General features: G+C 38.8%; 3 protein-coding genes and 1 long non-coding RNA gene across 4 annotated transcripts; 2 read left to right on the top strand and 2 right to left on the bottom strand.

The window, feature by feature from the left end:
• Nucleotides 1-14,188: 14,188 nt before the first annotated feature.
• LOC147518615 (uncharacterized) lies at nt 14,189-25,022 on the bottom strand. Its single transcript, XR_015214090.1, has 2 exons — nt 24,936-25,022; nt 14,189-14,949 (listed from the first exon to the last, which is right to left on the bottom strand). It is a non-coding gene; the product is annotated as an uncharacterized LOC147518615 (long non-coding RNA).
• Nucleotides 25,023-40,290: 15,268 nt separating this feature from the next.
• On the top strand, nt 40,291-42,748 carry LOC147518614 (aspartyl protease family protein At5g10770-like). The gene is made up of 2 exons (XM_086590424.1): nt 40,291-40,781; nt 41,104-42,748. Exons 1-2 carry the CDS (start codon nt 40,673-40,675, stop codon nt 42,567-42,569), a joined length of 1,575 nt encoding a protein of 524 aa, XP_086446550.1. The 5' UTR covers nt 40,291-40,672; the 3' UTR covers nt 42,570-42,748.
• A 197-nt stretch (nt 42,749-42,945) lies between these two features.
• LOC147518613 (WPP domain-interacting protein 2-like) lies at nt 42,946-46,581 on the top strand. The gene is made up of 3 exons (XM_086590425.1): nt 42,946-43,143; nt 43,229-43,354; nt 45,784-46,581. Exons 2-3 carry the CDS (start codon nt 43,243-43,245, stop codon nt 46,512-46,514), a joined length of 843 nt encoding a protein of 280 aa, XP_086446551.1. The 5' UTR covers nt 42,946-43,143; nt 43,229-43,242; the 3' UTR covers nt 46,515-46,581.
• A 210-nt stretch (nt 46,582-46,791) lies between these two features.
• LOC147518612 (uncharacterized) lies at nt 46,792-51,814 on the bottom strand. The gene is made up of 2 exons (XM_086593964.1): nt 49,811-51,814; nt 46,792-48,543 (listed from the first exon to the last, which is right to left on the bottom strand). Exons 1-2 carry the CDS (start codon nt 51,431-51,433, stop codon nt 47,047-47,049), a joined length of 3,120 nt encoding a protein of 1,039 aa, XP_086450090.1. The 5' UTR covers nt 51,434-51,814; the 3' UTR covers nt 46,792-47,046.
• Nucleotides 51,815-72,089: the final 20,275 nt, after the last annotated feature.

Genomic DNA, 72,089 nt, shown 5'->3' with positions numbered 1-72,089 from the left:
CCATATGCAATAAGGCCTTAAACCACTAGGAATTTCCTAGTGGACGAGTTATAGCCTCGTGAGAGTTTTCCAGTGAAGGTACTCACAAACTTCATCTATATTACAACGACTAAGAAATAAAACTATTGTTTCCTTATTCATGCTCTAAATTAACTATATCTCTCACTAGCAATGCATATAGAGTAATCAAGTCGAAACCTAAGCTAATATATGCATAATAATCAATCATCTACAATAAACATATATACAATGAGTAATACTATGAAATGTCTAGCAGGTTCGTTTCTGAAATTCGAATAGCGTCCTTAAGTAGGTTCTCTCACAATAATAGTCAAGATACAACACTCGATTTTTTGCACTCAAGTTTATTTACTCCAAAATGTAGTGGGCACACTTTACCTTAAATCTCAATGACAACAAGGAAGCCGGAGTCGATCAAACACATCCGCCACTTACTATCACACTAACCTATTCCTAATTGAGCTAGAGGTCTTTATTAGGTGTTCATGGGATTAGGAGATGGTTTAAGAAGGAAGGAAATGGATATTCAAAAAGACAAGTCCGAGATAATAGAGTCTTCATATTATGTAACTAGAGAAAACCTTGTTATTTTACTTTTTTCTTCTACACTTTGTTTCCATCCTTAGCCATATATATATTTTTTTTTTTTTTTTTCTTTGGCTTTTGACTCCTTTTATTCTATTTTTTGGAGTTTTTATTTTATTTCTATTTTTATTTTTCTTTTCTTTGGATGAAAACTTCTTTTCTTTTTTTTCTGAAGCAATTAACTAACTTTTGTTTACACAAGTTTTCTCTTCTTCTTTCTTCCTCATTCTATTCTCGGACTTATTCTAGATTGGGTAGGTTGATTTTTTTAATTTTTAATTTTGTTTTGTTTTTTTTGTAACAGGGTAAATGATTTGTGGTTTATGAAAGGCTAAAGAAAGGCTCGTAGGGGGCTTACTAGCGGAAAATAATTCATAGGTTTGAATTTACGGCTATATCGATCCAAAGAGGGCCTAAATTCTCGCTTAGGATATGGTTTAGTGATCAAGCAAGTGGGCGTGTGATATCTCTATCCGGATTTTACTTCTCCCTTATGTCATTTCTCAAATGTTTCGCTCATATAAGGCTTTAGGCTATATTCTCACAGGATTTGTAGAATAAGTACTCTAGCCTAGAGTTCAGAAACTTGCTGTTAACAATCATAGATAGTCATGTAATATATTTATAGATAGATGCAAAGATTATTACCTACATCTTAACCTAAGTTTCTAACAATTATTCTAATGCAAAAGCTACGTGAGACTTCTAGATTATTAAGAGTATAGAGAAAGAAAACAATACAAATATTCCTAAGTGTATAGCATAACTTATTTATTTATATTTTTGAAATTTTGAAATTTTAACTAGAAAATAAGTGCACATTATACCTATCTATATCCTAACAGATGCCTTAATTACACGTGTTTCTATGCCCCCCCCCCCCAAACAAGAAGCATGCTTTGTCCTCAAAGCATTTAAATAAAGAGGGTAGAAAAATACCATGGAAACGCTGCGGAAAATTCGGAACATCTGCAAAATAAGGTTAAAATATACTAATATAAAACCGACGCGAACTCTATAAGAGTTCCACCCATTATGGGGTTAACAAGAATCAAATTGCTTGGGACATAAGCGCATTACTAACTAGAATTAAAACTTACCTTATCTCCCGCTTTATTCATCATCCTCCTCATCCTCTTCTTCTATAAAGAAGTGAGGTTCCTTCGATCTGCCATGCCATGATAATTTGCCGGGCTTCCCGCCATTTATCATCTATTATTGCTAACCTATTAAAGCCACTTGGTCTGGCCGGGGGGTGTAGGGTGCAACCTGATGAGGTTGTATCCTCCACCCTTGCCAAGTCATTACACGGAAAGATCGAATAATACTATTGGTAGGTCGCGATTAATCGGCCGTAATCCAATCCGCGGAAAGCGTGTACAAAAAATAGGAAAGAGACATAGCATAATACGGGAAATTAGAACAGGCATAAGAAGGTACTTATGCCTCATGCTATGGGCTCGAGCTAAACTAGACATCAAGGTTCTGGGAAGCTCATGGCACATACGTCCCGTGGCTAAAGCAAGGAAGACGCTGCAAGTGGCATCATTCACAGAAGAAAAACGTCATTCCCCTAAAATGTTTAGCATGATCCAAAACATAACAGTTCCTATGTTCATGGACAGGCTACCAAAAGCGACGTTATAGTCCCTTTGGTCCTCGTTACGGAAAATGCCTGCCCCATACGACTCATGCAAAAACTCATAAGTGTAGACATACATATTATCTACCCAATATCACCATGGGTCTTGTATTTCAGCGGGCATAGCAAGTCCAAGGACAAATGCTAGCAAAAACCTGGTAATTTCCATTGGTTCATCATCAATGTTGATGGAGAACACTTGTTCTCCATCAACATTTGTTCTCCATCTGGTCTCTCAAAGAAAATGCAGTTATCATAAAAATAAGATGCTAGTGTTGGAGAATAAAGTTCAGCAGGTCTTACCATAAGCGGTTCCCGGCCCTACGTATGTGATCGCCTCAAAACCAAGCACCATAAGTAGTGCTTTGGAACAAATCTTCAAAGACTGTCTCGGTATTATTGTAGGAGATGTCATCTCAAAACGATGCTCGAACAAATGCAAATGATCCGGAACAACCCGCGAAAACCGGAATTTTTGTTTTTACGGAGGTCATGCGTGCGCTCACTCCACTTGAGTGCGCTCTGATGATTTTCGAAGTTCTAGTGTTTGGGCACGAAGTCGTTTCACCTTGAAGCAGGTGCCAAGGTAAAATTTCGAGAGACTAGGGCGCAGGTGCTCTCCGAGGTGCTGATTTTTGAAAATGGTGAAGAACAACCGGAAACGTGGGAGTGAAAGGTGAGTGATGGAAGTTAGGTGTAGTGTGGGTTGTGAGTGTAGAATGAATGAAGTTTTTATAGGTTTTAAGTTGCTAAAACGGATCGGGAAGTTGCCAAAAAGTTTTTACGGCAATTTCAGAAAATACTAAAATTTTCAAACCCGAAACGGAAACAACTCATATTCTTGATTCTAAAACAACCCTAGTATCTTTTAGGTTGAATTTAGGATAAAACTACCTAACTTATCGAGATTTCATCCTACCATGATATTTATTCATAGATATACCTAATCGGCAATATTCTCACCCTGACTCCGAAATAACTTCTAAAAATGAGGGTCATATAAAAATCATGCTGGAATAGATAATACCACCCCCAAACAATTTGGGAAGGTGGGATCAATATTAAATAACCACGCATAATGAAAATAACCGCATTATATTAAAATTTTCATTCGAAGTACATTTCACTACAAAATTCAAATTACCGAAATAAAACTTACATTAAAATAACTAATAATAATAAAACTACAAATAAAAATCATCAAGATATACTATCCCTAAACACGTCGGTACTGGTAGCGGAGGGCACATGCTCAGGAGATGGCTCCTCAGCTCCCGATGGGCCAGCACCATTCGTCTTTCGGCGACGACGCTCGTGCCTCGATGATGTATCCTCGGAAGGAGAATCCCCGTGAGGTGGAAAGCGCAAGCATAAGCATATCGGCTGGAACTGGGCGAGATTCCATTTCGATAATCATCTGTTCCCACCGCCATCCTCTCGGGTACAAATCTCGGTTATGGTGGATAGTAGCCTGTCCGAAGTCCCGGAGGTCTTCGCAGATAGTATTGAGTGAACGCATGCCACGATGAATCACAGCCATGCGTTCTGCATCTGACCAACACCTCTCCAAGGCATTAGCATCAAAACAAGTCAAGTCCTCCTCATCCTCCGAGTCATTCTCATTTCCACCATCCTCCTCGTCCTCTACCCTATCCTCAGGCAACCTCCAAACTTGTTGGATACACTCCTTATAAATCCGAGGATTTCGGTGTAGGGTGAGGTAAATCCTATCAGACGTCGGAGTCGCTCTCAACTTCAGCATGATCTTGGTTATCAAAACAGGGAGAGGTGCAATAGACTTCCCTACTCCCCTAATCATGTTAAGCAAAAAATCCAAGATACAGAACTCATACTTCTGCTCCTAAAGTATCCATAGAATGTGGAGGCAGTTCAGACCGATGTCACTGACCTTCTCCTTCCCTATGACATTCCTACCAATCCATCGAAATGCTGCGGCCGGTTGGTTGGTTTCGGATGATGCCTGGCGAACACAATCTGAGCTCACATTGTAGTTCCTTCGTAATAGTCGTCGCTCATCAACGGCTCTACCCCATTATATTGGGAATCCTGTAACGTGGCATCCAGATGGATTCTAGGCGGAATGCCTAGAATCTCAGCCAACAACCCAGCAGTTACTTCCTTCCTCCTCTTTGCCACCGTAACAAAAATTCTACTCCCCTCCAACTCCCTCGTGTTGTAAAACCGTCGGACTAACTCTTCGTGGTAAAAGGCGTCGGTCGAGTACCACAAGCTATTCCAATCTCTACTAATCATTTCGTCACCGTAAAACGGCGCGAAGTGGTCGCCAGTAAATGCTTGCTCTGGCAAAATCCGGTGTCTTTGAGCCATTGGAAGTTTGAACTGATTTGGGGTTTGTAGAAGGTGTAGGAAGCAATGAGGAACAACCTCACTGGAACAACAATGGTGGTGGTGCGGTGGTGGCGCGGTGGTGAATCGGTAGTTCCAATCTTTGGATTTTTCGGTGGTTTTTGGTTTTGCAAAAGGATGGAGGTGGTGGTGGAAAGGTTTTTGAGAAGATTTGAAATTGATTTGGATGTGTGACGTGGTGTAGTTAGGTTTCTTTTTAATTTTATTTTTTAGTTAGGGTTTGAAGCTTTGTTGGTCATTAATGGCGGTTTGGAGAAGTGAAGAACGCGACTGTTGGTGTGAAGGTAAAGGGCTTGTCTTGAGTTTTAGGCCCAAGCCCAATTTGAATTTTTTGAATTTTGTCGATTTTTAGCGCGACTTCAAACTAATATTGCCGCTTCGTTACCAGTCTGATTTTTGCAAATAAGATATGGAAATGATCAGGAGAGAATTTCCAATCCAATAATCTATAAAACACTCTATTCCGACCGTGGATGACATATAAGATAGTAGAAAATGCCTCAAAATGCGTGCATGACGTACGTTATGAGAACGAATGAACTCTAAATTCATAGATTATGTCAACCCGAATCGAAATACAATTAAACGGCCTAAGCAACTCTAATGGGACATAAAAGATTCTAGGACGGAAACATGAACACCCCACCCCCAAACAAATTTCTTACAACAGAGTTTAGAAAATTTGTTTTTTTTTTGTTTTTTTTGTTTTTTTTTTAAAGTGGGTCTTTTAAAGTCAGATTCCCGAGACTTCCTAGATTACTATGTTTATTATTTAATATTTTTTTTTTATTTTTATAAGGAAAAACAATAAGCAATAAGGACATAATTCACCCCATAGAGAAACATGACTAAAAAATCCGAGAAAACATGCAAGAGTGGAAAACGTGAATTATGTTAAACGTGGACTTAGGATCCGGTACTTATAGCCACACACTCCATAGGGAGGGCCTGATTACCTTAATGCTGCACTCACCAATATCTGGAAATGAAAGGAATGCACCAAACACAAAAAATTGAGTCATTTATAGTCAGATACTCGAGATTTTATCTAAACATATGTATGAACATGCAGTTTATCATATATCAACAACCAAAATAGTTGTGGATCATTCCATAAATAAATATCACAAAAAACATACTCAAACACAATCAAGCACCAAGATTTCCTATGACGCAACCTAGTGAAAAGAAAGCGAAGTCGGATAAACCTATAACGTAACCTAGCATGCACCTTCTTTTTCATCTTTGAACGAGAGGGTGTCCTAGTGAATAAGTGTGGAAAAGTGAATAGTTGTGGAAGATATGGTAGATATGGATAAGTTGTAGAAGGAAAGCATGTAAACAATGAGGATGTGGGTTTAGCACAAAACTCATTCATGGTGTAGGTAGGGACTATCTCAAGTCTGAAAATGAAGGTGTCAAATGGTTTGTCCTTCTGAAGTATCTGTTTACTAGGTGGATTTAAAAAATTATGAAGCATAGGAGAAACAAAAGGATCGAGTGCAAACTCGAGATTCCTTTGAAAGGGTGGAAGGAGGGGAGTCGAGGTGGATGTTGTGCAAAGTAGTTCTTGATAGGGTGAATCATCACCTGCTCTAAGAAACTCACCGAATTCCTCATCTAGATTGGTCATATCCACATTACTATGGTAGTCCTCTATATCTTTGAGAAAGTCATATATCTCGTCCTCATCCATAATATGTGTATCGACTAGTGTAGGGATGAAAATGTTAGAGTTTGAACTTCCAAAGGAAAGAAATTTGGGCATATGATTATCAGGGAACGTGTTGTTGAAATAATCTCGAGCGAAGCTCTCGATCATGCTAACCTCTCTATCCATAGACGAATCGAGTAAATGTGTCTTTGTTTTAAAAATATTTACTTTAACAGTAAGATGGCCAAAAGACATGGACATCGAACCATCGCGGCAATTAATGAGCGCATTGGTAGTTGCCAGGAAAGGACGCCCTAAGATGATCGGGACAGAGTCGTTAGCAACTTCTGTATCGAGGATGACAAAATCAGCCGGATAGTAGAAATCCCGAACTTTTACCGCCACATTTTCGACCACACCCTTAGGATACTTAATAGACCGATCGACTAATTGCAACGCGTCATTTTAGTGGGTTGCATCTCGTCCTAGACCTATTTGTCTATACAAATAAAAAGCGGGAGTAAGTTAACACTAGCCCTAGGTCTAATAACGCGGTTGTCGTATAGGAATCTCCTAAGGTGCATTGTGCGATAGAGAACCCGAGTCCTTGTACTTAACAATTCCATTATGTTCATATAGAGTTGGGAATTGTTCTGTTAAAAAGGCATCTTTTGGTATATTGATCTTACGCCTAGTAGTACACAACTCCTTAAGAAACTTAGCATGGTGTGGTAGCTTTTAATAGCTTCGAGGAAGAGAAGGTTTATAGTTAGATTCTTGAAAACGCGTCCTAATCTCCTCATAATTTGTATCCCTAGTTAACATGGCTAATTTTTGTGGAAACGGTGGTTTCTCTCTATATTTAGCAATGGTATCACCCGGATGTTTAACCTTGGCTTCTCGTTTCTTAGGTTGTGTTGTAACTGGTATCTCTACAGTGGTAGGCTCTTCAGTTTCTATTTTGGTATCTAGTAAAATAGCAGGTGTAGGGGCTACTGGTGGGGTAACTATATGCATAGTTACTTTATTATCAACCACTCTGCCAGAATGGAGAGTGGTGATAGCATTTAGCTCACCTACATTTGCATATTCATTACTAGTATTATCAGTTACCTCAAAGGCTGTGTTTGTTATTTTGGGATTAGGTATTGCGTGACCTGGAAACACACCTTTGGGTTGGGCTTTATCTTGGGCCAACTGTTGGCTTAAATTATTAACAGATTGTAGAAGCTGTTGGTTAGATTGAGCCATGGTTTGGAAAAGTTTTTGGCTCACTTGTATGAAGGTGTCAAGACGATCCGGTTGTGTAGGTGTAGTAGTCACGGGTGGTGTGACTGGAACTATCTCGCGTGAATTATTTATGGGTGGATTTTGATAGTTATTATTTACCGGAATGATACCTCTATTAGCATTATAATTATTATAACTACCTTGACCTTGTGCTTGACCTTGTCGAGGTTGCACTTGGTTGTTATAATTATTATAATTACCCCGACTCTCGCCTTTTGTCGTGGTGGAGCTTGGATAAAACCGCGTGCGTTGGCTAACATATTGATTATTGTCACGGAGGTGTGGCGTGTTGGGTATTTTTCCAACCGAAGTTGGGATTTTGTCTCCAAGGGGCGTTAGGTTCACTATTAATGGAACAAGCCCGTTCATAGGCTATAGGGCGATGGAGTCGGGATGCTTTCGGGACTCAATGAATAAAACTACATGGATTTGAATTTATATTCATGACGGGGATAGGCTTTTGTTGAACGCGAAATGGCCTCTACCTTTTTAGTGAGTGATTCGATTAGAGTTTTAAGCTCGGGATCATGTTTAATTTCAAACATACCGCGGCCTTAATCGTATTAGAAGAACTAGCGGAGAGATGGATATCGTCACTACCCCCAACCTGTTATTTCGCTTTAGTTTCATCATCTAAAAATTTATAAGCCTCCGGGGCTCCTTTACTTAAGAAACTACCCCATTCATTATGTCAAGGACTTCTTTATGGTGGTGTAGAAGTCCTTTGAAAAGGCACGAACTAACGGTGTCTTTCGTTAGGTTATGATGTGGACACTCTATAAGGAGATCGGTGAAACGATTCCAAGCCTCTGAAAATGATTCATGAGGATTTTGTCGAAAAGAAATGAATCTTGGAAAGCATCTCATCCGTCTTTAGGGGTGGGTAAAATGTTCCATAAACAAACAGCTGAACAAGTTTAGCCCATGAGTCCACGTAATTAGGCTTTGGGGTTAACGAAGACCGCCTTTATCGGCTAAGGTGAAGGAAAATACCTTGAGTTTAATTTGTTCAAAGACTCACCATAGGATGGTGGAATGTTGTTATGACTTGTTCAATCTTACGCGTAATGATAAGGTTTTTCATGGTCTAAACCATGAAAAGCGGGTAACAAATTAAAATATTTGGGGATTCGAAATCCCCAATCGGTCTACTAGAACGATGCAAGATTTGGGGCTATCGCCGAGGCTTTGTAGAAGTCAGAGAGAGGAGTCTCTCTTTCTTCAGGCATTATATCAGGTGGTGTGTGTGAAATAGTAGCTAGAGGTGTAGTGGGTGGTATACTAGATAGATTTGTTTGTTGATGTTGTCGTGTAATTACGTTCGGTGTTTTTGTTCGACCAGACCTTAATCTCATACAAGGCTCAGACCAAACTTAGCTAAACATGTCAACACTCCAAACCATCCTGATATACTAGTATAAACCTCTAACAGGAGATGTGAGGTGTGGAAGAAAGGAATACCTGATTGCGTCCTTGCTTTGCTTATGAATAGCGTCTTGTTTACGCGTGTTCAGTGTATATAACAAGTTAGAACACTGAAAAACTTGAAAAATCGAAGTTCGAATCAAACCTGTGGAAATCCGGCAAAATTTCAGCTCGGTGCTGGTGCGCTCACTTTGAAGCGCAGGTGCTCGGTGTAAACTTCACGTTATTGTGTTTGGTAGCGGTCGCGCTTCGGTTTGAAGCTGGTCGCTTCAAGGTTCCAGCGTTTGAAGCCAGATGCGCTTCCGTTTGAAGCGCGAGCGCCGTGTAATTTTTTTCGAGGAACTTTTCAATGCTGAAATGGACAACCACAGTATGAATCAAACAAGGGTGGGTGGGTGAAATGGGACTTTAAGAAGAGTACTTATACTACGGAAACAATGCGAAAGTGAAACTAAGATGGCAGCGGCGCCATTTGATAAACATAAAAAGATAAAGTTTACCTACGAAATGAATGATAAAACTCAAAACGTAAGTAAACTAAAACTTAATTACGTGCCTAATTTATCAAAGATTTCTACTCTCAATCCTATTGAGATATAGTGGAGTAGATGATTCGTTCCACTCCTAGTTCTTTCACAAAGTAATGTTCTCTACGTATAAATAATCTTAACTAAAGTCTAATGAGAGATTTACGAAATGATAACTAGACTACGATGCAACTACCCACAAGATGCAACTAGTCGACTTTTTAAACAACTATAGGAATACTACGTCGATTCTATGATAAGGAGTTAGAGGGGGATTGATTCCACTTTATCTCAACTTAATCCACTAACGACGAATCGTCGTAATCCGAATTGAACTGCTTCGCAGAACAATCTGGTTATTCCTAATCCCTAATTACACATGATATTTCTACCAATTCATAACTAGCATGTGAACGATTACACCCATTCTCATGGTGAACTAATCATTTCTAGAGTGGAAAGAAAATTACTTACGGCGACTTCTACGATAATCGAATCAAGCTTTCATCAGGGCTTCTCAACCCCTCAATGGAGGTTTAGCCGAGAATCATCACGCTATCATTCCCAATCAAATTTGAACAAGACATGATATAAAGATTGAAACTTTGCTTATTTAAACTCAAATGGAAACTACTCATGCAAAAATATATTCAATCTAATAAAGACAAATAATTAATTACGTGTATTGAACTAAATAAGTAAATGGAAAATGAAACTAGATTACCAAGAACACTATTTTATTAATCTAATGAATAATAAAACAATGATTCAAATACTAAATTAATAATCTACTTTGTTCTAAAGTAATTAATTAAACATGAAACTAGATCTAAAACAAGATATGAAAAACTAATTAATTAACTAATTGAAATTCTAAAACTAAGTTCTAAAACTAATTAATGGAGGCTAACTAATCCAATTTTTAATCTAGGTCTAACTATCTACCATTAACAAAGAGCTAAAATTTTGTTTTTATATGTTTCAGATCCAAAAATCGTGCATGGGCTTGGAGCCATGTTTTGGGCCAGAGAATCAGGCCCAAAACCCAATTCTTGTAGTCCAAAAAGGTCTCTTCAGCTGCAGTTGGCTTCAACAGACTTTTCGTCCACTTCTGCTCCTCTGATTGGGTCAAGGCTTAGACCATTGGAAAGCTCTTTCCGAGCTAGTCGTTTTGACATAAGGTAGGCCCAATTCCGAGGTCTGAGTCCAAAGATACGGCCTTTGGAAGTTCTGCTGACTTTGTGTGCTGTTTCTGCCCGCGTCGACTTTTCAGCTTTTGAACGGGTTTTACAAAGGCTTTGTCTTCTTGAATCTTGGCCTTTAATCACGGAACTCCTTAGCAACCGACCTTTGCTCCTTTATCTCGCTAAAGTGGCACATTTTTGCACATCATGGACTTTGAAGCCTGAAATGCATAAAAAACACGTAATCAGTATTAACTCTTAATTATTACTTATATAATTGGTCTAAAAGTATGATGGTTAAGGGGTTAAAACTACAGTTTTGGGCTCTTATCACTTATACAGACCTTGATTGCCGCAAATCCAGTCTTATACGCCCTATAGATGAGTAATAGGGAGCACCCTGCTTTTCTTTGGTCGTCCATAGGAAGAGAGGGGTCAGCGAGCAGGTGTTCCCCATCTTTGCTATAGGCAAACAACCCCCATGTTATTCAGCGTGGGGAGCCCGCATGACAAGAGCAGGCAGCAGGTAGTAGGCATGGGACCTACCACTTCTTTTTCTCGCCACGCCAGCCACTTCATTCAATCATATGTTCTATTCCCGACAAGTCCGATTACTTGTTTTTCTTTCTAGTTCTATTGGGGACTTTCTTTCTTAAAAGGTCGGCTTATTACGCTTACTTACCTACCTAATGCGATATTTACAGCTTCGCTTACGCTTTTACTTACTTACTTTCTTTCAAGACAAAGAGGATTGTGCGCTTCTTTACACTACACTACCACTTCTAAGAGAGCACTCTTACACTTTGAAAGCGCTTGACTAACCGGTTGCTTGGTACCAAGTGGTTGGTTGGCTAAGAATCGAAGCAAAAAGCAACTAAGCTTTAGATTTGCTTTAGCTGCCACTTTCTTTCATAACAGGGAATAATGGTCGGCATAGAAGTAAGTCTCTCGCGACGCAAGGAGATCTTTGGATGTCACGGTTACGGGGCGCCATGATCCTTCTCTGGAACAATCGAGGGCATTGATTGCATCAATCATTGCTCGATGAGCTATTTCACCAATAAGCGCTTGCATGCAAAGGCGACACACGCTAGGTAAAGCTATCGCGTGCGGGCGAAGGAGATGAATTTCTGGTACTGGTGGTACTGGACAAGCTCTCAGGGAATAATCTCTTTCTTTATTTCTGCTTTTCTTTACCATGACAACTAGGAATAGGCAAATAAAAAATTTCACTTTGAATTTCGGACCTCAACATCCTGCTGCTCATGGTTGCAACTCTCAAATTTCACTTCGAATTTCGAAGAGACCCAGACGATGATTGCAACTCCCCAAATTGCTATGAAACCTTCTGACATTCCAAATGCACCAATAGAGAATATGGGACATAATGTGGTTGAGCAACGTGATGATTGGGTGTACATCTGGTATTTGATAGTTGTGTTTTTAGTTGTTTTAATTGCTGTTATGATTAAGTTACTTTTCGTGTTGTAGTCGAATGCGTTGTAATTTAAAGACTTTGAACCAAGTATTAAGTTATCTTTGTTCGTGTAAGGATGTACTTATATATTTCCATCTTTGTTGATGTAAGGATATTTGACTTCGTATTCGTCTTTGTCCTTGTGTTGTAATTTATTAATTAAAGCTACATTTGAACCAAGTCTTGTTATTTGCGTCGTATTTGAATGCTTTGCATCAGTTTTGCAGGTAAGGAAGGACATTGTGCTCTGTGTAGGTGAGTGCGGTGTGTTTTCAGTGTCCGTGGTCCGTGTGTGTGTGTCTTCTTGGTGTGTGTGTCGTTCGTGGTGGTGTGCGTGTGTCTTCAGGTTAGTGGTCTGTGTGTGAGTGCTCATGTAGGTGAGTCATTCTAATTTTTCATTTGGTGTTTTTTAGACAGGAAAGTCTAAACATTTTGGTTTCATCGAGTTTATGTCTCCTGAGGTTGTACTTGTACTTATTTGAATTATTGCTTTAAAATACTCAATCATATTTCCAGGCATTCTTTAGACTTCTCCAGTCAGGAGCTTGCCCGGGGATGGAATGACAACACGAGGAGCACTTGAAGATGCCCTCTGAATCAATACACTATCTACAGTTCATTAGGCTCCATTGCTACAAATTGATAGCTACGTTCAAACTCTAGCTACTGTTGTTGGAAGTGAAGAAGAAGCAGAGAGAAAAATCTACAGAATTGAATGTGGGGGGCGCTTATTTGGTTTTGGTGCTACCATTGAAGAGGAGACCGCAAATAAGCTTAACGGTTTGCCTGGTGTTCTTAATGTATTTCCAGAAAATAGGTCTCTAAAATTGGATTGGGAATGGTTTAAGCGTGAATTTGATGAGGAGTAACATTTTGCCGTGTTTATATAAGTCTGATTAGTTAGAAGTGCTAGTGTTCAACCACGTTAGGCATTTGAATTCAATTGACGCTCGTTTTAATACTGTTATATACCACTTATTATTATTTTGCATCGAAATGGGATTTGGATGAGTAAGATTTTGTCGTGTTCAAGTCTTAGTTGAAACTTGAAAGTGCTATTGTTCAATTTGTATAATTGATCCTCCTTTTAATACGGTTATCTATTGTTAGCATCTGCATCTTACAATGAGCATTGAGTAAATAAGACTAACGTACGTCCCATAGAAATTATCATTATTTTCTTAAGAAACACATGCAAGGAAGTCATCTCATTCTTAAAAGTGAGGTCCATTGTTTTAAGAAGTAGGAATCTCTTCCTAGTTCCTACTACATTGGATTATTGGAAATCAAGAGTGAAGAACAAAACACAACTAGAATCGGTTGAATTTGGAAGAGAATGTAACCAAACCGAAGATTGGTTTAATTCGAGGATTTTGATTAAAGACTTCGGTGACTCACTTTTTGGGAGTTCAAAGAGGATCAATGATCTTCTCGATCTAATAAGTTGTGGGACCGGTTATTGATTTCCCATTATTTGGTCCAAGAATTTGTGAAATCTTGAGCTTTGTAGTAGGTATCTTGCAAACTATACTTTCCACTTTGAGACATTTGTGTTTCATGTGGCACATTCTATGATGCACACATGAAATTTTTCTATTGTGCCCTCAAAGGAAACTTGACCGCCTGTGTTGTTAATAATATGGTTTGCTTAAAAAGAAAATTAATTTTTATCATTTTCAAACATGGTTCTTTAGAAGGAAATTCTTCCTTCTTCCTTTTTTCCCAATCGGTGCACTTTTTGGAAATTCTGAAAAGTACTTTGCAAAGCCCAAATGCAAAGACTCTCTCTTTTCATTCGGGTCGGAAATAGCATCATTACTTCCATACACCATTAGGTGATCTCTCGAACTAAAAAGAGTCAATTCTTCAATCGCCTTTTAGGCCATCTCGAACTAAACGAAGGTCAATATTACAATCGTATAGATATGATGAAATTAAGATACTTCAAAATAGAACGCTGCTTCAGAATTAAGATAGAACAGTTATGGGCTATAATGCATTCAAAAGAAATGTATACACATGAATGATGATCAAGATTTAGTTGACAGAGAGAAATAACAGTACATAAACAGCGGATTGTGTAATCTAGTTGACATACTCACATGAAAGAATAATAAGTGAGAGTTAAAAACTTGATTACATGTACTTGAATCCATACTCGACACACTAGCAGCAGTCCACACACTTCATTACATGTACTTCATGAACTTCATTACATGTGCTTCATTACACACTTCACACAGCAGCGGCACACACACTCACCTACACTTCACACAGCAACAACATATACTTCACACACCGCAGCACACACATAAGCACACGTCAATCCTCACAGTTACACAACAGCAGCCCACACACTAGTAGCACATACTTCACACACAATAGCACATTGCAGCACACACATAAACACACGTCAACCCTCACAGTTACTTCAACAACTACGAAGTCTACTGCCATGAATACTCCACTGAAGGGAATGAATACTACACTGAAGGGGGGGGAGGGGGTAGTATCAACCACACCAACAGGTTCACCAAGTCCACCAACCCTTTCAGCACTCTCAACTTGTGTATCACCAAAGCTTTCACCAAGTACACTTGCAGCTTGTGGAGTGTCACCAACAAATGGCCCAAAGCTTTCACAAACATTCAGAGTATGATATGACAAACTTTCACAAAGCTTTCACCAAAAATTACACAAGCTTCAGCAAAATAGGTAAACATCCTCCCTTTTAGGTGTCTTGCTTCGGGATGTGCCTATAACAATAAACAATTTCTAACAAGCACGCTATGGTTATAAACATAGTAATAATTTGTCAAAAGATAGTCAAGTAAATATCCCTGAAATACGCATCCCATGCTTGACGATCAGCGTCAATATACTTGGTTTGTTGGTTGTATGAAAAACCAAACTCAGTACTCTCGAGAAGTTCTTTGACAGCTACGTAATAATCTCTTTCACGCGTTTTCATCCTAGAACGTACATTGTCATCCCCAATTGACGAGTTCAATCGTTGATTCAACTCCCTAGCCATCATGGACAAGGTCTCACTCGCCCACCCATTATTTGACGTTCTGCCCGTACCATTTATAGTATGATCTAACAACAATTCAATTAGGATCTTATCCATCGTGGGAGACCAACGGGTATGCTGATGACTTGCCATAACTACGAGAAAAAAAGTTAAATGTGAACTAATTGAACAACGTATTTCACAAGTAATCAAACTAACACTTACAACTATTTTATATATACACTAAGCCCGTCCTGACTAGCCAATTTATTCTATTGAGAGATAGCCTTTACACTTTCTTTCTCCTGTAGCATATTGAAAATCGGGTTTTTGTTTTAAAGGATAGAACTAGGTCCCCCCTTCTTTGTACTAATAGGTGAGCAAAGGAGAACCCTTGGGTTGTAGGAGTCAAGTCTATATCAGGACCTCTTTCTAGGTATCCCCCTAAGTGAAGGATTAGCTTCTTGGGACTCCCTCCTACGTCGAACTTCTTCTTCATCTATTTTCCCAAGTTGGGTGTTAGGTTTAAAAGAATAGATCACCCTTCTTTTTACTGAAAGTTGAGATATGGGGCCGCTAGGTTGATCGATCTATTACGAAAAGAGCTCGGATAATAGTGTCTCACCCCCATACTACCTAATTTACTAACTAGAAGTAGAGTATATGTTAGGACAAGGCGAAGGGTAGTTCCCTACCTTCAGGATTACCTTCTATAGAATCTCTCCTGCGGCCTCGTTCTCGTGATCCCCCCTAATAGAGCTAAGTCAAGAATATGGAGACTCGGTTCTTTCTCGTGGATCCCAAAGTCGGTGTTAGGTTTTTTCGTATCGAAATAGGTCGCCCCGCTTCTTCGGACCGCGAAAGGGGCATCGCATCTAGGTCTAGAATAACAAAACAAAGACCGACTTCGCGCTTCGGGAAAGAGATGTAGAAGAAGTTCGACACCCCTTCTATTTCGGTCCTTGCAATCCCTCCGGGAAGAAAGTGCCTTCGCTTTCTTTGCGGCTTTAGATCGCTACCCGGACATGGGGTAGAGCTCACTACTGAAAAGCTCCTACCGATCACGCTTAGCTATCGATACACTCAGTATGTGACCATGTCACACCCCGAATTTCGACAGAATTCGGAAAAACATTATTTGTCCCCGACTCTTCGATCTCCGAGGTGTGACGCACTCTCCACTCCCAAAAGCCCATAACCAGTTTAAAATATGCGGATAATTAAAACCAATAAATTTTTTTCTTAAACAAAGTCCTCTTCATTATAAAACAATTTACAAATGGAAATGCAAATAATATTATCTCAACTGAAAATCTATATCACCTCGAGGAAAACAAAACCACAACAACCTCAGATGAATCTTGCTAACGCAAAACCACAAGCAACCACCAATCTTCTTCATCACTAAACCTCAAAAAACTTATCAACTATGTTCATTGAATGAACACACCCGATAAAAACAAACATGCAAATCGGTTGACATTATAAAATGCTGGTGTGAGTAGCCCTAAAATACAACATATAATTATACATATACATACACAATCCATACGGCAGTTAGTTCCTCCATCGAGGCGCCTTAACTTCACACTAACCACACAACAAACTATACTCATAATAAATAAGGCATGTAGTTCCTCCATCGAGGCGCCTTAGGTTCAACTAAACAAATAAACAACCAAACATATTATATACATTCATCTATTTAAAGATACATCATTAACCAAGATATTACCATAATTATATTAATTAAGGTTTTCTTTACGTGTCCCTAAAATCACGTCGTATCTATGTCTTACCTAGTTTCCCTGGCTACCACAATCGCAAACCCAACGCATAACATGTACATCCATGCCTCCCTTACATAATGAGCCACTCCGTGCGTAACCACCTGGAAATGGATGCCGCGACACACCGTAAATCCTCACACGGAAGCCAAATCTATGTAAGCACCGCCACTATTCGGCATAAAATATTGCGCGATCATCGTTCTATTTTGCGAACGGAATAATCAAGCCATTATTATTCGCCCGGGGTCACCGGCCATTCAAATTTTAACCGAACGCCGCCCGTGGTCAGCCCAAGGCCATTCAAATTAATAATCGAACGCCGAAGGGCCAATCACACGAGTTGTGGTAGTCGTTCTGTGATTTTCGATTCGTAATTTATTCGGTGTCATACATCTATGACTCATAAACATTTCTACTATATCACGTGCGGCAATCAATTACCTTATTGCGACTAAGCCACAATCTCTAGAAATATCTCAATATATCTCATAACCATATTTCATACTTTCACGTGTCAATATCTTATTGCACTACACCACACTCACGTGGGCAAATATTCACCAATGCTATATTAGCATCTCACATATAAAATAATGGAGTGTATATACATTTCTCCAAGATATTGCATTAATATAAATATCCCAACATATGATATCATGTCATAATGCTTCAACGTATCACATACATTTTTATTATAACGTATTAGGAATATAATGTCTCCTAATATCTCAATATCATCACGTGTCAAAAAAAATACACAACATCAGGTCAAATCTTTCTTAGATAATGACCACCAAATATATACTAGCTTCCACAAATTTTTTATTACTATATGTGTCCATATAATATACACATAAAACGTGAAGATTAAACAAATTCATTACCCACAATCAAAGCCCAATATGCTTTTACACACTACTTCACGCCAAATCTAAATTATATAATTTACCAAACCAAGTTATACAATATCCGACAAGATTTTATTACTATATATATCCATATAAACAAACATATGAAAAACCGGAAAAGTCAACATTCACAAATAAATCGGTCAAAGTCAACGGCCAATCCGGTCAAAATCAATCTACGATCATAAAGTCAATCGGCCAAAGGTCAACACCTCATTGTCAAGGTCAAACTCAACCGGTCATGGTCAAAGTCAAACCGCCCCCGGTCAAAGTCAAAGGTGAAAGTCAACCGGCCCATGGTCAAAGTCAAACCGCCATCGCCAAAGTCAAAGGTGAAAGTCAACCGTCCATGGTCAAAGGTCAAAGTCAACCGTCAAAGTCAACGGTCGATGGTCAAAGTCAAACTGTCCTAGTCAAAGTCAAACTATCCTGGTCAAAGTCAAACCGGTCCGGTCAAAGTCAAACCGTCTAAATCAAAGTCAAACCGGCGTTTTAGGTGTTCGACAGGTTCATGGTCATAGCCATGGTTCATGGCTAAGGTCAAAGGTGCATGGCTCATGGGCTCATGACCAAGGTAATGGTTCGGACCCAACTGGCCGAGCCCAAACCTTAGAACCCAAAAGTCTAAAACCAATTTATTAATTTTACCCGACCCAATTGGGATCAATGTTAAGTCCTATGGACTGGCCCCAACCAATACTAGAAACGGGCCCAAAAACAGTTAAGTTAAACTGGTCCACAAATACAAATGGGTTCGGCCTAAAAATTTAACTGAAACCTACCCGAAAAACAAAGGAAACGGGCCCCATAGACTAATGGAAAAGGCCCTAAACAAAACCAACTAAAATCGGACTGAAAACCAACTAATAGAGTTTGGCCCAACCCAAAACTTAACCCCTTCGCCCCAAGCCCAAGCCCCCCAGTGCCCAATTTTAGGTCATCTTCCTCCACCGCCCAAAGAAATCCACCACCACTCAAAATCCACCATCCCACCCCTCATCTCCTCCTTCCAAATGGGTTTCACTCCTCTTTGAAAAACCAAGCAACATTAATTAACCCACACACCTCAAATCCTTAGATCCCCACATCACCAAAACTAGATCCGAAACCGCGACCGCCATTAATGGCTTCTCTCCAGAGCTCCAATCGACAACCCTAACCATCCTTACACACTACACTAGCCACCCAACATCGTCCAACCCACACAAACAACCTTTCACTTAATCAAATCCATCATGCGATTCTTTGGTCGCCATTAACGACTTGTTCTCAAGCTTCCACCACCACCATTCAATCGACTAACAACCCAACAACATCCCACCATCATCACAACATAAATTACATTAACTAGTTTCAATCAAACAGCGGTTCAAAGCATAAACCAATCATTTCTAGGTTGTAGCTTTGGCAGCCATTAATCCCCACTCTGGAACTCTAACAGTTCAATTAAGGATTTCCAAGATTTAATGAATAACTATACTAACCAAATTCCCCGTGAATTCCACAGGATGAAAAATTAACCTGACATAGGAAAAATTGAAATTGAGCGAGAAATGAAAAAACTCGACGAAATGTTTTATTCTAAAACTCTAGTTTTTATGAAAATGAAAAAAACATAACTACTCACAAAAAAGCGGTTTACATGAACGTAAAATTCATAAATTCAAAGCGGATGAAAAAATCATAGTTTTAGTAGTGGTGAGAGTTAACTCTACTCACTTTGTATGAACAAACGCCGAATCCTCCTAGCAGATTAAATTCGTCATACTCAACGCCCAAAGAAACCAGTTCTCTCTGCCTCCATTTTTAATATATTATTATTTTTATGAACCCTTTTTCTAGAAAAAGTGTTTATATACTGGGTCCAAACCCCAAGCCTCCAACATTCACTTCGGCCCAAAACCAGCCCACGTATCCCGAGTCCGTCCGAATTTAATTTTGAAAATAATTAATTAAATTAATTAATAAATAATTAAATATGTCTTTTAAAAATACGGGCGTTACAGCTATACACATCTCAAAAGAATCTCGTCCCGAGATTCGGAAGTAAAGCTATACGAACAAAACGTTGGTTATTAACTTAGAACCTATACAAGAATGCACATTGATTAAACTTAAACAAGATAACATTGGTATTAATTATTTTTAAATAATACCCGAATATATATCCTCATGCCATTACAAAACCTATTACAGGTTTAACTGCCTATATTAAAACAAATTATTATCGTCTTAAACACAAGACAAATATATCATATCTTTTTAGCATGCGGTTTAGCGACACGTAGCAAACTCTCTACGAAAAATCAATATTCTACTTAACTAATCAATAATATGGAGAAAGTTCATAAAACATTATGGAGTTTTCATTATCATGTATAAAAGAAAATTAGTGTCCCGATACAAAAATAAAATCATAAAATCACTCATGTCATTGATACTACAATAAAACTTTATATTACTTTAGTCATGCTCTCGAAAAAATTAAATTTTAAAACAATCCTTGAATCCTAATTCATGCTTGCAATCGGATCAAATATAGCACGATTCAAAAATAATTTTTCATGTTTTCTATCAAAATCATATAGACCTAAACAAAACAATTAAGAGTAAATACTTTCGAATATGCCAAAATCATGTGAAACTAATTTAACGATATTAATCAATCATGTCATAATTTATAGGCACGACACACTTATAAGACAAAATAAAAAAATCCGTTTGTTGTGGAAATACGATCATCATTATATTAAAGACATCATCTACATAAATTCCAATATATTTTAAAAATAACAATTATCACCATTATTTTAATTAATCATTAATAACGCGACCTTTAGAAAACAACCTACACATGCATGTTTTCTGGTAAAACAATTTTAATCATCACATACATGCGGTAATAGTTCACCTATATTCAATAATATAACAACGTGTATAATGCTGTAAGTATATACATCTCAAAAGAATATCGTGTATACGCAAGTATACACGCCTCAAAGAATACACGCGTATATCTTATGTATACACATCTCAAAAAGAATACACGATATTTTATTATTATATTCAATCTATTTCTAACTAATCACCTCTAACAGATTAATCTCTTTATAATTTAAAATACTATTCATCCATTAACGCAGTAATGAGAGTGAGGCTAGATAGTTCCTCCAAAACCGAGGCGATTAGTTCCTTACTCAAGACATCAAAAACCACCAGATAATACAACTCATTCAATATATATTAAAAATATCTCATAGTTTATTGAATAATAACATAACACTCCAATACAAAATTCACATGTATGTGGTCATCATTAAATCCATACTCCACGAAAAAATGAACACAAACAATAAAAATCACACTATAAAGAACACACATCATTTTGATCAAATCCGTTAATAATTAATATATTACACATATAACCACTCCTCATATAATAAGGAAAAATAAAATCATTTACTATCCATTCCACCGTAGAGTAACTAATATAAATATACATATCACACATACAAAAACCAATCAAAAAATATTGACTCTCTTTATTTCTATATCTCTTTCTTTTATTTGTAAAAGTAAAACAACTAATGGAAATAGTTTTGAAAATATTACTTTAAACACTACCCATAAACCACGATCCGAGAATCACCTGACTCACCTAAGTCTAAGCTAACCAAATGCTCGATACCAAATCATTACACACCTCGAATTTCGACGAATTCGGAAAACATTATTTGTCCCCGACTCTTCGATCTCCGGTGTGACGACTTCCACTCCCAAAAGCCCATAACCAGGTTTAAAATATGCGGATAATTAAAACCAATAAATTTTTTTCTTAAACAAAGTCCTCTTCATTATAAAACAATTTACAAATGGAAATGCAAATAATATTATCTCAACCGAAAATCTATATCACCTCGAGGAAAAACAAAACACAACCTCGAGATCACGATGCTAACGCAAAACCACAAGCAACCACCAATCTTCTTCATCACTAAACCTCATTAAAACTTATCAACTATGTTCATTGAATGAACACACCCGATAAACAAACATGCAATCGGTCAAGATTATAAAATGCCTGGTGTGAGTAGCCCTAAAATACAACATATAATTATACATATACATACACAATCCATACCTGCAGCTAGTTCCTCCATCGAAATTTTAACTTCACACTTAAACCACACAACAAACTATACTCATAATAAATAAGGCATGTAGTTCCTCCATCGAGGCTTTAGGTTCAACTAAACAAATAAACAACCAAACATATTATATACATTCATCTATTTAAAGATACATCATTAACCAAGATATTACCATAATTATATTAATTAAGGTTTTTCTTTACGCGTCCTAAAAAAATCACGTCAGATCTATGCCTTTACCTAGTTTCCGCTACCACAATCGCGAACCCAACGCCAAACACCGAACATCCATCATGCCTCCCTTTACATAATGAGCCACTCAGGCGTGAACCACCCCCGAAATGGATGCCGCGACACCGTAAATCCTCACACCGGAAGCCAAATCTATGTAAGCACCGCCACTATTCTAAGATAAAATATTCGATCATCGCTCTATTTTGCGAATCCGAATAATCAACTATTCATTATTAAATTTCTGGTCGTCGCCGGGCGCCATTCAAATTTTAAAGCGAACGCCGGCGCCGTCGCCGGCCATTCGAATTTAATCAAACGCCGGAAGGGCCAATCACATGAGTTGTGGTAGAATGTTCTGTGATTTTCGTTCGTAATTTATTCGGTGTCATACATCTACGACTCATAAACATTTCTACTATATCACGTCTTGGTCAATTACCTTATCAGACTAAGCCACAATCTCTGTAAAATATCTCAATATATCTCATAACCATATTTCATACTTTCACGCCATCAATATCTTATTGCACTACACCACACTCACGTGAAGCAAATATTCACCAATCTATATATTAAGATCTCACATATAAAAATAATGGAAACAGTGTATATACATTTCTCCAAGATATTGCGATTAATATAAATATCCCAACATACGATATCACGCCATAATGCTTCAACGATCACATTTTTTTATTATAACGTTAGAATATAATGCCTCCTAATATCTCAATATCATCACGCCAAAAAAAATACACAACATCATCCAAATCTTTCTTAGATAATGACCACCAAAATATATACTAGCTTCCACAAAGATTTTATTACTATATGCTATCATCATATAATATACACATAAAACGTGAAGACAATTAAACAAATCCGGTCCACAATCAAAGCCCAATATCTTTTACACACTACTTCACGCCAAATCTAAATTATATAATTTACCAACCAAGTTATACAATATCCCGATGAAGATTTTATTACTATATATATCCATATAAACAAACATATATGAAAACCTGGAAAAGTCAACATTCACGGTCAATCTATTCAAAGTCAATCCACAATCGGCCAAAAAATCAATCAAATAAAGTCAATCTCAATCTACAAAAAGTCAAACACCTCATTGTCAGTCAAACTCAACCGGTCATGGTCAAAGTCAAACCAAACTCCACGCAAAGTCAAAGTGAAGGTGAAAGTCAACCGTCCATGGTCAAAGTCAAACCAAAGTCCATCGCCAAAGTCAAAGGTGAAAGTCAACCGGTCATCATGGTCAAAGGTCAAAGTCAACCGTCAAAGTCAATCGGTCGATGGTCAAAGTCAAACCGGCCCTACCAAAGTCAAACTATCCCGGTCAAAGTCAAACCTGTCTCCTGGTCAAAGTCAAACCGTCGAGGTTCAAAGTCAAACTGGTTTTTCGTTGCTCGACAAGTGGTTCATTGTCCATCATAGCCTAAATGTTCAGGTCCAAGGTCAGTCGCATATGGCTCGTGGGCTCATGACTAGGTAATGGTTCGGACCCAACCGGCCGAGTTTCAAACCTTAACCCAAAAGTCTAAAACCAATTTATTAATTTTACCCGACCCAATTGGGATCAATGTTAAGTCCTATGGACTGGCCCCAACCAATACTAGAAACGGGCCCAAAAACAGTTAAGTTAAACTGGTCCACAAATACAAATGGGTTCGGCCTAAAAATTTAACTGAAACCGGCCCAGCAAAACAAAGGAAACGGGCCCATAGACTAATTGGAAAAGGCCCTAAACAAAACCAACTAAAATCGGGCCCAAAACCAACTAATAGAGTTTGGCCCAACCCAAAACTTAACCCCTTCGGCCCAAGCCCAAGCCCCAGGCCCAATTTCGGTCATCTTCCTCACAGTTCCAGCAGCTCCACCACCAGCAGCTCGCGCGCCGCCAGCCACCCCTCATCTCCTCCTTCCAGCGGTTTCACTCCTCTTTGAAAACCAAGCAACATTAATTAACCCACACACCTCAAATCCTTAGATCCCCACATCACCAAAACTAGATCTGGAAACCGCGACCGCCATTAATGGCTTCTCTCCGAGCTCCAATCGACAGCCCCTAACCATCCTTACACACTACACTAGCCACCCAACATCGTCCAACCCACACAACAACCTTTCACTTAATCAAATCCACTGGGCGATTCTTTGGTCGCCATTAACAGCTTGTTCTCAAGCTTCCACCACCACCATTCAATCGACTAACAACCCAACAACATCCCACCATCATCACAACATAAATTACATTAACTAGTTTCAATCAAACAGTTCAAAGCATAAACTGGCGATTTCTAGGTTGTAGCTTTGGCCGCCATTAACGACCACTACCGAGCTCTAACAGTTCAATTAAGGATTTCCAAGATTTAATGAATAACTATACTAACCAGTCCCCAGGAATTCCACAGGATGAGAAAATTAACCGGACATAGGAAAAATTGAAATTGAGCGAGAACAGAAAAACTCTGACAGAAATGTTTTATTCTAAAACTCTAGTTTTTATGAAAATGAAAAAAAACATAACTACTCACAAAAACAGTTTACATGAACAGAAAATTCATAAATTCGAAACAGATGAAAATCATAGTTTTAGTAGTGGTGAGAGTTAACTCTACTCACTTGTATGAACAGCTCGACGAATCCTCCTACCGATTAAATTTATTTCCAACGCCCCAAAGAAACCAGGTTCTATACTGCTTCCATTTTAATATATTATTATTTTTATGAACCCTTTTTTCTGTAAAAAAGTGTTTATATATCTTCCCCGAAACCCAAGCCTCAACACGCATTTCGGCCCAAAACCCCCACGTATCCCGAAATCGGTCCGACCAATTTTGAAAATAATTAATTAAATTAATTAATAAATAATTAAATATGTCTTTTAAAAAATACACGGCATTCTGGACCATCTATCCACTAACCAAACTCCCACTTTCAAGAGAGAGAAGAGCTGCAACCTATTCTCTCGGAGATTCTCCGCTTTCGATGAAATTAGTCATAGGTCCTTGATTCCCCATAACGAATTGGCTAGCTATCTCTCAATTGCCTATCCCGTGGTGCTCGAAGGTCCCCAGTTCCTCGGCCTCGAGGTGCATTTAGTTGTCTTACATGAGACTCGGATATTCCCCACTCCATGGCACCTTTAAAATCATCCATTTCGCCTCGGCCCAGACGCCCTTTTCTCATTATCATCTACCGCCCTTTCTTTCCTCCCGACTATTCACGCATGAAGATCGTCGTATGTGTGCTCGACTTCGGTTGCAAGGGAGTCACACTTTTCATACACTTCCACAACTCCCAATGTTTTCAAACCGTTACCATATAGTCCATATATATGGACTCAATACATTATGTCATTCTAATAAGATAAATCAAAACACAGACTAAGAACAATATGTAGAAAGGATACATAACAATTAGTCAATTAGGCTTTTGTCTTTGCATTTTAGGCTTTTGACATATTCTGTCTATATAAAGCTTCAACGACTAATTTGTTTAAATCACACTACATTTTCAGTAATGAGTGTGTTCAGTTTCTCTGTTTTACATGCCATCCTTCTGTTTTGCATTTCATCACCAATCGTGTCCACTGCCAACTTCTTAGGAAATGAAATAGATAAACTTGCCTTGCTAGCATTCAAATTTCAAACTCAAGACCCTTTCATGGTTATGAGTTCGTGGAATGATTCTAACCCTTTCTATGAGTGGGAAGGAGTTCAATGTAGTCCTATACATGAAAGGGTGACAGCCTTGACACTTCGAGGTAAAGGTCTAATGGGAATACTATCTCCCTATGCATATTGGAAACCTCTCTTTTTTGAGGACACTAGTCCTCGAAAACAACAGTTTCCAAGGCGAGATTCCTCCAGATTTTGGTAAGTTGTTTAGACTAGAATATCTTGTTCTAAGTAACAATTCTTTGGTAGGGAAATTGCGTAAGTATTTCCTTATGCTCCAACCTCGAGAGTCTCTTTCTAAGTAGCAATAATCTTGCTGGAAAGATACCCATGGAACTTGGTTCTCTTTCAAAACTTGTCAATTTTACTCTTGAGGTTAACAAGCTAGAAGGTAGTATACCACCTTCTTGGGAAACCATACATCTCTTCATTTATCTCAACCAAGTATTCCAAGTACTCTAGACCAATTGAAAAGCATCATGAACCTTGCACTGGAGTCTAACAAATTATCTAGTGAGATCTCTCCCTCGTTGTATAATCTCTCAACTTTAGTAACATTTAGCGTCGAAGATAATCAACTAACTGGGAATCTACCCGATGATATTGGTCTCAGTCTTCCTAATCTTCAACGCTTTTTTAGTTGGGATGAACCAGTTTTCCCTGACCAATTCCAACATCTTTGTTCAATGTTTCAGGCTTAGTGTACTTGATATTGGTATTAACCACTTTAGTGGAAAAGTTCCTCCTGAATATAGGAAACTTAAAGGGTCTTAGATTACTAGCTATGGGTCAAAGTAATCTCGGAAGTGGAAACCCGGTGATTTGGACTTCCTTACTTCTCTCACCAATTGTAGTAATTTACAAGGTTTCATGATTGCAATTAACCGGTTTGGAGGTACATTACCAGTTTCAATTGCTAATTTCTCAAAGCAACTTACAACAATGTATATAGGACAGAATCAAATTTCTGGAAATATTCCTAATGAAATTGGGAATATAAGAAGTTTGATTGATTTGGATTTGAGTTCTTAGCTTAGCTTGTTAAGAACAACAAATTCATTTAAAAATAGCAAAGAATAAAATACAGAAGAAAGATAACTTTTCAAATGAAGAAAAAAATGAGTGAAACCTGGATAATTTCTCACCTTGATAATTCAATCACAGTAAAAATCCAAGGAGAGAGAGTTGAGGCGGCTAACTTTCACTTCACAGAGAGAGAGTGAGAGAAGCTAATGATTCAAAACTAGGGTTGAATTATTTGAACAGTAGATTTGCCGAACATTGTGTTTGCCAAATTTGTGTTATCAAGCAGAGGAAAACCTGACAAATGAAATTTGTCAATTGTTTGCCATTGACAAAACAAGCAGCAGCAAATTAATATTTTCTCGCTAGTTAGTTTGCCGGTAAATTTTGAAGTGGGAAAATATTTTCCCATTACATATTTGCCCCTCAAGTGGGAAAATTTAACAAGCACGCCCTCATGGAAAATGACAGAGGTGAAGGTCTTGGAAGTTGGAAACTTGGAATTGTCTCGTTGGCACTGCGCAGATATCCAACTATCCAAGTGATAGCCTCGTGATGCATAACTTTATCGTACGACCAAGTGACCAACCACCAACCAAAGCCCCAAGTAACAATGTGCGCTCTCCTAGTCTACTGCTTTATAGGCTCTCAAATTTTCATACTCTTCTCTCGATTTTTAACAGACTAACAGTGCTCTTTATTCATTTTCTAATTTCTAGTTGATATAATTTATACCCTAATTTATATTGATTACTTTTGGTTATATACTACATCGCAGATATTCTTTTCCCTTTTCTTTTGGGTTGCTATTGCCTATGGGCAGTATTTTACTGTACTACATAAAACAAAAGTAAAAAATAAGTACGATAATTTAATTTGATACTAGTGTGCTACAAGATAGATCATAGGAGGGCATCTCCAATGGAGTGTGTAATATTACACATCCACATAGGCACCACATCAGTGCCACTAGGATTTTACCCCCATGCTACACTCATATATTTCACCAAAATATACACACCGGATAGTCTCCAATGGGAAAAATTAAAACAATGTGTATTCTAAAAAACGGACGTCAATCTGAGTGTCGTCTAAGAGAAAAATGTATTGATTTTTTTTTAGTGAAGTGAAGAACGAAGCTTTTTTTTAGTACGTGTTTTCTTGTATTGTGTTCACATGTAAATGAGTTTTGAGATGAGCTTCTTTTGTTTTTGGTGACTTGAGATAACTTAGTTTAATTGATAGTGTCACATCAATTTACTGGTTCAAGGTGAGAGAGAGTGTGTGGAGTGAGTGATGGAATTTTAAGATGGGATGTCGAAATTGTTTTTCTTCAAACTTTTTTTTTTAAGTGTCACATGATGTTTTTATTAACTAATAGCCGGATTGGGGATTTCCCACCCCATCTATTAACTACTACTAGCCTATTAACTACGGTATACCACCCCATTGAAAAAAGTTTTTTGACACTGAGGATATAAACTCTACACTTTATATTGTTTACACTCTTCATTGGAGATGCTCTAATACTGAATTGTGAATAGTGATACGGTGATACCCTCTCCGGTTTTATATTCATAGCTAAGTAGCTAATATCAAAAGAAGACTTTGGAAGGAAATTCCCCTCTGGGCTCTGGTGATGGAGCCTGCAGTGAAGTCTAAAGCCTTGGTGCTCCATGCCTAGCTGCTAGATTCGCTGATATATATGTTGGCTTCTCCACAATTCGAGGTAATATACAATGGCCATTGTAAGGGAGTAATATTCTCATTAAAGAATATTAAGCACGCGTTAAACATAAGTAGAGATCGCAGTGCAATCAGGACATCGTCCTCCAAGATCGATTCGCGAGCAGCTCGCTTTATGTAGGTGGTACACTCCAGCTCGCTCAAGAACGTTCCAAAAAGTCTGAACGACCTAGAGCAGAACGCTTTGAATAAAGACATTTTCCTTAATCCAAGGGTAATCATTACCAAATCCATATCTGTACTTCCAATTATCGGAAATTATGAACTACTGCACCAACTCCCAATGATCACCGCCTTCCTACCAGAACCAACCTAACACTCATTCGTAATCTCCACCCTACATATGTATACGAAAGTACATGTGTCTCGAAGATCAACACTCTCTTATACCTATAAATACCACTTACATGAACTACGTGAGACCTGATTCTTCTCTCCCCCCAGAATCAAGAGAAGATACGTAGGCAGCTTGCTACTTAGCAAACTCGGTCTTTCCCAAATCCAAACCCTTTCTTCTTCCCCCTGTATATGTAAGGGAAAAACGCCCCTTTACATTGGTGCTGTCTGTGGTCTCGATTACTTGAGACACCAATTTCACATAAATCAAAACTCAAAAACTAAAACTCTCAAGCCCACGAAGCATGGCAAGCCTCAAAGCGCAAGTTCAAAGCCTCGCAAACCAACTAGGCTTAACAAATGAAAGCATTTCCTTGCCCCGGCAGGAAAATGCTGCTCTTCGTGCACAAGTAGACACACAACAACAATCAGCTGGGAATGTCGCCGAGAAAGGACGCAGATTAATGAACTATTACAACGAATTGGCCAAAGCGCAGTAAGAAAGGACGCAACCTAGATCGTCCAGAAAATTCTCAAGACGTACCGCGCATCGCCATTCACCATAGAGGTACTAAATAAACCCTCTCCTCAGGATTTTGTTCAGCCACATTTTCTGATGTACGACGGCAGGACATGCCCTGGTCAACACGTGGCTCGTTATATCCAAAGCTTGGCACTCTATAGTGCACCAGAGTTCGATCACCTCCACTGCCGTTTGTTCCCAGCCAGTCTCAAAGATGGCGCACTCTATTGGTTCTTCTCACTCGAGCCAGACTCGTTAAAGACCTTCGAACAACTTACCGATTCGTTTGCTAGTCAATATGTGCACAATAGATGTAAGAAGGCTGATATGGACTCGCTGTTCCAGCTCTCACTAGGCGAAGATGAAATAATTCGTGATTTTTTAGGTCGGTTCAAAGCCGAACTACTGTGCATGGAAGCAGGATTGAAAGAGTCTTTCGCCACCTTGGCATTCTACAACGCTTGCCGTGTGCGAAACACGGCACTCGCCAGATCACTGATGAAAGAGCGCCTCGAGACTTTATCTGAGTTTTACGCTCGAGTCGACAAGTATATAAAGTTGCAGGAAGGCCTAAAGCGTCAAGGCCTACCAGAAGAAGAAGAGGTCGCACCAATATCAGATGACCCCCAGTCTCCAAAAGCCCCGACAAAGAAGAGCCGGCCGGGTAACGAGCGAATAACAACCGAGAGTTCACCGTCCTGACACGCTCGCCTAGTTACATCTTAGAAAAGATCAAGCGAGCTTCATATTTCTGACCTGATGTGAGGCAACCAGTGGACCGACCTGACAAACTGTACTGCGCATTTCACCGAGCCAAATGTCACGAGACCGATGCATGCTGGGGGCTAAAATACTACCTCCAAGATCTCATCGAAGCAGGGCATATCAAACAGTATACTAACATAGCCGACGACGACTTACGCCATAAACTTATAGCTCGCCGAGTGCGCAGTAGATCCCCACCTCGCCAGGACAACCACAAGGTTCAAGCTCGCTCCCGCAGCAGAGGACGTCCCCGCTTCCCAGACCGTGACCGTTCTCGCCATGAACGCCTACAACACTCATCAGATCGCGACAACGCAAGAACTATTCATATGATCACTTTCCTAGACGATTCAGTGACATCTTCCAGGGAGAAACGCAGGCATGTCAGCACACTTCAAGAAGTTTATCATTTTTCTTCACAAGCGTCACATGCCCCACGAAGTGCAGGTCGAAGCGCAGGGGATATTACTTTCACCGAGGCTGACCTCAACAAGGTTTGCCTCCCTCACAATGATGCACTTGTCGTCCATGTCAAGATCAGCGACTGGACAGTCAAATGCGTCCTGATAGACCCTAGCAGTTCGTGCGACATTCTCTTCTATCATACAATTCAAGAAATAAACTTACCTAAGTCAGTCTTTATAGACCTGATCGCTCCTCTTTATGGGTTTAATGGCTCTAGGGCCGACCCAATCAGCGATATCATACTTCCAGTTTCAGTGGGATCTAGAGAGGACAAAGTCAGCTTCAATACACGCTTCAGCGTTTTAGACATCAAATCATCCTATAATGCTATTCTAGGGCGGCGTTGGATTCATCAAATGCAAGCTATTCCATCCACGTTGCATCAAGTCCTCCGTTTCCCAGGCCCAAGAGGCATGATGGAGCTTCGAAGCAATCAACTCGAGGCTTATCATTGTAATCAAATCCTCTCTACAAACAAGACCGCTGACCTGCATACTCACACAAGGAATGAGCCCACCATTTATACAATGGCCAAAGACCTGGTTGCCGAGGTTATAGCCAAAGCACCAAAATAGCTCACTGGGGGCTCCAGCAAGAAGGTCTAGTCGTCTGTTTCAACTCCAGAAGTCAATCCAACCATTGTTGCTCCACCAAGTTGGACCCCAGAAGTCACGTCAGTTGTTGTCAATCCAGCAGTCAAGACCCCAGAGGTCACTTCCACTGTCGTCATTCCACCATTCAGCACCCCAGAAGTCGCGTCGTCATGTTTTGCACAACCAACATCAATTCCGAAAATCACTCCAGAATCTGTTGTCATGACCACAGAGGCCATTCCAGCCCCTGTTGTCGACACCACAGATATCGCTCCAGCTCGTGTAGCCAGTTCCACTCTCCCTTAGATCGATAAAGTATCACCAACTGAGGAAGCATCTGCTCCAAAGATAACATCTCAGCATGCAGACAGAGAGCGAGTGAACCTAGGAACTGAAGATGATCCCAAGTTCGTATATGTAGGGGCTAACCTTGACCCCATACTCAAGGCCCAGCTTGTAAACTTTTTGGCCATGAATAAAGATGTTTTCGCTTGGTTGTATGTCGATGTGCCCGAAATAGATCCCAATGTTGCGTGTCATAGACTAAATGTGAACCCTAATGCCAGACTAGTTCGGCAATGACCTCGCCGACTATCCCTGTGATTCCAGAAAGCCATCAATGATGAAGTCGACAAACTTAAGCAAGTCGGGTTCATTAGAAAAGTAGATTATCCAGACTGGATCGCTAACATCGTTGCAGTTCCTAAAAAAAATGGCACAGTTCGCCTTTGCGTCGACTTCACAAACATTAATCAGGAAACGCCAAAGGATAGTTTCCCTCTACCTCGCATAGACCGACTCGTAGATCAAACATGTGGCCATGAGCTCCTCTTTTTCATGGACGCGTACAGTGGATACAACCAAATCCCACTCGCTGAAGAAGATCAAAAGAAAACATCATTCATCACGGAACAAGGAATCTATTGTTACAACGTCTTCCCCTTCGGACTTAAGAACGATGACGCAACATATCAACACCTCGTCACTGACATGTTCCAGGACATGTTAGGTGACACCATGGAAGTCTACATTGATGACATGGTCGTCAAAAGCAAGAGAGCAGAAGACCACCTTACTCATCTCGAGAAAGCGTTCTCTAGGTTGCGCCGAACTCGAATGAAGCTTAATCCTGAGAAGTGCCTCTTTGGTGCGTCCTCTGGGAAGTTTCTTGGGTACAAAGTATCACAAAGAGGGATCGAGGCTAATCTAGACCAAATTCGAGCGTTCTTGGACATGCCTGATCCCCAGACAAAGAAGCAAATTCAGAAGTTGTCAGGAATAGTCGCGGCACTCAACCGATTTATATCAAGGGCATCAGACAAGTGCCGACCTTTCTTACAACTTTTTAAAAAGGGTGAGCAATTTTAGTGGAATGATCAATGCCACCAAGCGTTCTCCACCCTCAAAGAGTACCTGACTACACCCCCCATCCTGGCCAAGCCTAAGGATGGTGAAACGTTGGGGCTATATTTGGCGGTATCAGACTTTGCCATTAGCTCAGTTCTTTTCAAAGAAGAAAACAACTCAGAGAAACCGATCTATTTTACAAGTAAGACACTCACTCCAGCTGAGAAGAATTATTCGTACATTGAAAGAGTAGTACTCGCATTGTTATACTTGGCAAGAAAATTCAAGCCCTACTTTCAAACACATCCAATCAAGATTCTCACCGACCTACCTTTGAAGAAAATTCTTCACAAAGAAAACAAGACAACTCGCATGGCAGTATGGGCCGAAGAGCTCGGAGAACACCACATGGAGTTCGTCCCTTGTACTTTACAGAAAGGGCAGGTCGTAGCTGATTTCCTAGTAGATTTCCCTGTCGATGACCCAAATTGGGAACCAGAAGCAGAGGTCATACCCACAAAAGAAGCCACCAAATCAATATGGTCTCTTTTTGTCGACGGTTCTAGTAACCCTGGAGGAAGTGGAGTCGGAGTCGTCTTAGCATCCGCAGATGGAGCCATGGTCGAGAAATCAGTTCGCATTGACTTTGTGACCTCTAACAATGAAGTGGAGTATGAAGCGTTAATTATGGGACTTCACATGGCGATGCAACTTAGTGTAAAGGAGCTTCAGGTCTTTAGTGACTCGCAACTGGTTGTTCGCCAGATTGCAAAAGAGTACACTACCCATGAAGGTAACCTCGCTAAATACCTTCAAGTCGTTAATCAGTTACTTCCTTCTTTCAAAAAAGTCACGATACACCACTTCTTGTGTGACTAGAACCGTCAAGTAGACAGTCTAGCTTATTTGGCCACTCAAACACCGAACTGCGCCCCTAGACAATTACTCACTGAAGCAGTTGACCGACCTGCTTATCAAGTAAACCATGTATTAGAAATCAGCGACCTATGCCCGCTCTCTGCCAATCAGATGAGCCAAACATGGATGCAGCCCATCATTGAATACATCCAACACGCACGCCTCCCGACGAAGCGTGCCAAGGCCGAACAAATCCCATATCATGCGCGCCGTTACTGCGTGCTTAATATCAAGTTGTTCAGAAAGTCCGCTGGCGGCCCTCACTTGAGGTGCGTAAGCCCAGAACAAGGCCAACTGATTTTCGCTAAGATTCATGAAGGAGAGTGTGGAAACCATGCGGGAGGTCGCTCTTTGGCTTACAAAGCGATCTCCCAGGGATACTTTTGGCCTCGCATGCAAATCGACGCCAAAGCATATGTACTCAAGTACATCAAATGCCAGACCTTTGGCCATAACATCATACAACCAGCTCGTGAGTTGATTAGCATCGCGAGCCCTTGGCCATTTCACATGTGGGGCATGGACATCATGGGACCATTCATCCCACAGAAAAGTACTGGGTTCTGCTTCGTCTTAGTTGCAACTGACTATTTCACTAAATGGGTTGAAGCTATTCCACTCGCAAATGTCAAAGAGTCACATGTCAGAAACTTCATCTGGACTCATATCATCACCAGATTTGGTTTGCCGCACACACTGGTGATGGACAATGGCTCACAGTTCAAAGGCAAAACGGTCAAAGAGTTTCTGGCCAAGTGGAAGATAGTTCATGCATTTTCCACTCCCCAGTACGCACAAAGTAATGGTCAAGTTGAGGCCAGCAACAAAGCAATCTTAGAAAATTTGAAGAAAAAGATTGAGAAGACCAAAAACCAATGGCCAAATCAGCTAGAAAACATTTTGTGGGCTCCCCGCACCACAGCTTGCACAAGTACAGGCAAATCGCCATTCTCCTTGTGTTACGGCACAGAAGCCGTTATTCCCACCGAGCTGACAGTCACTACTACTCGGTCAGAACTTGTCGTGTCTGGAGGCAACGATTCCATCTTAGCACGAGAGGTCGATCTGCTGGAAGAACGGCGCGACCTAGCTGCCATCAGAGTAGCATCCTATCAGCAAATTCTGAAGAAGTCCTACAACAAGCAAGTACATCCTCGATCTTTTCAACCCGGTGATCTAGTTTTGAAAAAGACTCAAGATGACTCCAAATTAGCACCAACTTGGGAAGGCCCATACATAGTGGAACGTGTTGTAGGCAACAAAGCATACTGGATCAAAACTCAAGAAGGGAAATTATTACCACGACCTTGGAACACTTATTTGTTGAAGAAGTTTTATCAATAAAATTACATTGCCGTATATCCCATGTTTTCTTTTACTGTAAATTCAAAGTTAATTTACTTTTGTTTATTATTACAATTCACTTCATTTACTCGTAATGGCAAATCTCACAACACGCTTTCATAAGCCCACACGCTCTACATGAGCAGAACGCTCTCAGGAGCTTACAGGCTCCACAGCCTCTCCGAGTCTCGCTAGTCGAAGACCTATACTTCTAGGATCGACTCAGCGAGAACGCTCCTAGTGAGCAACACGCTTTCATAAGCCCACACGCTCTGCGGAGCGTAACGCCTCTCGAGCTTACAGTTCCACGACCTCTCCGAAGTCTCGCTAGTCGAGGACCTATACTTCTAGGATTGACTCGGCGAGAACGGCTCGATGAGCAACACGCTTTCATAAGCCCACACGCTCTCCGTGAGCAGAATGCTCTCAAGAGCTTACAAGCTCCACAGCCTCTCCGAGTCTCGCTAGTCGAGGACCTATACTTCTAAGATCGACTCAGCAAGAACGCTCCCAATGAGCAACACGCTTTCTTAAGCCAACACGCTGTCTCCGGGCAGAACGCTCTCTCCAGCTTATAGGCCCCAACGCCTTCCCAACTCACCTAGTGAGAAATCCTTAATATTAAGCTCAGCTCGACGAGAGTACTCTCAATGAGCCTCACAACAGAGCGCAACAACCACGAAAGAAAGCGATAACTACAAGCGTAACACTTCTTTAAGATAAACCACAGGTTCCTTAGCCATTCCATCCCATACGCATTATAAACAAGGTGCTAGCTATAAACATTCAAGCAGAAACATGCATTCCATACACATTCAAGGGGAATACTCAACCAACGCCAAGACACTAATTCACCGATCTGCTAGGTCTACCCAGGAAATCCAGATCAATACTTCTAACATGTTAGCAAAATATTGAACTGCCACTCTCGTGGAAACCAGTTCTCGGTATCAAAATGGCCGAATCGCAAGCAAGCTGAAGCCCGCACAGCCTATTGTTAACTCTTATATAAGAGAGGTGAACTTACAAAATATTTATAAAATTCCCACAACTGACAAAGACAAGAAGAGACATCACAATCAAGAATCAGCCACAACATGCTTATCTTTCGGGGCAGCGCTAGTCGAAGGGGTGTGCCTAGCAGATCTCAACACCACACGCATACCCGATCCCTGTTCCCCGCCGTCACTCACCTTTTTCAGCTGGTGATATTTCTCATCCAGCTCAGCATATTGGACACAGGCCATGATATACGCGTCTTGCGCCTTGCGCACCACCCTCTGACATTGTTTGGCATATTCAGTCACTTTAGCCAGCGCCCCTTGCAAATCAGTCATAGCAGTAACCAACACAGCGTTCTCGTCAGCAGCATCCTGACACTTCTTGGTCATCACCTCCAGTTTCTTCTTGTCAACTCCCCACGCAGCTCGCATACATCCTAGCTCGACGTGCGGGTTAGTGTCGATATCGGCGTTTACCGCAAATAACTTCAACTTGTCATACCCTGCAAAAAACTACAGGTACAAGGTTAAAGTCAAAATTGCCCAAGTAACAGAAACAAAAACATCACGCATAAGTTACTCACCAAACAAGCAGCCATGTCCATGGTCCCCAACAGCGTATCCATATCTTCATCCTCTACCTCAGCCCTGTCACCATCCAACACGATCCCCTTTAGAAGACTGGTCGCTATGGGTGCCGAGTGGAAGTTGCAATCAGAGCGTTTCACCGTACGCTTCTTCCCCGTCTTCCCCATGTAGTAGAATTCGCTCCCCACATCACCGAGACGCGAAGACAAACTCTTACCAGCGATGTGGTGACCTTGTCCCAGGTTGCTACGCTCCGCAATGTGCCGATCGACATTGTCTACTTGCTGGGGCGACCTGAACACAACGCCCCCAGTCGAACGACCTGATCTTCTAGGTCGCTTGTTCCCTTTGGCCTCTACAGCAACATCTTTCCTTTTACCCCGATCACCATGCATGTGGGGATGGAATTCTATTTCCTCCATTATCAGAGGAGAGGTCTCTCTCAAACTTTCTTCTCCCTTTGTATATCTGTGGCACCTGGCCATAGTGTAATCTACGAGCAAGAATGACAATACACGAGTTAACAGCCAAATAACTAGTAGAAACTCCCGAGAGATAGCAGTAGCACTGCTAGGAAGTCAGCTTTGTGGTTTCCTAATGTTGCATGTTATTGCATTTTAAGGCACTATCACAGATTCAGTTTCGCAGTTTAGCTTGATAGCACGTAGGAAAATTAGGTGCATACCACTCTGCATTGTCTAAGCCTGGTACTATATTAATATTGCTTGCAGTTGCTTTGAACTTTGAAGAGTGTTGCAGCTTCTTCATTTTACGGAACGTCACCAGATTCATATGTTTGATGTTTCACTCCTCAATTGCACTTGCATTCTGGTGTTTCAGATCACAACCATACCTCCTAAAATGGTACTCGCATGTGTTATAATTATGGGGCTCCAGCTAATGGCTTTATGCTCTGCTTGCTGGAAGTTTGTGAAATTGGTGCAGGTTCTAAATTTATGTGAGTTGTCCGGCCATGCTAAATCAATCTTGACAAAGTCGCAATCCCAGATTACATGTTGGAAGTTCTTCTGTCTGACATTCTCATTTGTTGCAGTACATGCATCCATGATCCGTTAATTAATTTCTAGGCAGTTGCCAAACCCATGGTACCAAACCTAACATGGTACCTTCGATGTATGTATTTTTTTTTGGTAATCATTTTCGAATTTATTTATATAAACATGGTGTTACATTGATATCTTCACGCTCTAGGCTATGTTGCAACTATATTGGAGCTATATTAGTTTTTCTAGTAGTTAATACATGTTGATAATCCACCTCCAGGTAGGGCAGGGATCGGGTCGGATATGGCTATATCCGAATCCGAATAATTTCACAGTATCCGAACCCGATTATATCCGAAATTTAATATCCGAACCCGATTAATCCGATCGGATAACACTAAAAATTCAAAAAAAACCCAAAATTTATATCCGAATCCGAACCTGACATACCCGATTCCGAATACATAAACGGATATGAAAATCAACCCGAACCCGATGTATTCAGTAATCGGGTCGGGTCTATCCGACCCGATTCCCTGCCCTACCTCTAGGGAATTAGCCCGCCATGGTAGAGGGTGATGTGTCCAGCTATAGGGCTGTGGATATTTTACTGCAAAGCTAGCTAGTATGTGTGGTGCTTTGTTTCCACTTATGTGTACATATGCTTTATTTACATTCCCAAAAGATTTCAAAAAACTTGCTGCATCAGATATAATTCCTTTTGATTTCCATCCTACACTTGATGGCTTCCCTTGTAAGAGATCTGTAACAGCTTTTGCATCTATCTCTACTACTAAGTTTGTAGTTAGATGCCCTCGGCACCAATTGAGGGCATTGAGAAGTCCTCTGCATTTTGAGTCTGTTGGGTCTGCAGCCCATCCTGAACTAATACCTACAGCCATAAAAATTCCATTTTCATCTCTTAAAACATATCCAAAACTAGCTCTTTTATCTATAGTATGGTAACTAGCATCCACATTTAGCTTATGATAGCTTGTTGGTGGTGGTTCCAAATTCATAGATATAGGAATCTTAGTGTGTGTTTGTTAAATTTTAACTCATGGAAAGGAAAGGAAATAAAATGGGTGGTCCACTATGGAATGGAATGGAAAGGAAATAATTTTAAATGGTATGTGTTTGGTAAACTGGGGAAAGGAAAGTAAAAACTAGAGAAATGAATAATCATGTTTGTTTGCAAAAGCTATGGAAAGGAATAATTGTATTGTTGAGTGGAGTGTATTAGTAGTAAGTTCCTATTTATCTATTTCCTTTCCTTTCCTTTCCACAAAAATTTCAGGGGTTAGCTAAAGACACAAAACCTTTTCCATTTGTTTCCATATGGAAAAGCCCATTTCCTTTCCATGGGTAAACAAACGCCTTAAAAACTATGGAAAAGGTGGACCACTCTTATTTTCCTTTCCTTTCCATAGTATTTCCTTTCCTTTCCATCATAACAAACACACCCTTATTGATATCGGTATGCACTTTATGATTTGTAGGATCAGAGAAGAAGCTATCAATGATTTTTGAGATTCGAAGTAAAGATGGAATAGTTTTATTGTGAAACACAGTACACCTATCTCTCCAAATATGGGAATACAAAAGCAAATAAAATTTAGTCCAAATCTCATTGTGAATCAGCCTGCAGGTGGACTAAACCATAAACTTATCCATTCTTTAACTTGAAGCTACTGGAATTTATCTAGTCTGATGAGCCAAGGGGTTTGGTACCAAAGAGCCCTCGTAAAAGCACATTCTAAAAGAAGATGATGTATAGTTTCAATTTTAGAGCCACATAGCATACAACTCTTGTCAGGTATATAAATTATTGTTGCCAAATGATCTCTAGTTGGGACAACATTATTGTATAGTTTTCATGCTAGTAAAGCCTGTCTCGGTGGATTTTTGTTATTCCAAAAAAACAGATATAGAGATAGAAGTGAAGGTGTCAGAGTGTTGTGTGTACTTAGATTATTATACATTGATTTTACAGAATGAGCCCCTTTTTTGGTTGTATGTATTTAGCCCGAACCCCTTCCATTTACATATGTGCAATAGAAAAGCTAAGGCATCACTAAATCTATGGCAGCTATTCAATTACGGAAGTGAAAACTAATTAGAGTAGTTGGCCTGGGTAGATGTCTGTGGTGGCCTAGTGCCCTTCTACAATTAATAGAATTAATAGATTGTTTTCAGAAACTGTAATTAAACTCCAGTGACAATCCTGGAAAAAATCACGGAAACAGTTATGAGTAATGCTTATGACATGGTTAAAAATATTTTAGATCATATCCTTCCGCTCATGCAGGGAATGGAATAGTTTTCCTTGACAAGCACTTTTATGGGTTATATACTTGTGTGGAGCTTAATTATGGACCCAATGTCTATCCAATTACTAATTTAACATTTGATTATTATTTTTGGTGAAGAACATTTGATTATGTTGCTATCCTTTGGAAGGAGTATTCTATCAACGTATTAATGATCTTCAACAGTGGGTGGTTCCATGTCCCTTCTGCCGTAGCTCAATAAGTGAGGACTCAATCAACTCTCATAAAGTTTACGGGACCAATCACGAAGTTTACTAGTATAGTCGTATAGATGATATTAAATCCTGGATTGATAACATAATCGTCATTTTTATTTCACAGTTCAAAACTAGGATCATTTGCAAGAAAAGTTTTGGTTGATGAGAGTTTTCATAGCCTTACATGATTTTGCATACTTGTACCATGCGTTCTCATTTTCCATTAATATGTTGCAAATGAGTCCTCACTTTTTCTTCACAAAATGTCACATCCATTTTGTTAAGGCTATAGTTATGTTTTTGGAATCACTTAACTAGATGTCACATCGTTTGGTGGATTGAAACCATCAGTAACTTTAACAGTTAGAACTAGAACAAGATGTTTTTAATTATCTTCACGTACACAAACAAAAGCATATATGTAGTTGCATTATTTCTCTCCAATCTATATACTACTTGAAGAAGGTTTCCAGTTTTCCACAAATTAAAATTTGAGGAAATGAGAACTGCTTTGTTTCTAATTGTGTCATCTCTCTTAATTGCAGAAACACCAATATCATTTGGGCTTGGAGAAATCCCACAGAGGAAATGGTTCATAGAAGTTCAAAGTAGGTATTCCAATAATAGTCACCTTTGGTTCTTTTTCCCTTCTTAATTTTGTTCATCTTTTGTTTCATTTTCTACTAGTTTTTGGCCTGTTGTCTTATATTTGTCACATGGAAGCTCTTGTTCTGTCAATACTCTGCAGTTCAGTTAGGTTTGCTCTTTGCTCTTAGCATGATTAGGAAGTCTTGCAAAAGATACCTCGTAATTAACTTGTCCTTGGAAGGAGTGTATTTACTAGCTAGCTGATCCAATATCCTTTTTTCGTTCGCGTTATCTTCATCTTAATCATATCTAATTTTTTAACCGGATAGCAAATAATTGCAGAAAACCATCATGATCATGGTGAAATCGACTCTGGGATACAGCTCACCTTGTACCATGTTCACCGGACATCCTCTTCATCCAATCTTCTTGTTCGTGATGAAGCACGAGTTCAATCATTCAACTATAGAAGATCAATATTGAAGTCTAACACTAAAATCCATGCTGCTAGTACTACTAGTAGTAATGGAGCCAGAAGTACATCAAGGTCTTCGGCAACAGCAGCATCAACAGTATTGGCTAATCGTGCTAAAGCTAATAGTGTCGGAGGAGGGGTTGATATCGGTTTGAATCCAGGGACATCTATTGGGGTGGCTAATTATTATGTGAAGATGGGACTTGGCACCCCTGTGAATTACTACGACATGATTGTCGATACTGGCAGTTCCCTCACTTGGTTGCAGTGTAAACCATGTGCAGTATACTGTCATCCCCAGGCTGGCCCAATGTACGATCCCTCAACATCAACAACGCACAAGTATGTGACGTGCAGCACGTCCCAGTGCTCTGCCCTTGAAGCTGCTACCCTCAATCCTCCTATGTGTAGCATGTTAACAAACTGGTGTTTGTATGAGGCAAGCTATGGCGATCACTCATATTCAATTGGCTACTTGACTAGAGACACAATGACACTATCATCCACATCCAAACCAACGTTGCCTGGATTCGTATATGGCTGCGGAGAGGACACACAAGGCTTATTTGGGAGGTCTGCAGGGCTTATAGGTTTTGCACGTAACAGCCTCTCTTTGAGTGCTCAACTCGCTCCCAAATATGGATATGCATTTGCATACTGTCTACCTACTACTAGTACACCTTCCAGTGGAAGTAGTCAAAACAGAACTGGAATCTTGACAATCGGTGCAAGCTTGTCCTACAATTATACAAATACCGAGACATTGGCTAATTTAGCCGTGCCATATCAGTTCACACCCATGATCACCGATCCTGATGACCCAAGCTTGTATTATTTAAGATGGACGGGTATGACAGTGTCGGGTGAACCTCTCAATGGCGTGCCTCCACTCCGATACAGAGAAACCTCTACCATCATAGACTCTGGGACAGTCATCTCTAGACTGCCTACGAGCATATATACAGCTCTACGAGATGTATTTTCACAAGCTTTGTCGACAACGTACCAGAAAGCTCCATCCTACTCCATACTAGATACATGCTACTACTACAAACCAAAGACGAGCACTACAAATCATCAGAAGGAACTGATGATGAAAATGTGGTTGGGGGTACCTAAGGTCAGCATGATATTTGAAGGAGGTGCAGAGCTGCAGCTGGGACCTGAAAATGTGCTTTTAGAGGTGACAGAAGGGGTATCGTGTTTAGCATTTTCTGCTAACTCCGACACCAATGGAATTGCAATTATCGGAAATCATCAACAAAAAACCTATAGGATCATTTACGACATCGCAAATTCAAAAATAGGCTTTGCTGCTGGGGGCTGTGATTGAATTCATCAATCCACTAAACCTAAAAACCGGCTATTTAACTTGTCAGTTATTGCTTTTATCTTCAGTCACAAGTCACAACCATCTAAACCAATGTCATTAGTCATTATGAATAGAAGGATGTATATACCTACACTTTCTTTTTTGGTAAAGGTATATATACCTACATAATTGTGAACAAATCGATCTCGTGGTCATTTATTTATCCTCAAAACCAAAAAACACAAATGAGGTCCAAAATGGATTGAGATTGCATTATATATGGACTCGTTTCTCACTTACTTTATCGGCCCAACATTAAGTAATTAATTAATATATGCAATAAAAAAAACAAAAAATTGCTCTACTATATTTCATTTAGCAGTAACAAACTCACATTAATAAACGGATTAAGATATGGAAAAGAAAGTGGCAAAAGACAATTTTGAGCTCTTATCTTTTTCTTTTCGCCCAAAGAATAAAGCCATAGGTATAGGTGTTAGTTCTCTCATAGCGCCACGTGTGCAGAACAAGCCAAAAGCTTAGTTTGTTAAACAATTTACAACCTCCATCCTTTAGAGCTTTACCAATTGCAAAGGTAATGTTATTAATTTTGTAGAAAATGTTGATTTATGTCATGTCCTAAGGCAGATAATTGTGAAACTTCTACTTACTTTCTGCAGAGACTAGTAGTGGAATGAAGAGTGAAAACGTTGTGATTTATGAAAAACCTCGACTTCAAAAGAACGGTGATCTTATGGTGAAGTCACTTATATCACTACAGTCTCTAGAAGATGTCCTTGAAAAAGGTTGGTGTTTGTGTTATACATTTTAATATGAAATTACAAGTGTTAATGTTTTGTTATATTATTATGCTCCAGTAGGAATTTAAAAGAAACAAACTACTCGGGAAGGGCTATTTCCATTTTATACTCTCTGGATGATGACATAGGTGGCTTCGAATAAGAAGCTCACTCCTAAGAACAATGATTGTTGAGATTATTACATTGCTTGTTTATAACTATTGTTGAACCCAAGACGTGGCTTATTTTCTCGAGTGTGGAGAGCACCTTTCTATGATTTCTTCACACTGTACAGTTCAAAGTGAGATACTCTTTAGTCTTTACTGGCTACACAAGTTCAGTTTTGGGTCAGCGTATCAGCTGGTTTATCCACATAACTGGTTTGGAAAAAGTTTACTTTGCAAGAGAAACTTTGCTCAGCTTCACCTTCTTGGAAATGATCTATAAAGAGAAAATATTATGTTAAGGATACGGCTACTCATGATCTCTGAAATCAAGAGGAGTCAACATATCACTTGGTGATAAAATCTGACTTTAACCGTCAATCTTGGTGCAATTTTCTTAAGGTAGTTTGCTTCAATATGCACCAGCTGAACTCAGTGCAGCAAATTGCTGCCTGTCTAGTTTCAGGTGCGGCAAGAACCTGTTCATTCTTCTGTTGGTTGCATTCTTTTTGGCTAATTCCTTATGCCACCATTTGATGCTTGTGGAAGGTATTTAACAAAGCACTAGTCAGTGATAAGCTATTGAGGGTGGAAGCCAGTGCCCAATCTCTAAAAATTCAGGTTTATGTATGGTATCACTTTTTGAGCAGATTTGAAACTTACAAAAATGTTGTCTGGGTTAAAGTTGAGGTTCTCTACTCTCTAAGCCAGATACAACTTATTCAATGAGGTTAGAAAAAGAACAAAATTTCCAGAGGAAAGAACTACCCATTTTAAGCTTAATGGTTAAATCTAACACTTGCGAAGATCTTTCATAATTGTTTCCCCCATTCTTGTATTACTATAGTGTGAAGATCCTCTACCACATATATTCTAGGACCTTATCTTGAGCTATAAAGCACTGGCACTCCTCTAGAGGCAGGGTATTTTTTACACCGACATGCGTTTGACACGTGTCCGGCACGCGATTTGGTGTGTCGGATTTATTCATCAATTTTGGAATTTCCGAGTTCCGACACGCTAGGGACAAGCATATGACACTTTTTATGTTTTGTTCATACTTTTTCAGAGTGATTAAAACACCTAAATGAAAACATGACCATGGTAAGGGTTCTATTTCATTCGTGGATTAAGAAAAAGCTGCGTTGGTATGACACTCCTTATTTCAAAAATAATCCGTATCGGATACGTATCCATGTGTTAATATCTGAACACACACGGACACATATTGTGTGTGATACCTCAATTTTTGATATTTTGCAGTGTTAGACACTTCATATCCGTGTCGGATACGGAGACACTTCATATCCATGTCGGATATGGACACACGTATCCGTGTCAATGTAACTTAGAGAAAAAGGAACCACAACACACGACTGCACTTGATGATTGACAATTCCTTTTTATCGTTATCTTTGTTAATTGTTATTGTCGTGAACTTCTATTTTATTGGCATTTGCATGCACTTCTAGACATGTATGTTACTGCTTAATCTGATAAAATTGGACATGTTATGAACTAGAGTTGGTATTTTGATTTGAATTTGTCCTAGAATGTTTATTTAATTTTTTTTAAACATGTCTATGATGTCTCTATGTCTCTACGAGACGTCTCTGTATCCTACTTAATGCCTGTGTTTGCGTACCCGTGTCGCTGATACGCATCGCTTTGGTGCTTTGGTGTCTATGGCTTGTCGGTATTCGTACTTCATAGATCTTGAGAACCCTCATCATCTTTATGTCCAATCTGATTTATCGTTTTTATTCCACTATTCTTTTACCTATATCTATGCTAAAATATTATTCTTTTATTTTAAAGTGCTATTAGGAGTTCGAGTCTCTAGGAGTTCAGGATCAATTTAATGATATTATGTATGTGGCTCACAATTCGTTAGATCTTAATGAAATTAGAAGTGGGAAGGAATCACCATGGGCTGGTTTATACCAAGCGCCCCTACAAGATGAGTTAGGTCTAATATTATGTGGATATGATCTACTAACCATGGAGACCATCACCACAAAAATTCGGCTCATCTGGAATTCTCTAAAATTGTTGACAACTTTGAATTTTCATTTACGGTCCAGAAATTTCGAGTTTGCAATCATCTTTTGGCAATGTTGAACACTATCAATGAACCAAATTTTGGTGGAGGTATAAAACAATGGTATACCCCTTCCTTTTAGGAATTTATTAGTTTACCAGTCAAATATATTCTGTTTCAATGATTTATATATCAAGTGTTCTCAACTTTTCTATGTTCTTTTGTCATAGAAATTCAGAAGTTTAAAAAGATTGGAAGTGTGTCCGTTGCTCTGTCAGACAACTTCCGTACAGATCCAAGTTTTGCCAAGGAAGCTGTGTTTACTGATCCAACGACCCAGGATGCCAACTTGGCTGACGAAGTACATTTTCTTGAAGATGGACAAGATGCGCTGCAGTTAACTAAACATAATGGGGAAGTACATATCCTGAAAAGCAAACTGGAAAATCTGCTAGCTAAGCTCAAAGCGAAGGAAAAGCAGATTATCGAGCTAGAATCCAATTTAAATAGAAGTGAATTATTGCAAAAAGCATCAGTCAGCACCTTCCAGTTTTTACAAGATAAATACAGAGAGATGGAAGTCGAGCTTGAGGGTGTGTTGAAGCAGAAGATTGAAGTTGAACTCGAGTATCTATTAGTGGTAGGAGCAACCCAGAGGTTGAATGTTGCCTTCGAGGACCAAATATCTCTTTTTGAGGATCAGAAATCTCTAGCTGGGGAGCAAATTAAGATGCTGCATAAGCTCAGAGATGCAGAACACAAGGCTATTCTTCTGAAAACCCAGGCAGAGGAATTAGAGGCTTCTTGTCAGGAGTTATTAGTTACTGAGAAGGTCTTGAAGGTGCAGAATAGATTGTACAAGTACACATTCTATTTTACTGCCCAACTTTTATTACTGCTTGTGATGGTGTTTGTGATTTTTATATTGCGCCCTCAGACGTCTGTGGTTGTACCCACCTAAGCCTTGTATTATTATCAATGATTATGTTCGAGGTAGCTCTGATTTATCATTCCCAGTTTTTCTGAAACCCTTTGATTTGTGCATTATCCACGGGCCAACAGTGCATTTACTTCATGAAGATAGTATATATGCATCTATTCTTAACTTTGATCCTCAAATGTATTCCTGAAGTTAATGGTTAGAAGTTGACCCATACTTATATTTTATGCCTCTTCGAATGGAGCCATTGAGGTTAAGTAAGCTCAATTTCTGCAATCAACATCTAATACGTAATAAATTTAGGAACGAAATGTTCTCTCCTTATGTAAAGCAAGAATAAAAACAAAAAGAATTCCCAAATTAAAACTTCTACACATAAAATCCCAACTAGAAAAACAATAAAAATGACATAAAAAACGATAAAATTCCCAAATAGTATGTAAGCTGGATTATCACATCTGTCGTTAGCAACACAGAGATATCATGCATATGAAGAAGAACTGGGTCCTCCATCTGGAAAAGAGGTAGGAGAACATAGTCCCTAACGACTCCCTCAATCTTCATTAGTATCAGGAAGCTCATTGAGATCAAAGTTCAGCACCACACGGTCTGTCTGTTTTGGTTCAATTGATGTCACAACCGAGCTAGTAGGGATGGGAGTCTCGGACACTGCTGTCTGACTCGGATCAACTACCTGTGTTGTCATCGCCCAAGTAGTAGTGGTGTGACTTTTGAACACCGTTGGCGAAGGCCGGTGACTTCCTTTGTGACCTCCAAGAGCTTGTCCTGTATCGAATGACTTGCCACACACTTTGCACTGGTAACTGCCCTCTCCCTTTGAGTCGCCCACTTGTGTCACTTTTGTTGCCGGTTCATTAGCTCTTGCAGAAATTTCAGTATGAGTTATCTCTGAGCAATCCTTGCTTCTCTTGTTATGGCTAGACACACGACCACCCAAGGCTTGGTGAGAAGGGAAGGACTTGTGGGATTTGACACATGACCGCCCAACTGCTTCTGGATTTGATGTCGTCATTTGCTTGCATGAGACATCACCAGCATAGAGCACATTCACCTGTTTCCGATTCTCAATCCCAGTTCTAAACCTTTCAGTGGTTACTACTTCTGCTAACGTCCCCTCTTTCTTCGGAGGTCCATGCTCCTTGGTGGAAGACCTCTCCTCCGCCTTTTCATTTATCTTCTGCTTCTTGGAAGCAAAATCACTAGAATTTACCTTCAAATTTTCTTTAGCTTCAAATTCTTCTAATGATGTATTTAGCTTCCTCAAAAATTCATCTTGTCCTACACCATATGAATATGTAGGATTATTAATAGTTGGTCTACTCACCTCTTTTTGTACTTCAGTGTGAGCTTCCGAGTGATCCCCTGTTTTTTCGTGACCAGAATACTGACGTTTGCGGCCTCTCTTTGCAGTCGGCCAGTTCTTTATAAGACACCTGCTGAGATCTCCAAAGAAAGATGATCCTTGATCACCAGTATTGGCCTTCTTCGGAGTATCAAAATCAGAATCACTCGAATCGGGTGAAGTACTACGACTTCTTGAGTAGATAGAGCTACTTTTCTCCCTCACGCCAACGGTTTTGGAAAGTGAAACTCTCCTCAATTCTCTTGAAGAGTGGTTGCTCATGTGAACGAACAATGGCACAGCAACGTAATCCCTTCTAGGTCTGATCGAGGTAGAAGAACAGTCATTAGTATTTGAAGTAACTAGGGTCTCCTGTTTTCTAGCTCCAACTCTAGCCGGAGTTTTACTAGTAATAGCACTACCTCTAACTTTCTGCTCTTCTTGTTTCTCAATATTTCCAACACCTACACCCCCATTGCAGCAGCCAGCTTCACAAGGAGGAAATTTAGAATTGATATTAAAAGGGCTTTTACAACCAGACCTTGCCCATCTATAATACGCCTTTGTTTTTTCACTATCATCTTCTTGCTCTTCACTAGAATCATCAATACTTGTTTCTGGGGGTTCTTGTTTTGCTTCTTCTTCTTCTTTGGAAGATGGCACAATTTGTTGATCCATGAGAGCAAATTAAAGCAAGGAAACTAGATAGTGAATGTCTGAATGAGAGGAGAACGAAGGTTTATAGCAGTGTTAAAATATAGTGAAGTACGTACTTGTTTCCGTTTGGAAATTGGAATTCCGTTCTCATTTCATGGTTCAGTGTTCTACTCTAAAAGGGAAACTATCTCCTAGACTCCTAGTGCGAGTAAATCTCCATCTCTCTCGAACTATCATCATATGTGGTAAGTCTCTTGTTTTAATCTATCTAATTCCAACTTCAAATATAGTTTTTTTTTCTTCCATGGCAAGTTTGGCAACTTGCTAATATGATTTCAGAAAGTATTCCCTAGTAATAAAGGCATGAAGCGTTCAAAATGTTCATGATGACCAGGAGCATAGTTTTGAACCGTGTAATGTAATTTCTAAGCTTGTTTTGTTTTAATTTATTATATTGAATTATTGGACGTGAGATCTGCTGATTTCAACATTGTTTTACGTCGCGACCACAGATAGACATTCTAAGTTAAAAAACTATTTTGAAGTGACAATTTGGGTTTGTGTGTTCTTGAGCTTGATGATATAAATGGCTACAAGTATCATTGATTGATTTAACTCAATAATCCAACCAGAAATAGTCGTTACTTAATCCTCAAACAATTTTGTACAGCGATTAGAAAGAAGGTGTCCTACTTTGGTTTTTGACAAATTACACCACGCAACTAAAAGCTTGGTTACAAACAACACACATACAGAAACAAATCAAAAGTATACTAATACATATTTGTATCCTTAACAACAGCAACAGCAGCGGCGGAGTCCGAACAGCACTCTTTATTGAATACCTTGACTGCTCGTTCTTGAAAACTCGTGATGCTTGGCTAGCTTGCACATGAATACATGGTTACACGAATCACAAAAGAATATTGCTTCATGTAAGGCATTTAGTGCTAGTCACTTACCTAAGTTGAATGGTCTTCTAGCCAAAATATTGTCAAAAACTACTTTGCTGATCAGAATTTGTGGCTATTTAAATTTTGATAGAAGGAAAACAAGAAGGGTGAATGAGACTCATTTTCAATGTGTAAACTCATCAAATTAAATCAAATAGTTCTTGCTTGTACGATATAATTACTCAAATCATTTTATATATTGAATTGTGTAAAGGTTCCCAATTATAAAATCCCAAACAAACTGAACATCAAAAAGTTCATAATCTGAGGATATCAAATATGTACCAGCGCCTCATTTAACTGTGCAAGCAGGTGCACCTGAACTGGTTATGATATTCTTATGCAAAAAGAGGTAGCAGAGGAGCATGGTCTATACAAACTCCTGCATCTTCATTAATATCCGGAAGCTCATTGATGTCAAAGTCCAGCACCACATGACCCGTCTGCCTTGGTTCATTAACCTGCAATATCACCACCGAGCTAGTACTTGTAAGAATCTCGGCCATAGCTGTCTGACTGGGTTCGACTACATGCGATGTTACCACCGAACTAGTACTGATGGGACTTTCGACCACCGGTGGGGGAGGCCGGTGACATCTTTGGTGACCCCCAAGAGCTTGACCAGAATCGAAGGACTTGTCACACATCTTGCACTGGTAACTGCCCTCTCCCTTTGAGTCGCCCACTTGTGTCACTTCTATTGCTGTTTCATTAGCTCTTGCAAAATGTTCAGTAAGAGTTATCTCTGAGCAATTCTTGCTTCTCTTGTTATGGCTAGACACATGACCACCCAAGGCTTGGTGAGAAGGGAAGGACTTGTGGCATTTGGGGCACTCGAACTTTACTAGAGTCTTTTGCTTGACATCAATCAGACCTGTACCTCCTTCAAGTGCTTCTGAACTTGGCGTCATTCTTTTCTTGCTCAAGACATCATGAAACACCGCAAGACTATTCGAGTTCCCAATTGGTGATATCATGTTTTCATCCTTTACAACTTTGCCACTTCCAGCAGAGACCATGTTCAACAAATTTTGACCCTTGATGTGTTGTCCACCAATATGCTCCTTGGTGAAAGACCTCTCCTCTGCCTTTGAATCTATCTTCTGCTTCTTGGATGCAGAGCTGTTAAAGACTAAGTTAGCAGTTTCCAGTTCTTGTACTCGATGTGTCTTCATTACCTCATCTTGTCCTTCTCCATGTGAAGCTTTAGGATGACTTATTAATTGTCTACTCATCTCTTCTTGAACTTCAGTGTGAGCATGAGTTTGCTGATATCCCGGTAGCCCTTCCAACTGATCCTCTGTTTTGTTGTGGCCAGAATGTTGACGTTTGCGGCCTCTCTTTGCAGTCGGCCAGTTCTTTATGACATGGTTACCGATATCTCCAAAGGAAGATGATCCTTGATCACCAGTAGTGGCCTTCTTGGAAATATCAAGAACAGAATCAATCGAATCCGCTGAAGTAGTACGACTTCTTGAGTTAGTTGTTGGGGGTGCAGCTCCCCTCGATTCTCTCACAGAGTGGTTGCTCATGTGACCAAACATTGCTTTCTCAGAAGGAAAAAATTTCTCACATACCAAACATGCTGTTTCTTTGATTTTTCCTTTTTGATCAACGTTCCCTCCATAAGTGAAAGTGATTTTTCTAGGGTGGATTCTATATGATGATGGGGACAGTGACTGCGCTGCTACGAGAACCCTTCTTGATCTGATTGAGGTAGTAGAACTGTTATTGGTATTTGGAATTAGGGCAAGATTTATTTTATCTCTAATACTAGTAGTACTACCTGCTTCTTTTTTCTTCACATTGCTGGAAGTTGGAGATTGAGACGAAGACGTGGTGAACTTGATTCTTAAAGGGGTTGTGCAATCAGATATTGCCCATCTATAATACGACTTTGTTTCTTCACTATCTTCAGCACTAGATATATGGGATTCTTTCGAGAACTGCACAATCTGTTTATCCATGAGAGCAAGAACACTAGGGTTTAGAGAGAAAACAAGTGAATGAGTGACGAATACAGTTTTCTATCTAGGGAAGTGGTGTTAATATAGTGAAGTGGAAGAATTGGAACTCCTAATTGCTGTGAACAACTCATTTCTTCTTGTATTTCTAAAAAGGAATTGAAACTTGGGGCAGAAGAAAAGGTTGAGAACTGGAAGTCTGGAAATACCGAAATAGTTAGATGCCTTATTCGGATAAAATTGGGACAAGGAATTAATTGGAAACCTTATTAGTGAAGTGTGATACTGGGAAGTCGTCTAATCGTCTTTAAGGAAAGTTCGTTTCCTTGTACAAGTCCTCTGATTTGTCATTCCGTGTGATATGGACAGCGGCATATCCATAATAAAACTAACAGTGTAACTTGGTGCTCACATTACCTAAATCTATTATCACCTCTCTCTATATTAAAGCATAGTACCGCTGAGGTGGACAGTCTCTCTCTTAGGTGGCGCTCTCCAAGGAGAGAGTTCTCCCACGTGGACACTTTTAATAATTATATCTTTGTGTATTTAGTTTCCTAATTGAACTTGGACTTTTAAGTAAACAAATATAATTAAATGCCTTAATAATTATATCTTTGTGTATTTAGTTTCATAATTGAGCCTTGAACTAATAACAAATATAATATACTGAAAAAAAAGGTAAACAAATATAAGCCACATTTAGAAATCAATTCTGATCCGATCAGGAAACAAATAGCATGAAATTTGACCCTTCGTTGCTTTAAAAACATGAATTCCTATGCAAGGTTTCCATTACTAACTCGATCTTCACTTCAATGAATTTGTATCTTTAACTAATTCCTACAATTGCATATTGCGATATTCATTAATATCTACGTTCATGGCCTTGGTTGGGATATACATGTTGCAAGTATTTACAGTCATGAGTGCATGAGATACGTTATTGATTAAATTTCCATACCTCACAGTACTATCTAACGGTGGAACAAGATAGGAAATCAGACACGAAATTAGGAAATAAGAGGAATGGTTTTCTTGGTATAGAGATTATTAAGACCGTCTTTCTTTCCACAGGTATGTGTAGTATGCCTTCTTTTTGGTGTATAATACTAAATATATATAGTCGAGGTTATGGCGTTCAAGGCTTCAACCTATGGTATGGTGTTTAATCCTTTAGTCTTTTACCTTAATTATGTAGAAAAAGTTTGATGTTCAGAGCTTCAAGCTAGCTATTTGGTACGGTGTTATTTATATATTAATTATGGAATATGCATGTATTGAATTGATTATGTATAGGTATATGTATAAGATCCATTGAACTGACTTTTGGTAAATAAAGTGTATGTGATAATGGAGTAGTGCTCTGATTTGTGTTCAATTTGTTTGTTGTTAGACGTGTGATAATGTTATTCAAACTATGTTTTCAAGAATGGAGTTGATGGAAAGTTATAACAAAAAAAAATTAAAAAACTTTGGAATTATATTATTGTAGCTCCAATGAAATGGGTAGACATTGGCTTGGCTTAAGCGATTATTATATACAACTTTGGCAGATTATCAATATATATATCGGTTTCATATATATCATCAATTTAATTATATTTTTTCTTAGAAGAGAGTTCGTGTCCAAAAGTTGTGTCTCCTCTCCCACTCGAAAGCTAAGAACCTTAAGGACGTACACATTCCTAAAAATAATGGTATAGCCTCAAAACTCAACGATAGCTAAAAGTATTAGGTCACCCTAAAAAACTCTTAGAGATAATACAATAACAATTGTGAGCACGTGATGTGTAGGTGCAGTATTGACATCATTTATGAAGCCTCTTTCTCATATAGATAAGTAAGTACTCAAAGACCGGGTGGTTATAGATCGAGAATGCTACAATGGTTACAGTTTTACAAACATATACTACAATATATTCACAAACAAGCTAAGAATTGAGGCATCTAGACATGATCATGCCATTCACAAGTTATACTACTGATCAAACTGATCACTATAGTACTTATCCCAGATTGAAATTGATTGGTCCAGTTTAAACTACGTTACCTGAAATATGTTTTGCGTTAGTTATTTATCTTTCTATCATATGCTCCCTGAGCTAAGCAATTGTTTGATTTACAAGGTAGTGACTCCTTAAATTCAGCAAATTGAGGGAATTACCACCCAAGCAAGATTTTCTTAATTTCTCTTAGGTGGGCGTTCTATTCCAGCTTGGAAACTCTTGCACTGCAAAATCCATATAGATTATATAGTGTAGCAAAAGGGTGTAAATCTTGCTCTTAAGCGTAGGATATAATGCATAAACATGACAAAGAATCTCATATATATACAACACCTCTTAGGGAATGCCGTATACCACAAACGTTATGACAATAGTTTTGCATGCCTGTTATTTAGCTTCAATGACCTCCAAGGAGCAGTTAACAAGATCAAGCTAGCACTCGAGCCCTATTATTATGGAACTGTGGTATGATCATGGTCTGTACATAAGTTCATATTTTGTGAAAGTTCATAAGCCCTTAACTCTTTATGAAAGTTCATCTTTTGAGCGAGGTATTTACGTAAGTGTCTAAATAATAAGATGTTTATACTCCATATATTCATTCCCATTAAAAACATTCTTAGCACATAGAATTCCCATTGCGACAATATTGCAAAAGTGGTGTGCAACATAAACAAATTGATTATTTCTTAATTGATGGTTTTGCCTAAACAACAAATTAAAGATCCACGAAGAAAGTTTGCAAAATTTATAAAACAATTATGGCAAAAACTATCTAAAAGATCCCGGCCATATGGCCGGGGTAAAAAACCTTGTCTATATACTAAAGCAGAGAGCTCTCATAGGGGATTTTTTCTCTCCTATGTGGCACTATAATATGAGAGTTAAATTTTTTTTCCCTCTCCTTTGGCACTCTAATATGAAATATAGTCTTTTCTAATAGCCTACAATCCCACGTACATGGAACCTCTTTAGAGAGTTTGACTGTATTTATAATTCTTATATTTGGAGAGTTTGAGTATATTTCCAATTCTTATATATTTGATCAAATAAAAAAAATTACTAAAACAAATAGGTGATTTGTAAAAAGTAATTTCCTATTACGAATCAAACACTTTTAGTATTCCAATTATTATATATTTGATCAAATAAAAAAAAATTGGTAAAAAATATGTGATTTGTAGAAACTAATTCCCTATTACAAATCATACAATTTTAATGTCTACGATAAAGCAACCGACTTATTTCGAATATATCCTTAACACGGCCTCAAAACATAGTTAAAAACAATTATACAAAAATTAACATCACAAAATATATAATAAAAAAAAATAACCGCAAAGCAATAATGACAAATATTTTAAAAAATATATAATACTGAATAAAACTAACATAAAAAACAAATTAATGGGGAATCGAAAACTGGATGTAAATACATTGAACTAACCTCAAATAATATTTAACGGAAAATGGAAAATTGGATGCAAATGCAAGCATTAAACTAATCTTAAAAAGTAATTAATAGAATATTAGAATATCGATATAACTGCATTAAACTAACCTCAAAGAATAATTAATGGAAAATCAAAATTTGGATGCAAATACATCAAACTAACATAAAAATATAATTGTCGGAAACTAGATGCAAATGCATTGAGCTAACCCTCAAAGATTAAATTAACGGGAAATCAGAAACTGGATGCAACTGCATTGAACTAACCTCAAAGAAAAATTAATTATAAATTGGAAACATGATGCAAATGCGTGAAACTAATCTTAAAAAAATAATTAATAGGAAATCAGAAACCAGATGCAACTGCACTGAACTACTCTCAAAAAATAAACTGAATGCAAATACATTGAACTAACCTCAAGAAATAATTAACGGGAAATCAGAAACTGGATGCAAATTCATTGAACTAACCTCAAACAATAATTAACAGGAAATCGGAAACTAGATGTAAATGCAACTTTATCAAATAATAAACGAGAAATCGGAAATTGGATGCAAATTCATTAAACTAATTTCACAGAATAATTAACGGGAAATCAGAAACTGGATGCAAATACATTGAACTAACCAAAAAGAATAATTAACGAGAAATCAGAAACTGGATGCAACTGCATTGAACTGATCTCAAAAAATAAATAACGGGAATTGGGAATTGGATGCAACTGCATTGAACTAATCTCAAAATATAAATAACGGAAAATCAAAAATTGGATACAAATGCATTGAACTAACCTTAACACATAGTTGGGTTATATGTTGTGGGAATGTCTCGATAAGTATAGTTTTGCATTTAAAATGGTGTTTATCTTATCTCTTTCCGTATGATTAGGAACTCTTTGCTATTCAAGTAGCTTCAATATATATAAAGTTGAAGGGTTTTATCAAAGGTAAGTTCTTTTTTTTTTAATGGAGAGTGAGGTTTTCACGTTATAAAAAATTTGGTTGAGTGATCAATATAATATTAATATATAATAGTTATGCATATTTACAAATATTTTTTAGAATAATTAATATAACAACACCCGTTCGTAGATAATATTTGAAGATTCAACATAGTGAGTCAGGCATAATTTAAAGAATAATTAATAGAAAATCGGGAACTGGATAATCTTTGATGATCCCACATAGTAAATCAAACATAATTTACTTTTTATGTCATGTTTGTAAAGACACTACAGATAGATCAGTAGAAGTTGGTATTACACACCACATTGGATAATTATATTAAAAGGAAATCAGAAACTGGATTCAAATACATAACTGAGCTCAAAGAGTAATTAGCGGAAAATCGAAATTTTATACAAATGCAATAAACTAAACTCAAAAAGTAATTAACTAGAAATCGAAAACTAGACGCAATTGCATTAAACTAATGTCATATAATAACTAACGGAAAATTAGAAATTGGATGCAAATCTTTGAAAAATATCTAACGGGAAATCGGAAACGGTATTCAAATACATCAGACAAACCTCATATAATAATTAATGGAAAACCGGAAATTAGATGCAAATGCATTGAACTAAACTCAAAAAATAATTAACAGAAAATCAAAAACCGAACGCAATTGCATTGAACTAACCTCATAGAATAATTGGTGGGAAATCGGAAACTAAATGCAAATGCATTGAAATAATCTCAAAGAATAATTAACGGGAAATCAGAAACCGGATATAATTGCATCGAACTAACCTCAAAGCATAAATAATCAGAAACTAGATGCAGATGTATTAAACTAACCTTAAAGAGTTATTAACGGAAAATCGGAAACTGGATCCAAATGCAATGAACTAATCTCAAAGACTAATTAACGAAATATTGAAAAATGGATGAAACTGCACTGAACTGACCTAAATGAATAGTTAACAGGAAATTATAAATTTGAGGTAACTATATTGAACTAACCTCAAAAAATAATTAACGAGAAATCGGAAACTTTATGCAAATGCATTGAACTAACCTCAAAGAACAATTAACATAAAATCGGAAATTGGATGCAACCACATTGAACTAACCTCAAAGGATAATTAACGAAAAACCAAAAACTTGATGCAACTGCATTAAACTAAAATTAGAGATTAACTAACGAGAAATCAGAAATTGGATGTAAATTCATTGAAATAACCTAAAAAAATAGTTAACTGGAAATCGGAAGTCGGATGTAACTGCATCACACTGACCTTAAAGCATAAATGTCTGCTTTTGTAGCCTTCTCATATGAGTAATTACGAGTAATTAAGAACCCAAAACGAAAGTGAGTTTATAAAAACAGACTCTTACATGTATGCAAACTGTATATAAATTGTAAACTATCGAACTAACCTAGAAAAACAATTAACGGGAAATCAGAAACTGGATGCAGATGTATTGAACTAACCTCAAAGAGTAATTAACGGGAGATTATAACTTGGATGCAAATGTAATGAACTAATCTCAAATACTAATTAACGAAATATCAAAAACTGGATGCAACTATACTGAATTAACCTTAATGAATAACAAACGGGAAATCATAAAGTGGATGCAATTATACTGAACTAACCTCAAATAATAATTAACGGAAAATCAGAAACTTGATGCAACTGCATTGAACTAACCTCAAAGAATAATTAATGAGAAATTGGAAACTGGAAGCAACGTATTACATTAAACTAACCTCAAAGAATAATTAATGGAAAATCAGAAGCTTGATGCAAATGCATTTAACTAATAACCCTAAAATATATTTGTATTATATGTAGGGGGAATAAATGTCTCGACAAATATAGTTTTACATTTTAAGTAGTGTTTATCATAATTCTTTTTTATTGTGATTGAGAATGTCTTGCTATTCAAGTAGTTTCAATATTATTTTCACCACATTGGGTATTCTAACAAAACTTCAATCAAACTTTTATTGTTAAACCTAACAATAAAAAGAAGTCGATAAGTTTTATCAATGTTTGATGCTTCATTTTTATAGAGAGTGGTGCAAGAAATTTAAATGAGTAATTAATATAATTTTCATATCTCATAGCTATACATAGTTGCTAATATTTTTTAGAATAATTTAATATAACGGCACCCGTTCGTAGGACAGTACACGTTCATGTGATAAATCTTTTCAAGTATGAGTAGTGTATTCTCTGAGGATATGGAAATAATCAATCTATTTTAGTGATTTGTACACATTAGTACGTAAGCCGAGCGGTGATAATTTACCACTAAATCACCATAAATCTAATAAAACTATTATACAAGCTAAATCGAGTTTAAGATAATTCCATTTGAAAATTACGGATTAATATCCTAAACCACAAAGTGAAGATGCTATCTCAATTTGATCCTTTAGTTTCCAAGTACTTATGCACCATAATCGCTGCTCATTAACGTATTTCGGTTTTTTTTTAATAAAAATATATTTTGATTCGAAAATTTGCCGCTAAATCACCATAAATCTAAAAAAACTGTTATACGAGCTAGATCAAGTTTAAGATAATTCTATTTGAAAATTACAGATTAATATCCTAAACCACAAAATGAATAGGCTATCTCAATTTAATCCCTTAGTTTCCAAGTACTTATGCACTATAATCGCTACTCTTTAACGTATTTCGTTTTATTTTCAATAAAAATATATTCTGATTCGAAAATTTGCCGCAAAATCACCATAAATCTAAGAAAACTATTATACAAGCTAGATCGAGTTTAAGATAATTCTATTTGAAAATTATGGATTAATATCCTAAACCATAGAGTGAAAATGCTATCTCAATTTGATCCCTTAGTTCCCAAGTACTTATGCACCATAATCGCTGCTCATTAACGTATTTCGGTTTATTTTCAATAAAAATATATTCTGATTCAAAAATTTGTGTGAGACATTTTGTAAAGCCTTTTCAACACACAAAATATTTAATAGATCCCAGGCATATGCCCGGGTCTAAAATCTAGTACACTACTATTCTCTCACCCCTTCTAATTTCTTCGGTGTTTGGAAAAATCCAAATTCTACAACAGTGCACTATGAATCGTGCTGGAAAATTCTAGTAACTGAAGGAATGTAACCTAATGCATATGAGTTATGAATAGCTTATAAGAACACTTCTGTGAGAGAGTAATATATACAACCAATGTATATTAAGCACGTGTCCAGCACAACAAGATGACTACACTCATCCATACGTCCAACTCGCTTATGATCAGTTCATACAAATCAAGCGACCTCATCAGCACCAGAACACTCTTCTCCCAGAACGACAATATCCAGAACGATAGGCGTTTAGAACGCTCACATCAACCAGCATGACAACAGCTAGTAACGTGTGGCCTGGCTGTCACCTTAAAGACCGAAGTTTCAAATACGCACACCATTACTACATCGTAGGACGCCTTCATGGCTCATTAAATGTCATCAAGTCCAGAATTTGACCTGGCATGGGAGAGAAGGAAGTGCGGGCATCATTGTTGCCTATATAAAGAAGAGGAGGAACTACGTCTGACTTGATTCAAGTTCCCCCCCCCCCCCCTAGAGAGAGAACTTGATACGTAGGCAGTTCGTCCATATGAACTCGGTCAAACCCAATTAACTAATCCATCTCCCCCAAGTTACCTTCTCCAGTAAGGTTAGATGAAATATAACCTTTACATTGGCACCGTCTGTGGATCGAATTACTTTAAAATTCATCTACTCAAAATTTCCATTTCTTCCAACCATCTTCCTAGAATTGCTATATTTCAAGCCCATGAAACATGGAAAGCCTCCAAGATCAACTGAAGATTATGGCTACCTAGATGGAAGCCATGAATGGTAGTATCACCCAGCTCCGATAGGAGAACGCGGCTCTGAAAACCCAGGTCGAGTCCCAGAACCCGAATGGAGTTACCGCTGAGGACGGGATCAATGAGGTCAACCAGCAGATCAATAGCTTCTTCCAGTAGATCGAACAGAGCGCTGGGAAGAAGGACGCCACTCAGGTCATCCAAAATATATTGAAGACGTACCGGGCATCACCTTTCACGCTCGAGGTACTCAATAAACCCTCCCCCTAAGATTTCATTCAACCTCGGTTCTCAATGTACGACGGTAGCACGTGCCCTGGTCAGCACGTAGCTCGCTACATTCAGAAACTTGCACTCTACAGTGCGCAGGAGTTCGACCATCTGCAATGTTGCTTGTTCCCAGCAAGCTTAAAAGATGGAGCTCTCGATTGGTTCTACTCGCTAGGACTAAACTCAATCGACAGCTTTGAAAAGCTCACTGACCAGTTTGCCAGCCAGTACATCCACAACAGACGTAAGATAGCCGACCTAAATTCACTCTTCTAATTGTCTCAGAATAGTGATGAACCAATTCGCACCTTCCTGGGACGTTTCAAGACAGAGCTATTGTCCATGGATAGTGGCCTCAAGGAGTCGTTCGCCACAGTGACCTTCACCAATGCGATCAGAAAAAAACACTGATCTGTCCAGGTCGCTCATGAAAGAGCACCCTGAAACATTGGCTGAACTGACATTAAACTTGTTGAAGGCCTCGAGAAAGAAAGGTCGAAGGCAGCAGGCGAGGTCGCTGCAATCTCAGATAACGCCCCATCTTCCAAGAAGCGACTAAGGCAACAGGATCCTCTGACCAGCACCCGAACCCAAACCAAAATAGAGTTCGCTGTGCTTACAAGATCTCCAAGTTACATACTGGAGAAAATAAAAAACACGGCCTATTACCAACCTGAGGTAAAATGGCCAAAGGACATACCAGGGAAGCCTTACTGCGCTTTTCATAAAGCAAAATGCCATGAGACCAACAAATGTCGGGGGCTCAGGCACTACCTTTAAGACCTCATCGAGGCAGGGCATATCAAACACTATACTGATATACCCGATGGTGATCTGCATCACAAACTCATGGCTCGCAGAGAGCGAAGCCGAACTCCACATCGCCCAAGTAACAGAGCTCGTTCTCATGCAAGAGGACGTTTAAATGAGCGATCGCGTCACGAGCGTCGCCAGCACTCCTCTGACAGAGACAACAACAGAACCATCAACATTATCACCTTCCAGGATGACTCTGTCACGTCCTCCAGGGAGAAAAGGAGACGAGTAGGCGCCCTCCAGGAAGTTTACCAATTCTCCTCAAAAGCAGCCCCCATCCCACGCATGAATGGCCGCAGCTCAGGAAACATCACCTTCACTGAAGCTGACATCAATAAGGTGTGCCTCCCACATAATGATGTCTTGGTAGTCCATGTCAAAATTAGCGACTAGACTGTTAAATGCGTCCTGATCGATCCAGGCAGTTCATGCAACATCCTATTCTATCGAACCCTGAAGGAGATGAACATGCCCAAGTCAGTCATGATCGATCCAATAGCCCCTATGGCTTCAACGGATCACAAGCTGACCCAATAGGTGACATAATTCTACCTGTCTTAGTGGGGTCACATGAAGACAAGGTCAGCATCAACACACGCTTCAGCATTCTGGATGTCAACTCATCCTATACTGCTATACTAGGACGCCGTTGGATCCACAAGATGCAAGCAGTTCTATCAACACTTCATCAAGTGTTGCATTTCCCTAGCTCCAGAGGTATGATGGAGCTCCGAAGCAACCAGCTTGATGCTCACAACTGTAATCAAATCCTCTCAGTCAGCAAGCCCGCTAGGGCTTCACTCAAAAACAAGGGAGAGATCGCCAAAACCAAGCTGGCAGACGACTTCATCTCTGAGGTCAAGACCTTGACCAAGACCCCCCGAAGCGAACTAATAAAGGAGAACACTGGGGTCTCAGTCCAAAATGCCCCACCAGGAGTTAAGACGCTAAAGGTCACCCCACCCTTTCCAATCAAGGAGACACCACCAGAGACTAAGACCCCAGAGGTCGCTCAGCCCATTGAGGCGACTGCTTAGACCGAGTTGAAAGAAAAGGTCAACCTAGGAACTGAGGATGTGATAGGGTTATATACTAAAAGCATTACTTTTGTATTAACTCTAATTCTTTATATTTTGAATGAGAATCATATGGGCAAATGTTATGCATATTATATATGTTATTAGTTATATGCATGTGTCTAATACTTTATGTTATAGATAATATGGTGTGGACACACAGAAGATCATATCATCAATACCTTATAAAGTATAAGTAATCGTTCACAACCTAGATGGATTTGGACAAATCATTGGTACGGTTGTAGTATAATCTGGTATTAGTCTATCTTAACTATATGATTATACAAGTACATTTTGTGTGTATTGAACAGGACCAAGTGAGGCTGTTTCTCTTTATACTGACTATACAAGAGAACAAACGCCTATGTTATTATGGATGCTTGTCCTCTTAATCCGGATATAATAATGGGCACTTACGTGCATTGTACATTGCTTTAAATCATCAATGAGTTAGATTCATTGGTGAATCAACAAACTCGATGGATTGGGTAATGACATTGTATGTAAGGTGTGTTGTTGATTATAGAAGAAATCTGTGACCCACAGGAAGTCGGGTTGATGATGTCCCCTTGAGGAGCTCAAAAAGATTGTCATGTAAACCCTGCAGGTGGATTTATTCCAACATGACAATGAGGTTGAGTGGTACTACTCAAAGACATAAGAAGTTGATTAATGTAGTTGTCAGTAACTTGACTTAATCAACGGACATTCGATATCTTAAACACGGGCAGATCTACAAGCATATAATATAGAGCCCATAAACACTGACACATAATTTGGGATTAGGGCGGTAGTGCAACAATGGCCTTTAGTGGAATAAGCTATTTGTTGACGGACTTGGGCCGTGTGTTCTGGGTGAACATGGGAAGCCCAAGTCCGTTAGGAGGCCAACCCTAATTTCTCCTCATGGTCCCTATTGTAGCCTATAAGTAGAAACCCTTCTCTCCTAGCCGTTTTTACTATATTCATCTGAATTGAAAAGAGAGGCATGAAAAGATAGATCCAAAATTGGTTCTAGCTTTGTGAGAAAGAAGGGGGTTAGTAGATCGTTTCCCACACAACGTCCAATCTATTGAAAGGAATACAACAGAAGATCAAGGGGTTTATTGTTGATTCGGATTCATAGCTATTGGATTCTCAGAGTTAATCTTGATCCTACTCTCAAGGCACAACTTGTAAGCTTTTTATCATTAAATAAAGATGTTTTTGCTTGGGCATACATCGATGTGCCTGGAATTGACCCCAATATTGCATGCCATAAGTTAAATGTCAACCCAGATATAGACCAGTTCGCCAACGACCTAGGAAACTATCTCTTAGGTTAAAAAAAGTAATAAACGACGAGATCAACAATGTCGAAAAAGTAGGCTTCATCAGAAAAGTGGAATACCCCGAGTGGATTGCTAACATTGTAGCAGTCCCAAAAAAGAACGGCACAGTTCGTCTATGTGTCGACTGCACCAATGTCAACCCAGAAACACCTAAGGATGGCTTCCCCTTACCAAGAATCGACCAACTCGTGGACTAAACCGTTGACCACAAACTCCTGTCATTCATGGACGCCTATAGTGGCCACAACCAGATCCCATTGGTAGAAGAAGACCAAGAAAAAACCTCATTCATAACAAAGCAAGACATCTACTATTACAACGTCCTCCCGTTCGGCCTAAAGAATGTTGGAGCGGCCTACCAATGATTGGTCACCGATATGTTCCAAGACATGTTAGGAGATACCATGGAGGTCTACATAGGCGACATGGTGGTAAAAAGCAAGAAAGCTAGAGATCACTTGGGTCATCTCGAACAAGCGTTCTCCAGACTGAGGCGAACTTAAATGAAGCTTAAACCCGAGAAATGCCTCTTCGGAGCATCTTTCGGGAAATTTCTTGGATATCAGGTATCTCAACGAGGGATAGAAGCAAACCCAGATCAGATTCGAGCGTTCTTGGATATGCCAGATCCAAAAATAAAGCAGTAGATACAGAAATTGTCTGGGATGGTGGCAGCTCTAAACCGATTCATACCGAGAGTATCTGACAAATGCCAACCTTTCCTACAAATTTTCAAAAAGGTTGAACAATTCTCCTAGAACGAACAATGCCACCAGGCGTTCTCCACTTTCAAGGACTATTTGACAACACCACATGTGCTGGCAAAATTGATTGATGGTGAAACGTTGGGGCTGTACTTAACCATGTCTGACTTCGCCATTAGTTCAGTTCTCTTCAAAGAGGAATAGAACGCAGAGAAATCGATCTACTTCACAAGCAAGACTTTGTTGCCACCTGAGAAGAACTACTCCCATATTGAAAATGTAGTGCTGGCACTACTTTATTTAGCAAGAAAGTTAGGGCCCTACTTCCAAGCACATCCAATCAAAGTGCTCACCGACCTGCCACTTAAGAAGCTAAGATCCTTTTTAAAGCTAACAAGACAACTTGCATGGTAGTATGGGCAGAAGAACTTGGTGAACACCACATTGAGTTCACCCCAAGAACATCTCAGAAAGGTCAAGTCGTTGTTGATTTCTTAGCAGATTTCTCAGTGGACGACCTGAACTGAGAACCAGAGGACAACACCCCGACCTCTAAACAACCATACCCATCAGAATGGTCACTCTTTGTGGATGGAGCTAGCAATCCAAGGGGCAGTGGAGTTGGAGTAGTCCTAGTATCACCAGATGGTTTTATGGTGGAAAAGTCAATTCACATCGATTTTGCGACCTCTAACAATGAAGCGGAGTACGAAGCCCTGATCATGGGACTTCGCATGGCACTAGAACTCAATGTTCAGGAGCTCAAGGTCTTCAGTGATTCACAACTGGTCGTTCGCCAGGTCGCCCATGAGTATACCACTAGTGAAGGTAACCTTTCTAAGTACATTCAAGTTGTAAATCATTACTGCTTTCTTTCAAAAAGATCTCCATACAACATTTCCTATGGGAAGAAAATCACCACGTTGACAGCTTGGCCTACCCAGCGACCCAAACACCGAACTGTGACCCTATGAAACTACTCAACGAAGTAGTCGACCGACCTGCCTACAAAAATGAGCACGTTCTAGATGTTACCGACCTATGCCCACTCTCTGACACTCAGATGAGTCAAATATGGATGCAACATATCCTAGATTATATCCAGTTCGACAAAGCACCAACAGATCGTACAAAAGGCAGACAGGTTTAATATAAGTCAGGTCGCTACTGCCTAGTAAGCAGCAAACTTTTCAGAAAATCATCTGAGGTGCATAAGCCCAGAATAGGGTAAGACGATTTTCGTAGAAATCCACAAGGGAGAATGTGAAAACCACGCAGGAGGTCGCTCTCTAGCTCACAAAGAGATCTCACAAGGATACTTCTGGCCACGAATGCAGATTGATGCCAAGAAATATGTACTCAAATGCATTAAGTGCCAAACATTTAGCCACAACATCATTCAGCCAGCTCGTGAACTGATCAACATTGCCTGCCCTTGGCCATTTCACATGTGGGGTGTAAGACCCCAAATTATTTTTACATTATTTCGTAATAATATTTAGTATTTCGGAATTTGATATTTATTTCTTGTTCAATGGGCTAGTAAATGTGGGCTTGATTTTTTGATAGAAAATAGAGAAGAAGGAAAACAAGTATTTTGAATTTTGAATTTTGTGTAGAGATTTTTAATAGTTGGAAAGTTTTCAAAAGAGATGTTAATATAATGTATGTAATAAATATAATATTTTTAATAGAAAATAATATTCTATATTAGGAATAGAAATATTTGGTAAAATAGGAAGTTTCTAAAAGGTTAAACATAATATATGGTAGGTAATATTATTTAGAAATGTCTCCTGAAAGAAAAAATGAGGTTTTCTTAAAACAAGAACTAAACTGCTAAAAAGAAAAGAAGAACGGAGAGAGAAAGAGACAGGGCAGATTGTGCAAGTTAGTTTGGGATTGGTTTTCTCGTGTAATTTTTCTATATTTTCGTTTTCGCGATACTGGTAAGTGGTTATATTTTTTTCAATTTTCTTCACTGAACCTATGGGTACTGTCATAGTTTTGTTTCCGGCTCAATATAGTTTTGGTTATACTTACTGTCAATTTTTTTTCTGTCGAATTAATAAACTGTTAAAGGTTAACATATTATTTTCCTCATTGTTTTTGCCAAACTATGAAACTCGTGAAATTTAATGGTTCCCTTAGAGGTCATTAATGGCGGCTAAAGCTAAAACAAAGAAATCGTTCTGATTATTTTTATTATTATTATTTGAATTCTTGTGGTTGTGTTTTGGAATTGTTGGTTGGTTATTGGTTGTTGAGGTTTGATTGGGTGCTGGAGAGTGTGGTTGAAGCTTGGAACAGACGTTAATGGAGGTCGAGATATCGATTCAATTTTGATGAAGAATTGTTGAAGTCATGAATTGAGTTTTTTGTGTTAAGTAAAGTGGTAGGGGTTTTGTTGGGGAATATTTTCGGTTAGGTTTGGAGGGGTGGCGAGTGGAGTTTGGTGGTGGCTGATCAGTGGAGGAGAGCTGCTGGTGCTAGTGAGGGAGACGACCCTTGGTTGGGTTTGGGTTGGGCCGAACAACTCATTTTGTTGGTTGGGCTGAACCAACTAGTCATTTTGGAGGGCCGGTGGTGGCTGGTGATGGAGGAGAGTTGCTAGTGAGGTGAGGTGAGGTGAGGAAGATGACCTTAGTTGGGCCTTAGTTGGGCTTGGGCTGGAACTAAGTGGGTTTGTTTTGTTTGGGCCAACATTTTTTAGTTTTGTTTGGTTTGGCCGAAACTGATTTTTTCTTTAGTTCTTTGGGCCGAACCCATTTGTGTTTTGGGCCAGTTTAGTTTAAATTCTTTGGGTCGGTTTCAGTTTAAGTTCTTTGGGCCAATTTTCATTTTATGTGGGCTGGTCCTTATGTCCCCAATTGGGTCAGATTGGATAAATTGGTTGGTTTTAGACTTTAATTTGGGCTTGGGCTGAAACTAACTAGTGTTTTCTTTGGGTCAGTTTCTATTTTGTTTGGGTTATGTCCATATAAATTAAAATAGATCCAGTTGGGTCTTTAAATGTTTAGACTCTTGGACTTTGGTTTTGGACCTTGATTGTGGACTATTGACTGTTTAATTACGTTACTTTTTATGTTGTAAATTGTATGGACAAGTCCAATGATAGAATATTGCAGAAGCCTGTATAAATTGGTTTGTCATTATCTAAGAAAGATTTGACGTTGATATTGTGTATTTATTGACACGTGACGAGAGTGAAATTTTAAGAGACATGATATTCCTAAAACGCTATAAAATGGTTATGCGATATGTTTGGAGCAATTGTGACATTATGTGGTATATTGTAATTGTTGTTCTATTAAATGATATGATATGTTAGGATATCTATTAAATGTAATAATTTTGAGAAATAAATGTAAACGCTCCATCATTATATCTATGAGATGCTACTATGAGGTAGTATAATATTTGTGGATATTTTCCACGGGATTGTGGCTTAATTAGTGCAATAATGTATTTGGTATGCACGTGATAAAATGAAATGGTTATGAGATATAAATGTATGACACCTGAATAAATTACGTAACAAAAATCCTAGAACCTAGCTACCACAACTCATGTGATATGATTGACCCTTGTATATGGTGTATATATAAGATGTTGATTGACCCATGTGTTAGGCAATTGTAGCCGGATAGTGGCTTGATTATCTCGTTCGCAAAATTAGAACGAGACGCGCGGTATTTTATGCCGAATAGTGGTAGTACCCATGTAATGACGGTCGTGTGGGGGTTACCTGGTATGCGATATCCCGCTTAGGATAATTACGCACGGAGTAGTTCATTACGTGAGGGGAGGCATATGGATCTACATGTTCGGCGTTGGGGGGAAACTAGGTAAGACATAGAGACGATGTGATTCTAGAGACACTTGAAGAAACTCTAAACAATAATTGTGATGATATAACAAAGTGTACGTTAAATCTCTAATAAATGATTTATTATAATTTATGTTGCATTCACAACGGTTCTGCAAAAGGGTGGGTTGAATTGATTATTTATGCAGGTGTGACCCACTCTGTGATTAGGCCTATACTAGTGTAAATATAGAGTAAGTTTATGTTTTGTTATTTTATTATTAGATGTAGTTGATCTCGTACGGTTTGAAGCTAAGGTGCCTCGGTGGAGGAACTAAATACCTTACTATTATTGAATTGGAAGCTAAGGCGCCTCAGTGGAGGAACTACCTGCCTTAATTAGTGTATTTAAGAATGTTGTATTATTCGTTGGAAGTTAAGGCGCCTTGGTGGAGGAACTAACTGCCTTATTGATTGTGTATGTATATGTATAAGTATGATTTGTATTTTAGGGCTACTCATACTAGCATTGTTTATAATGCTGACCAGATTTGCATGTTTATTTATCGGGTGTATTTATAAAATGAACACAGTTGATAAGTTTTGACAGAATTAGTGTTGAAGAAGGTTGATTGCTAATTGTGGTTTGCGTTAATGTCTCCTTACAGGATATGTTTTGTTTTCCCTTGAGGTGCAATAGATTTTAATTGAGACAATGTTTTTCATATTTTTAGTTGTAATTATAATTAAAGAGTTGTTGAATGGAAATTTGTAACTGAATCATATTTGAGAATTTTTGTAATGAAGAGAACTTTTGTTTATTTAAAATTTTTATTGGTTTCAAATTATTAGAATAATTAAATAGATGATAGGTTTTTGAAAGTTGAGAGTACATCACACCTCGAAAATTGAAGAGTCGGGAACAAATATTATTTTCTGATTTTGTCGAAATTCGGGGTGTGACATGGGGCTTAGACATCATGGGTCCATTCATTCCACAAAAAAGCATATGCTTTTGGTTCGTCCTAGCTGCAACAAACTACTTCACCAAATGAGTATAGGCAATTCCCTTGGCTCATGTCAAAGAGTCTAATGTCAGGAACTTCATTTGGACCAACATCATTACCAGATTTGGCCTCCCCCACACATTGGTGATTGACAATGACTCTCAATTTAAGGGAAAAACAGTCAAAGAATTTTTGGCCAAGTGGAAGATCGTTCACGCATTCTCCACTCCCCAATACACTCAGAGCAACGGTCAAGCAAAAGCAAGTAATAAAGCAATTCTGGAAAACTTGAAAATGAAGATCGAAAATAACAAAAGTTAGTAGCTAATGTAGCTAGAAAATATCTTATGGGCTCATAGAACGACAACTCCTTCTAGTACAGGCGAGTCACCATTTTCGAGTCACCATTCTCACTATATTATGGTACTGAGGCCGTCATCCCTACTGAGCTGACAATTACAATGACTCGATCTCAGATAGTCGAATCTGGATAGAACGACTCCATTCTTGCTCGTGAGGTCGACTTACTTGAAGAACGATGCGACCTAGTAGCCATTCGAGTGGCATCCTACCAACAAGCTCTGAGGAAGACATACAACAAGTGAGTTAACCTTGCAGTTTCCAACCAGGCGACCTAGTCTTGAAAAAGACTAAGGATTACTCGAAACTGGCACCAACATGGGAATGCCCTTACATAGTAGAATGAGTCATGGGCAATAAAGCATATTGGATCAAAACCCAAGATGGACAGCCACTTCCACGTCCTTGGAATACTTTCTTGTTAAAGATATTTTATCAATAAAAAATTCCGTTTCCATGAGTCTTACTCTTAGCATTTATACACATTATTGTTATTTTGCATCAAACACTGCAATCTCTCAATGTTGCCAAGTCAACACACAGCTCGCTCTCTAAGAAAGGAACGCTCACTCGAACTAAAACGCTTTACAAGGATTAAACGTTCTCCACATTAAAATGCTCACTCGAGCTCAGGGCTACATAGCTCACAGGCTACTTAGTCTTAACACTGCTCGTTAGTTAGAGACATATACTTCTAGGGTCAGCTAAGTGCAGAATGCTCTCTAAGAGCAAAACATTCAAACAAACTTAAACGCTCTCTAAAGCTCAAACGTTTTGAATGACTAAACGCTCACTCGAGCTCAGGATTACATAGCTCACGCACCTCTCACTAGGCAAAACCTACATCATTTCTAGGATTAACTAAGGTAGAATTCTCTCTAAGCGGGAGAGTTGATCTTTCAGTAAAACAGCGGTCGGGTTTTTCATTTCTTTCACATTTAAATGAAATTGCAAAAGTTTATTATAAACAAAAACTAATATGATCACGTGAATTTAGGTGAGAAAATGATGAAAATAAAAGAAAATAGACTTTGATTACATAGATAAAAAATCCGTTTGAGCGAATCATATCTCCAATAAAAGAGTTAGTCTTGATTTTTCGATCCCTAATAACGACTCTTCATCTTTGAACGAACGTTATTAGCGCGTGGAATCGATTCAGAACCCCATCTCTGGGTGAACTTACTTGATTCCTATATAATCGTTATAATTATCGAAACACCCTCCCTAATGGAGATAATCCTCACTCAGGCAGAGTTTCTACTCCGAGATCACAGAACTAAAGTGTTATTCTAATTAACAGAAAATAAAACTGAATTAAAAACATTTTAATTAAAAACTGGAAATTAAATTCTTCATTACACTAGAAAAGCAGTAAACTACTCTACTCCTATGGATGGAATGCTAACCATTCCATCCGAAAAACTGAAACTAGACCCTTCTATTTATAGTTTTTTAGACGGTCTAGATTCAATCCATCTAATCTAAATCTAACGGTTACAAATAAAATATAATATCCTAGGAAATATTCTAGGAAATATTCTAGAAATATTCTCTAGAATAGTAATGAGCTTAGACTAAATAGTAACAGGCTTTGGCTTTATCTTCATATTCCAAACCGTACGACCATTTTTTGGAAGCTAGATACCGTTGCGTAGAGTTTTCTGTGTTGATTATTTTAGCTAGTCGAATGCATGAATTAGAGTTAGGAGACGGAAGACATCACCATTTGAAGTTTTCTCCTGACTTTCGGGCTGATTTAGGTAAGTTTGACCAAAATCTCTTCTTTAGATGGCTTAGGGACTCAAGTTTGGATTCTTCAACTTGTTTCATGGTTCTCTGAGTCTATGAGCTTTGCTGGTAGTTTGGAGTTTTAAATGAGCTGATACTAAAGATTTCAAGTCCAAGCTTTATTCGGCTGTATTTCATGCTAAAACGCAGGTTTTGTGTGTATTTTATCATTGTCTGTTGAAACCTGTGAAAACATGAAATACAATTAATTTACATTTATTAAACATATAATTGACCCAAATGTAATGTCTCTATGGGGTTTAAAACACAGTTTTGGGTACTTATCAAGAGCAACATGCTTACTTAAGCTACAAGGATCACTCGAGCTCAAGGGCTTCATAGCTCCAACACTTCTCACTAGTTGAATACATTGAACTCTAGGATCAACTTAGTGCAGAACGTTCTCTGGAACAGTCAAACCGCTCTCCTGAGCAGTACGCTCAATCGAGCTCAAACGCTTCATAGCATCCTATGTCTTCCTAGACAACGGGATGTATATTTCTAGGTCAAATTCCTGCGAAAATGTCAAAAAAATATGCAATAAGCATTCAGACAAAAGTAAGCTAATACTTTAAAGCAAACATGCATTCCATAGTGCAAATATGAACTCCCTTAACACACTCAGGAAACCTGTTCTTCAAACTAACCAAACGGCCATTTATGTGGACACTAGTTCGCTATGTTATCAATAACACGAATTGCCCAGGTTTCCTAGGGTATCAGCTCTTAATGTATTTAGGCCACACCCCAACCACTTTAAAAGTGAACTGCCCAGGCAAGCCCAGGAAACCAGTTCTATTGTTTTATAACCTCTTACAATCTTAAATTAGAGAGACGTATTCATGACCTCACAACTTACATAAAGGAACAAGAAATCTAAAAGCAATGGTTAGGCACCAGGAGTAACATGCTTATCATCAGCAGGCACGTCAGCTTGCCCAGCAGGAATAGTACTGGTAGACGGAGCGTTACTAGTATCTCCAGGTACGATAAGCACACTCATACCTAGAGCCCACATTCACGCTCTTCTTTCAATTCAAAGTACGTATCCTCCAGTAACGCATAATCTTGGCACACCCGATCATATGCCTGCTAAGCCTTTCTTGCAACTGACTTGCAGTGCTTGGCGTACTCAGTTATTGCACCTAGTCTTTCCTGCAAGTCACGCATCGAACTGATCATCGACGACCTCCCAGATACAACGTCCTGA

The sequence above is a fragment of the Coptis chinensis genome, chromosome 2 (assembly GCF_015680905.1).
Source record: "Coptis chinensis isolate HL-2020 chromosome 2, ASM1568090v1, whole genome shotgun sequence".
Lineage (NCBI taxonomy): Eukaryota > Viridiplantae > Streptophyta > Magnoliopsida > Ranunculales > Ranunculaceae > Coptis > Coptis chinensis.
Note: the sequence above shows the minus strand (reverse complement) of the source record. Positions and strands in the feature narration are given on the sequence as shown.

Excerpts from the sequence above, each read along its gene's own strand:
- LOC147518614 (XM_086590424.1), top strand. The coding sequence starts at position 40,673 with ATGAGAACTGCTTTGTTTCTAATTGTGTCATCTCTCTTAATTGCAGAA. Across the intron at positions 40,782-41,103 it reads ATGGTTCATAGAAGTTCAAA|AAAACCATCATGATCATGGT; the intron begins GTAGGTATTCCA and ends AAATAATTGCAG.
- LOC147518613 (XM_086590425.1), top strand. The coding sequence starts at position 43,243 with ATGAAGAGTGAAAACGTTGTGATTTATGAAAAACCTCGACTTCAAAAG. Across the intron at positions 43,355-45,783 it reads AGAAGATGTCCTTGAAAAAG|AAATTCAGAAGTTTAAAAAG; the intron begins GTTGGTGTTTGT and ends CTTTTGTCATAG.
- LOC147518612 (XM_086593964.1), bottom strand. The coding sequence starts at position 51,433 with ATGGATAAACAGATTGTGCAGTTCTCGAAAGAATCCCATATATCTAGT. Across the intron at positions 48,544-49,810 it reads CTCCTCTGCTACCTCTTTTT|TTTGCTCTCATGGATCAACA; the intron begins GCATAAGAATAT and ends TCCTTGCTTTAA.